Source organism: Lolium perenne, chromosome 5 (assembly GCF_019359855.2).
Source record: "Lolium perenne isolate Kyuss_39 chromosome 5, Kyuss_2.0, whole genome shotgun sequence".
Lineage (NCBI taxonomy): Eukaryota > Viridiplantae > Streptophyta > Magnoliopsida > Poales > Poaceae > Lolium > Lolium perenne.
The window spans coordinates 222,578,219-222,649,754 of NC_067248.2; the positions used below are offsets into that span (position 1 = coordinate 222,578,219).

General features: G+C 42.6%; 5 protein-coding genes across 7 annotated transcripts; 3 read left to right on the plus strand and 2 right to left on the minus strand.

Moving 5' to 3' along the window:
• Positions 1–5,239: 5,239 nt before the first annotated feature.
• LOC127298253 (uncharacterized) lies at positions 5,240–5,839 on the plus strand. Its single transcript, XM_051328161.2, has one exon. It carries the CDS (start codon positions 5,240–5,242, stop codon positions 5,837–5,839), a length of 600 nt encoding a protein of 199 aa, XP_051184121.1.
• A 962-nt stretch (positions 5,840–6,801) lies between these two features.
• On the minus strand, positions 6,802–11,018 carry LOC127302029 (probable WRKY transcription factor 2). Its single transcript, XM_051332372.2, has 6 exons — positions 10,448–11,018; positions 9,286–9,766; positions 8,728–8,898; positions 7,864–8,600; positions 7,591–7,788; positions 6,802–7,492 (listed from the first exon to the last, which is right to left on the minus strand). The coding sequence occupies exons 2-6, from the start codon at positions 9,742–9,744 to the stop codon at positions 6,985–6,987; spliced, it is 2,073 nt and encodes a 690-aa protein (XP_051188332.1). The 5' UTR covers positions 9,745–9,766; positions 10,448–11,018; the 3' UTR covers positions 6,802–6,984.
• A 31,678-nt stretch (positions 11,019–42,696) lies between these two features.
• LOC127302030 (uncharacterized) lies at positions 42,697–45,965 on the minus strand. 3 transcript variants are annotated; one of them, XR_007852591.1, is made up of 6 exons: positions 45,661–45,964; positions 45,505–45,541; positions 45,287–45,408; positions 45,140–45,203; positions 44,079–44,151; positions 42,697–42,932 (listed from the first exon to the last, which is right to left on the minus strand). XR_007852591.1 is itself a non-coding variant. In XM_051332373.1 (6 exons), exons 1-4 carry the CDS (start codon positions 45,910–45,912, stop codon positions 45,141–45,143), a joined length of 474 nt encoding a protein of 157 aa, XP_051188333.1. In that variant the 5' UTR covers positions 45,913–45,965; the 3' UTR covers positions 42,697–42,932; positions 44,135–44,151; position 45,140. The 3 variants fall into 3 exon arrangements, 2 of the variants coding, with proteins under 2 accessions (XP_051188333.1, XP_051188334.1); XM_051332373.1 differs by having other exon boundaries at positions 44,135–44,151; positions 45,661–45,965; XM_051332374.2 differs by lacking the exon at positions 44,079–44,151 and having other exon boundaries at positions 45,661–45,965.
• An 18,661-nt stretch (positions 45,966–64,626) lies between these two features.
• Positions 64,627–67,661, plus strand: LOC127302035 (peroxisome biogenesis protein 5-like). The gene is made up of 3 exons (XM_051332379.2): positions 64,627–64,857; positions 67,151–67,225; positions 67,305–67,661. Exons 1-3 carry the CDS (start codon positions 64,702–64,704, stop codon positions 67,476–67,478), a joined length of 405 nt encoding a protein of 134 aa, XP_051188339.1. The 5' UTR covers positions 64,627–64,701; the 3' UTR covers positions 67,479–67,661.
• Positions 67,662–67,767: 106 nt separating this feature from the next.
• On the plus strand, positions 67,768–70,346 carry LOC127302034 (uncharacterized). The gene is made up of 3 exons (XM_051332378.2): positions 67,768–67,978; positions 68,148–68,351; positions 69,364–70,346. The coding sequence occupies exons 1-3, from the start codon at positions 67,865–67,867 to the stop codon at positions 70,108–70,110; spliced, it is 1,065 nt and encodes a 354-aa protein (XP_051188338.1). The 5' UTR covers positions 67,768–67,864; the 3' UTR covers positions 70,111–70,346.
• Positions 70,347–71,536: the final 1,190 nt, after the last annotated feature.

The following is a 71,536-nucleotide window of genomic DNA, read 5'->3' on the forward strand; positions in this document are numbered from 1 at the left end:
GAGAACTCCGGCGGAGCTTCGCTAAGCTTTAGGGAGAGGTGGAGGAGAGGGGGCGGCTAGGGTTTGGGAGAGGGGGAGGTGGCCGGCCACTAAGGGGGGTGCGGCCACAATGGCTTTGGTGTGGCCGGCCCCCTCCCCTTTCTCCTCATTATATAGGTGGAACCCCCAAGTGTTGGACTACAAGTCTTTGAATAAGACCCCAACCCAAAATTTCCATGTTTAGGGAAACCTACCCAAGGTGGGACTCCCACCTCAAGTGGGATTCCCACCCTTCCATGAGGGGGGTTGGCCGGCCCCCTTGGTGGAGTCCACCTTGGACTCCCCCCCCTAGGGTTGGCCGGCCATGGGAGGTGGAGTCCCTTCGGGACTCCGCCTTCCAAATTGATTTCTTCCGGACTTTTCTAGAACCTTCTAGAACCTTCCATAAAATCTTCCGGATCATTTTATAACTTATAAAATGACTTCCTATATATGAATCTTATTCTCCGGACCATTCCGGAACTCCTCGTTATGTCCGGGATCCTATCCGAGACTTCGAACAATACTTCGAACTCCATTCCATATTCCATATCTACTTAAACGACATCAAACCTTAAGTGTGTCACCCTACGGTTCGCGAACTATGTGGACATGGTTGAGTACTCTCTCCGACCAATAACCAATAGCGGGATCTGGAGATCCATAATGGCTCCCACATATTCAACGATGACTTTAGTGATCGAATAAACCATTCACATACGATACCAATTCCCATTGTCACGCGATATTTTACTTGTCCGAGGTTTGATCATCGGTATCACTCTATACCTTGTTCAACCTCGTCTCCTGACAAGTATTCTTTACTCGTACTGTGGTATGTGGTCTCTTATGAACTTATTCATATGCTTGCAAGACATTAGACGACATTCCACCGAGAGGGCCCAGAGTATATCTATCCGTCATCGGGATGGACAAATCCCACTGTTGATCCATATGCCTCAACTCATACTTTCCGAATACTTAATCCCACCTTTATAACCACCCATTTACGCAGTGGCGTTTGTTGTAATCAAAGTACCTTTCCGGTATAAGTGATTTATATGATCTCATGGTCGAAAGGACTAGGTAACTATGTATCGAAAGCTTATAGCAAATAACTTAATGACGTGATCTTATGCTACGCTTAATTGGGTGTGTCCATTACATCATTCATATAATGACATAACCTTGTTAATAATAACATCCAATGTTCATGATCACGAAACCATGATCATCTATTAATCAACAAGCTAGTTATACAAGAGGCTTACTAGGGACTCCTTGTTGTTCACATACCACACATGTATCAATGTTTCGGTTAATACAATTATAGCATGGTATGTAAACATTATCATAAACACAAAGATATATTATAATAACCATTTATTATTGCCTCTTGGGCATATCTCCAACAAATCAGTGCCTGGGGCCAGCATTTGATGGCGTTGACTACTTGCCGGCGGAAGAGACTCGAGGGGGCATTCTCCTAGCGTGGAATTCGCTGGCCCTTAGCATCCACAATGTCGTGCGAGATTCATATGCAATCTCAGGAGAAGTGCACATGCGAGATGGATTTATCTGGTGGATCACGGTGGTTTATGGTCCCCAAAACACGGTGGACAAAATTCAGTTCCTCAGAGAGCTCTCCGAGCATCGTGCTCGCTGCCCGGGGCCTTGGCTGTTACTTGGTGATTTCAATATGATCCTTCGCGCCTCGGACAAAAGCAACGGGAATCTGCATACGAGAAATATGCACAGATCCAGAGACTTTGTGGAGACAAACGAACTTAGGGAGCTGTACCTGCATGGCCGTATATTTACGTGGAGCAACAAAAGATGTGTGCCAACTATGTCTAAAATCGATAGAGTGTTTGCATCAATTGATTGGGATCTGCAATACCCTGATTCTTTCTTGCAAGCCCTCTCTTCCTCGGTTGCGGATCACTCACCCTTGCATCTCTCGATGACGGCGACTTATAGGCCTGCCAGACGGTTCAGATTTGAAACTTTCTGGTTCAAGTTGGAGGGCTTCGACGAAGCGGTCAAGGAGGGCTGGCATTGCGATGACATCATCATAGACCACTTCCTTCGGCTTGACTCTTGCTTCAGAAATCTTGCGTCGCACCTACAGGCTTGGAGTAGTAAACGGGTTGGCAATATTAAGCTCCAAATCGCCATGGCCAATGTCCTCATACACCGTTTTGACGCGGCTCAGGAGGTTAGGCAGCTGACGCTCGAGGAGGGATGGTTTAGGAGAACCCTTAAACGCATTGTCATTGGGCTGTCCTCACTGGAACGCACGATGGCACGTCGGAGATCAAGATTGAGGTGGCTCAAGGATGGAGACGCTAGGACTAGCCTTTTCCACGCCGTTGCCAACGGGCGACGTACTAGGAATTACATACCGGCCCTTAAACACCATGGAGAACTTGTCACGGAGCAATCTGCTAAGGAGAAGCTCTTCTTCGATGCTTACTCTAGCCTGATCGGGGAGATCCGAAACCGTGACCACACCCTGGACTTGGAGGAACTCGGCATGCAATCACATGAGGAGGAGTCGCGAGAGCTAGGCGATCTCTTCTCTGAAGCGGAGATCTGGGAGGTTATCAAAGAGCTGCCGCCGGAGCGGGCACCTGGGCCCGATGGATTTGTGGGTGCCTTCTACCAGCGGGCTTGGCCCATAATCAAACCACAGATCCTGGCAGCTATCGCCAAGCTCTCGGTTGGGGATGGAAGGACCTTCGGAAAGCTGAATCGCGCGATCATCACACTCATCCCCAAGAAGCCTGACGCAGAGGATGTGGGCGATTTCAGGCCAATTAGCCTGGTTCATAGTTTTGCGAAGATTTTCACGAAGCTTATGGCAAATCGTTTGCGCCCAAAGATGGAGCGGCTGGTGAGCAAGAATCAGTCCGCCTTCATCAAGGGTAGGCTGTTGCACGACAACTTCATTCTTGTCCTCCAGATGGCGCGCAAGATTCATGGCAGAGGGGAACCGGGGGTGCTACTCAAACTCGACATATCCCGGGCTTTCGACTCCCTCTCTTGGGCGTTTCTTTTTGAGATTCTGCGAAAGCTCGGCTTCCCGGAGATGTGGATCCAATGGACGGCTATTTCGCTTCGAACTGCAATCACGAGGATTTCAGTTAATGGCTCACTTGGTGCCAAGATTTGCCATGCCCGTGGACTCCGACAGGGTGATCCCCTGTCGCCTCAACTTTTCGTTCTTGCTATGGAGGCCATAACGCTGTTGGTGTGTAGAGCTGCGGAGGCCGGGCTGCTTTCGACTATGGGAAACTGCACCCAGCTGCATCGCGTTTCTATCTACGTCGATGACGTCGTCCTGTTTGTTAAACCATCCACCCAGGATCTCGTCACGGTTAAGGAGTTACTGGAGGCTTTCGGTGCGGCGTCAGGGCTGACCATAAATTACAACAAAACCTCGGCCACCTTGATTAGAGGTACAATTGAGGACAGTGAAAGGGTCGCCACCTTACTGCACTGCACGATCAGCAGTTTCCAATCAAGTACCTAGGGCTACAACTATCGCTTTGGCCGCTTACCAGGGCCCAGTGGCAGCCGGTGCTTGATTCTGCGACCCGCATCGTGCCAGCTTGGCAGAAGAGCTTGATCACCAGGCCAGGGCGCCTTGTCCTTGTCAGGTCAGTCATGGTGGCAAGGCTAGTTCATCACCGCATTATTGCGGATGCCCCGGCTTGGTTCTTGGAAGAGATCGATAGGAGCTTGCGGGGCTTTCTCTGGGCAGGAAAAGAGAAAGCGAATGGAGGACAATGCTTAGTTGCTTGGTACCAAGTTTGCAAGCCTAGGGAGTTTGGCGGCCTTGGAGTAAAAAACCTCCATCTACAGGGGCTTGCGCTTAGGGTTCGCTGGGAATGGGTGTGACGCACGGATGACTCTAGGTCTTGGCAAGGGCTGCCGATCATCAAGGACGACAAAGCTCGGGAGGTTTTCGACAGTTTGGTTCGCATTTCTGTCGGCGAGGGACAGAAAATCCTCTTCTGGAGGGATCGCTGGATTGGGGGCAGGTCCGCACATGACATCGCTCCCGGGATCACCTTGCATGTCAAAACCAGGATCAAGAACTCCAGGACCGTAGCCCAAGCCATGAACCAGAACGCGTGGATAAATGACATCTCTGGCAACCTGGTGACACTCGGAGCAAGGGAGTGCACTGCCTTATGGGTGGCTGTGCACAGCGTACCAAGGAACGATGCGGATCCGGACATCTTCTCCTGGCCATGGTCCTCGTCTGGCGCATACACAGCCAGATCAACCTACGCTATGCTTTCGAAGGGAGACGTCAGGTTCCAACTGCACGAAGCTATCTGGCACGCCAAAGCCGCTTCCAAAAGCAAATTCTTTATGTGGCTTGCGGTTCAGCACAAGATCTGGACCTCGGATCGTCGACAAAGGCATGGGCTGCAGGCCCAATCCTCGGCTTGCTTTGTATGCTGTCAGGAAGAAGACACCCTGAGCATCTCCTGGTTGAATGTGTCGTGGCCAGGGAGGTTTGGTTCCGGTCTGCGCAAATGCTTCGAATCAATCTCAAGACGCCGGAGAGCTCGGATACGATCGAAGCTTGGTGGTTGGAGGAGAGGGGGAAGTGTCGACCAAAGGACAGGAAGTGGTTTGATGGCCTCGTCTGCACGGTGGGGTATGCGCTTTGGAAAAACAGGAACGCCGAGGTCTTCAGGAGCCCGGCTAGGAGTCGCACCCCAACGATCATAGCCACTGACATTGTGGAGGAGTGCAAGATGTTGTGTCATCTCTGGAGAGTTCAGAGAGGGATACGAGTAGGAGATAATAGTTTAGTTGTGAGAGAGTAGCCTTTTTTCCTTTCTTTGGAGTTTTGGTGCCTGATGTTTGCATTGGGCATCATTTCTTGTATATTATCTCTGCCTTCTATAAAATTAAGGTACGCAATTGCGTACTCTCGAAAAAAAAATTACATTTTAGTCTAATCTTAGAACGCATGCGCATTATGTGAGATGAGAGAATGACTATGGCATTCTGCATGATAACAACCACTCAGGCATCTTGATCATGCATGAAGTCTGAACTCTCTGAAGAAGACCAATCCAAGATGTTCATTTACAATTCATGCAGCCAAATCCAAGATTCGCACGACCTGCATTTTCATCCAGGAATCGGCGGTGCATATATACCATGCCACATCCCTGCTTGCCTGCTTGTGGTGGCGATGGACGTGACCTTCGTGTGCTCGTCAGAGGAGGCGCCCTTCAAGATGGAGGTGGGCTTCTTCGACACCGTCCGAGACATCAAGCAGAAGCTCCAGGGCCGCAAGGGCTGGCTTGCCACCGCCATGTCCCTCTCCCACGACGGCCACGCGCTCGTGGACGACGTCGACGACGAAAGCCACGGCTTTACCGGGCGGTACGGCCTCGTGGAGGGGTCTGTCGTCCACGTCGCCCTCGACGACGATGACACGCTCCGGGCACGGCGTCTGAAGGAGAGCAGGATGCCGAGCGTCAAGACCAGGCGGGACGGCGTCGCGCCGCCGGCACCGCCGCTGCGTCTGACGGTGGTGTCGCGGTGCGGCGCCAGGCGATTGGAGGTGGCGGTGCGCGCGAGCGGGACGGTGTCGGCGCTGCGCGTGTATCTTGAGCGCGCGTCGTCCTCTGGCTCCGGCGGGTTCCCGCTGCCGCGCGACGGCGGCTACTTCTTCATACACGGGCAGAGCGTGATGGACGAGGCCAGGTCGTTCGAGTGGCACGGCGTGGCGGCCGGCGACGAGGTCGTGGTGTTCCCAGGCTCCGTCACCAGGGGGCCGGCGCACTGAGCCTGAACGAAATTTGTTGGCGCGGGAATGCAAATCCAAACTGCTGCTTCCCTTGGTGTTGCCTGTTAGCACTTCAGTACTATCTACCTGAGCTTGTGATGTTCCAGTTTTTTTTCGAACAAGAATGCGCATTCGTATAGACATAAAAATTCCTAATTTTACACCATTTCGGTATTTATATCGAAAAACAAAAAGATGAAAACACAATGTACGCTCTTAAGGACGGCAGTATACAGTGATTGGATTCTATAAACTAGTGTAGGACGCAGCAGCATTTCTGTCCTAGCGTCAGAATGGCAGCAAATCCTTTCCTTCAGAGTTCAGAGACCTATGAAAGCACCAGGTTTAGTAGCATTTCACAATTATGAAGACACTAGATTTCCCGGGGACAAATGAATGGTCTTCATTGTTCCTAAGTGGAAATCACCGTCTAGTGGTTGGATGAAAATTAACACTGATGGTGCGATATGTGTGCTAAATTCAAGAGCTGGGGCATGTTTAATTGCCAGAGACTCGAATGGATCAATGCTGAGTGTAGACAGTATAAACATGTTACCGTTCTTTTCACAACAGAAATGTTGGCATGCAAGGATGCGGTGTTGTTGGCCTGTTCGAAAGGATGATCTCAGGTAGTGATTAAGACGGATTGCCCCAACATTATTTTGGCATGGAGTGGAGAGAAGGAGCAGAGATCATCGTGCTCCCAGTTGGTAAAAGAGATGAAAGTTCTAGTCTCAAACTTCCAGGGTTTTTCGATTTGTTTTGTAAAAGAGAAGCTAACAGAGCGGCACACTTATGTGTTCGAGCTGCGCTATCTCTTGATAGTTTGGTAGTCTGTATCCCTTTATAGTAGCATTTCACAATTATATGGGCTGTTGCTAACACTCATAACCAGAAGATGCTTTGATTGATTAACAAAATCCCATTGTCATGTTATCTATCCTCTCTTTTTTCTGATTACAAAAACTGAAAGACATGAGAATCATCCTATTCATTCTTTGCATAAAAAATGCCCATAAGATAAAAAGAAATGGAGTGACCAAGAAAAACTAAAACGAAGCTATGTTGTAGCAATTCTCTACCATGTTTACAGGCAAGCTGGAGCACATCTCTATCTCTTTCCTTTCTTTCCATCCTAGTATTATTTACATCTGAGGACCAAAAGGGGGCCTGTTCATCATCATCTGCTGGTAAGCTGCATTTGCCATCGGGTAGCTGGACTGCGTCCCTGGCTCTGCCTTCGGCTGTCCTTCTGGCATCATGAGCCCTGGGAAGCCCTGCATCATTGACGGATGACGGGCAACAGGCATCGGCATCGACATGCCTGGTGGGGCCATCCCGAAGCGGAAATTGCCAGGTGCCCCTCCCAACTGGCCCCTGGGCGGGATGCTAAAGGAACCAAAGGGAGATGCACCACCAAACTGAGCAAAGGTGCCTTGCGGTTGCTCTTGCCTGCGGTGTGAGAGGTTGGCCTGAGGCGCAGACGGTGGAGCGCTGCCGGAACCAGAGCTCGCATGCCCGCTATTTCTGGCTGCTGGAACTTCATGGTTGTGCTTTCCCTCATATGTTGTGATGACGGATTTCAGATCATGCGATGCTCTCTCCACGTGCTTGCGCACTGAACAGCCAGCATGTGTACATTTGTAGTAGCTCCTGCAGACAAATGAAATGATGTTATGTTTCCAGATGAACACCAAGACTGCGCTCAAAATGGTCAAACTGTGAGTGGAACATAAAGTCATCGAACTGACCTTGGATTTGGATTTCCTTTAACAACCTTCTGACCATACTTGCGCCAACGATAACCATCGTCAAGGATGTCTACCTCGCTTGTTGTCTGAACAACAACACGAGGCTCCCGGATGGCTCTCGATGCTGCAGCGACCATGTCAATTGTACTGGTGGTAGTGGCAGTAGGAATGGCAGCAACAGCCAAAGCATCCAGCTTCCTGAAAAAGAGCTAGGGTCATCATGAATACAATATCATGACTGTGTTAAGTGGTTAAGCAGGGGATAGCACGAACCTTCTTTTGTATTCAGTTTCATCTTCACCACCATCACAGTCTATAGTAACAGTGCCATGTGTTGCCCTGTCCATCTCATCATTAGACAGCGTTGACGAGACATCAACTGCATCTTGGGACTCCACGGTAGATGTATCACCATATGCTGATGCATGAGGAGAAGCAGATGGTCTTCCCTCAACACCTTCATTTTGCACATCTTGGAGGCATCCACTTTTATCATTTCCCCACAAAGATGCAGAGTTGAGCCCTTCATGTGAACCAGGCCTCTCAAGAACATGGACTTGTGGATCACTGTTGTGTGACAAAGGGACACCTTGGCGACGGTTTGGAGGTGGCAAAGGGTGATTGTGACTACCCTTATAGATTATCTCTGTTATCTGACCATCTTCAGAACGCTCCACCTTTTTCTTCACAGGGCAATCTGGGTGTGTACATTTGTAATAGCTCCTTGGATGCTCACAGCTCTTCACTTGCTTCTGCCCATATTTTCTCCAGTTATATCCATCATCAGCTGGGGTGCTAATTGTGGCAGAAGAGTATTCTCCATTTTGGTCTGCCTCATCATCGTCCTGTTCTTCAGAAGAGTGATTATCACCGAACATAGAGTCGGATGTCTTTGGTTGAGCAATTGTTTCATCAGCAGTGTCCTTGATTGCAGTAAAGCTTGACTGAAGACTAGATTCCTGCTGATGAATATTTGACAATGACTGGTTTTGGTGGCAAGCATTGTAACCCTGTATGACATAGGATAAAATCAGGGATATAAATGAATAGAAAAGTGAGACTGATTATTTTGGTGGCAATAAAAGGTAGCAAACAGTACTGCAAAAATAGATAGAACCTAAAAGTCAAGGTAATTACCTTTTCCACATATGAGAAACTTGGGACTTTTGACTCTAAGTGGGGCTGGAAGGAAAAAACATCATTACTAAATGTGCTATGATCGTTCATCTTGGCAGCTGGTGGCATTGTTGAGTTAGCATCTGTAGCCATCAAAAATGGCAATTTTCCAGTGGTTGGAGATGGCTGTGCCTGCAACAGATCATAATTATTTTACAGCTACATTCACATAGCGAATATTAATTGGTAGGCACATAAACGCATTTGACTATTTGTGAGAGTTAAATTCAGATTATTGTCTATGAACAAAAAAGACCAAACTTGTAAGTTTCTAACTAGAGATCACTTTTTGGAAAACAATATTCTGCATGATAAGCATCAATAAAATCTGTACAAAACCAGTATGTTCTACCAATAGACATCAAGTGCTTACTGAAGAAAATGGTAATCAACAATCAATGTTCTTCTGTACATCAGAGGTACTTAATGCGCTCAATGCTAACTCAATGCGGCATAGCTTATCGTAAGCTAGTTAATAGGTTATTATAGGAGCAAACGAGTTATGAGAAGATGACATACCATATTATTGAAAAGAAACACTGGTGACTCAAGGAGAGTATTTGGACTAAGACCAGGTGGAATTGATATAGGTGATCGAACAACTGTGGATGAACCAACGCGAGATGTATCAATCTTTGGGATGCTGAAACCAGCTCTTGAAGCCATGCGCTCAGCCAGACCGCCATGTGGGTTTGATTTCTGATTAGCATTGAAAAAATTTGGTTGCAGGGTAAAATCCTTTTGGGGAGTTGTTTTAGCTGATTGAGCAGGCACTTGCTCCCTCAAATCCACAAGTTCTCCAGGCTTCTCTGATTGATCTTGGGGCTTGTTGCTGCCATGTTCGCCAAACAAATTAGAGAATGGGCCAGAGCTGAAGTCTTCATTCAAGAAGTTTGACATGAGTGTTCTCGGGCTGGGTGTTGGGGGCATGGCCATCCAGTCCTCCATGATTGATCCACGATCGCTGGCGCCGGTCATGTGATCAAGAAATCTTCCTCAGCTGAAAAAAGTAACGGTATACCAAATTAGTGCCGTCGAAACATTGGGATATTTGATTGTAATATTAAGCCAAAAGTTTCCTTTTGAACACAAAACTGAGAATAAATGCTGTTCAGATTCAGAAAGCAAAGAAATTAGCCAAACCCATCATACATGGGCAGTACATAGACTAGCTCAATTCTACTGGGCTGCATCACTGCGACAGGTATATATGAGGAAACAACATAGATAGAAAGCCTAAGGAGATGAACAATCAAAGTCAAGAAAAATAAACCTTCAGTAATCCACTGATGACTGAACTGATACAGAAAAATCCATTGCTGCAACGAGAACCGAAAGGACGGATATTTGATACCAAATGGATAATAAAAATCGCTACATCCGCGGACATTAATTCCAAAAGATGAAATTTCGATGCAAAATGAAGGGATTACACAGGTGAAGTGGGAATAAACAGGGGCATGCCCCCCTGTTCCATTTTTATCACGACTGAATAGGTAAATTTCCCAGCCAAGATGCAAACTTTGTAGGCCAAACCATCGCGGTAAACATCAAAAGATCCCGAACAGGCGATTTTAATGCAGAACTAGCCGCACAGACGAAAGCGATAAGAACAAACCCAGCGAAATAAAAACAGCAGAAAAAGGAAATGCACAATTGGAACCACGCAAGTGGGCGATACCTCCGATACGGAATGATTGATCCCTCTTCTCTTCCCCAAAAGCGAAGGCGCCTGGATGGATTGGAGCAGAGGGAGACAAGTTAAGTCAGAACCTGATGCAGATCATGTGTCTCCCTGCTCCCGCCGGCGGCGGAGAAGGAACAATTCAGACAAAACCTAACAACCTAAAATTTCCCCTGCAAAGACAACAGAATTTCGGACAAGACTTTGCCTTTCTCGATCACTTTGGTTCTTCCACCAACCAAACCGATAACGGAACAGCCGCAAACGAGGAAACAAAGATCTTGCCGGGACAGGTGAGGAGGAGGTTAGGTCTTCCACTGACTCCACTCACCAAGAACTCGCCCCCAGAAAACGAGAAGCGCACCGAAAGAACCCTCCCTGCCGCAAGAACAGGAGGAGAGAGAGTAAGGTGCCCCCTTTTTCCGGCCTGGATTCCCAACCTCTCGGTTCTCCGGGTGCTACTTTTTTTAAGGGGAGGATAGAGAAGAGAGAAAGGCGGTTTGACCAAGGAGAAGGAAGGAAGGAAGGAAGGGGATGGGAGGGAAGTGTTGGAGGATTTTGTTGCCAGTGACGACGGGGCTGGCCCTTCCCTAAAAATGGCCAAAAGGCTGTGCTCTACTGGCAGTTCACCCTCCTGCTCTGTTTTTTTCTGCTCCATTTCCGGGGAGTAATGCGACGGTTACTTGCATGCTTCTTTTTTTACGCCTGTATATGAGGCATGGATGGTCATTTTTTTCGAAATGCAAAAGGGCCAAAATTAAATTACAAAATTGTCCATGGACAAGCTAACTTCCAACCTCCAATTCATATTAATTATTTCTAATATATGTGTATCTAGACACATTTTAGTATTAGATACATCTTAATGACGAGTAATATAAATCGGAGAGAGTATCTTCCTATTGCTCATGGTGGTGATATGTTCTATGTTATGCTCGGTACGCAATTGGAACTCCACAATATCGTCGGAGTGTCTTCGTGCGCCTGAAACAACTGCTGGCCACTGACATGTTCGCCATTAGGGGATGGCCCAAGACCCTCTATGCCCTTTGTGTCTTCGTCCGCCTGAAAAAGTTGGGCACCTCTACACAGACTGCACCTCTACACAGACTGCTCCTTTACTGCAGCTATCTCCCATCTGGAACTTGGTGAAATCCTAGGATAATGATGACACCCTCGACCTTCGACTCGCCTTTCCTTCTATCTATGCGTGGTGGGACACCATGATCACCGGCAAGCCTAAACGGAGCTAAAGACGTACCAGCGACCGTTTCATATATGTCCTTTGGGGTGCATGGAAGTAACTTAATCGTCGTATTTTCACTGGATGTCGCCTTACTTCTCTCGTGGTGGCGGACATTGCAAGGGAAGACATCCTCTAGCACGATCGTGCCTTTAACAACTTCGGGCCGGCCATCCCGGGTGAGCCTGATTAGACCTTTCTTTTTTAGTTTTCTTACGGTGGTTTCTAGCATATTCCCACCTTAATCTAAATATTATCCATGTACAGTTTGGTTGTGTTTCCTGCTTGCTATATGAAAAGGCAGTGTTCCTGCTGGTTGCTCCAAAAATAATATCGTCAAAGTTTTGCACAACTTTGAATCTGTGGCTAGAAAGTCACCAGGCTATGCATACGAAGAAAGTGGTCACCATCCGAAGATCAGATAGTCGCACCGGAGAAGAGGGTGAAGAGAAGGGTCCGACGTGACGAAGACTCAACAAGGATAGAGTGAGACGTCGCCACCACCAAGACATACTATGTGCCCGCCTACATCTGAAAGAACCTACACAACGCAGAAAAATGACTTTAGATCCAATACCAACTGGGGAAAATGTCTTTAGATCTAATACCAACTGGGGGAGAGCCATAGCCTCAGAGGGAGGCTTGCAAGAACCTTATTCTTCGCCTCCATCACCACCACCAAGACATACTATATGCCCACAAAGATCTACAAGAGTCCACACAAATGCCACTAGATCCAATACCAACACAGAGAGCAACTTCCTTGGAGAGAGACGTGCAAAAACATTGTTCATCACCGATATCGCACCACCAAGACATACTACATGACCGTCTAGATTTGCAAGAATCCACACAACACAGAAAAAAGCTTCTAGATCCAATACCAACAGGAGGGAGCCACTACCTCGGAGGGAGACTTCCAAGAAGCTTATTCATCGCTACTATCGCCACCACCAAAACATACTACATGTCTACCCAGATCAGCAAGAATCTACACGACACTGACAAATACCTCTAGATCCAATACCAAGAGGGAGAGCCACTGCCTCCGAGGGAGATCTGCAAGAACCTTATTCGTCGCCGCCATCGCCCACCACCAAGACATACTACGTGTCAGATCTGCAAGAATCCATCGAACACTGACAAAATACATAGCTCCAGCACCAACAGAGGGAGAGCCACCACATCAGAGGAAACCCTGCAAGAACCTTATTTGTCATTGCCAACGCCACCACCAAGACATAATACAGGTATGTACAAGTGCCTCTAGATCCAAATCAACATGGGAGAGCCATTGCCTTGGAGGGAGACCTGTAAGAGCCTCATTAGTCTCCTCCATCGTCACCACTGAAGTTGAAGCCATCGACAACCAAAACACTTTACAATTGAAATCATGCGGTACATGGCCCCAAGGATCCCCACCTCATCATCACTGGAGCAAACTGAAGAGGACTGACATGGATGACCAGCCATTCACTTATATAGGAACTGAGTTGTGTTCCATAATTAATGCTAATTTTTTACTCCATAATTCATGGAAAATGTCGTGTTTGACATCGAGATGGATCGTGACAATCCAAAAAAAACCATTTTTTTCTTTTTTACTTCGGGTAATATATCGAGAGAATGTGCGGAGCCAGGGCTTGTGGAGTGATCAGCTAAGCACCGCTCGATCCTCCAATTACCAGTGAAGGATGGTCGAGATGGTTAAGGTGTGTGACAACACGTGGATGTGGCATACACCGTGGTCTTTGCGATGTACCATGTCGCTCTCTAGTGGTTTCCTTTTAGTTTCGCATCAAATTAGCACCTTATAATTAAAATCATATTTTAGGAACTATGTGGCGTATATATCCTTGTTATTGATAATTTATTGGCATGGCGATTTTTTGTAATATAAAATATGAAACATAATGATGAAAAATTACTATATCATCATATTTTGCTAGAGAACTTTTTTTATGCGTTTGGAAAAGTTAGTTGGGAACAACTCTATTGTGTAAACACATTAATTTTCTTTTAAATAGTGGTTGAAGGCCTAATAAGGAAATGAAAGGTTATCAACCAAAATTAACAAAGTAAGAATAGGTATGTAATCTATTACTAGTTATGTATAAGGAATTAAAATAGAAATATAATTTAAACACCTTAATTTTATTTAAATAGTGGTAGAAGACCTGATAATGGGAATGAAATGTTATTAACCAAAATTAGAACAAAGTAAGAATAGTAATAATTTATCATGAGTTTTGTATGAGGAATTAAAATATCAATGTAATTTTATCATGATTATTTACGAGTGACAAACCTCGAGTATTTTTTGTTGGAGAAGTTGTTTTCTTAGGAAAATATAGTTGGATTCTAGAAGTCGAATAACATCATGCCTAAGAAATATTCGATTATGAAATTTGTATTAAACTTATCATCGCGCTCACGAGATATAACGCCACAAAAATCCAAACCCTGGTCTCTGCATATGAGATGCACACAACTGTTCGATGGTGAGTTTCTTCTTTTGTGATGGGTTCCTGGAGGTCCAGAGCTGGTTACATTTTTTTAACATGAAGCAAAACTGGTTACATGAACGAGGTTTCTGTCTAACCCTTGCTGGCTGGTGAAAACACATTTCCTTATAAGGGAAAATGTAGTTCATAACAATGGATGTTATCAAGATATTTTTTAACAAACCAAAATCAGCGAAAGTATCATGTATTTGTCCATGATTATAATAGTCAAACACACGGCAAAATATAAAGCACCTTCATAAAAAAGTACCTGATAGAGAACTATAATATAATATAACTAGTGCTAGTAACACTTTGGAGGGATCACTCTTGATAGCTTAGTAACAGAAAATAAATGAACGGCTAACTTCACTTGCCAGTAAAAATGTTGTCAAATAATGCGCGCGCAGTGTGCTGCTTGTTTATGTGTGTGTGTGTGTAAATTATGCTAGCTACTTCAAGATAGAGGTAACAAACCTTGACTGAAAGAATATACCCTGTCGGCATTGGTCCAGTGAAACTGCATGATCTATACCATAAATATGAGTTTGCATTGATGCAGACAATTATATGTACTTGTTTAAGGGAAGAAAAAAGCTGCAGGCATATTAACGCAAGTATTCGTATATTGGCCAGATGAGGTAATAGCACTGTTGGTGAGTGTGGAGGTCGTTTTCAAATATGTTTTTGTCCAATTGCCAAAAGAAAATTTTCTTATTCAGCGACAGGTTTCAACAAGTTAGGTCAGAAAAGGCCATCTTTGGGTCCATGCCTTTTTCTTTGCATGGAAAATATGCCTCTTGGCATGAGTGCAAGGTTGGTGAATGCGCAACTTTTTTCCAGCGGGAGAGTTCCGGTGTCATATTTTGGGGAAGAAAAGAATGCTAAAGTATGGGGCCATGATTTTGTAGCTAGAACATTAGTACAGAATTTCTTCCTAACCTCGAAAGATCAAGTTTGTTTGTATTATAGTCTGACCTTTTTTTCTGGTAGGAAATGCTAATCAGGAAAAAGAAAGTGCTGTCTCAAAATTAAAATTTAAGGATGGCTAAAGTTCTCCTTGGATTTGGAATTGGGTATATTTCACAGAATCCGATACAAGCTGCGCTATTTCCTAGTCCCAGCTTGCTTGGCAAGTGATGTGAATGGAGATGCGAGCATAAGAGAATCAATTAGTACGGATTAGGAATGGGGTGCAAAAACTTCAGACGGAGCCAAGATACATGTAACCTGTTTTTTTCAAAAATTCAATATTTTCAGTCTTGACCTTCAGGAATTCTGAAAAAAACATCATATAGGTATATATGTATGTTAAGTATGTACATATAAATTTTCATCGAGATGTATTTTCCTTTGTGACATACACAAAAAGATAAATGTGAAGATAGAAAATGTATTTTGTAATTGCTACTTTATTCCCGTAAAAAAGGTTATACTTTGTTTCCGAAATTCCGCCGATCTATTAATAATCATCAAGTGTAGTACAAAAAGTTTTAAAGTTAAAAAAAAAACCCAGATAGATCATTGGACCACCTAGCCGAGCCGAAGGCACGCTGCCGTCCAATGATCTACCTCCAGGATGTATAGAGTGACGGGGCTAAATGTAGCCCAGGTACCATGTGTAGTGTGTTGCCTTTGTTCTGAAACCCGTACGTGCTTGGTGTGTTTCAATAGCTCAAGATAGTACTCCCACTAGCAAAACATTTCTCAGGGGTAAATGTCTGACTCCAGTACCACTACCATTACCGGCACCAAACGTGTCAGATGCAATTTGGTGGGGGACAAGCTCTTCGGCTTCCCGATCGTGTCGAGCATGTCTCACCCAACGAAACCACGGACTTGGCCGCGTTTTCGCCGTCGGCTCCAGCTGAGATTCGATGCAGCAGCCGTCCTATAGCTTTTGATCGAAGTGGAATCTGGTTTATCGCCCAGACGTGGGGTATCAAGGAATCGATATCGAGGACTTTGACCCCCGACTGAAGCTAATATGTCAGCGCTAGGCGTCAGTCAGCTAGACCGGGAGGTACATTAGTCGTCAAAACCACTTCAATGACGAATTTAGCACCAGCGACATTTTTCTACACACAAGCTGGTTGCATTGTTTAACCTTCGCGCTTCCTTAAAAAGCAGACAAAATCATTGCAATACTTCAGACATCCTATGCAGCAAAAAAGTTTTGTTTATGCAACTGCTCTCATTCGTCGCAACAAAGCGTTAATTACGTGACACATTACTCATGGCACGAGAAAGAAAAGTGCGCAACATATCCGAACAATGGAGACAATACCAAAGAAACACATTTACATCACGAGGAATCTCCTTGAAACATGCATCCAGAATAATTGAAACATGACAGTGTGCACATAACAAACATCATATGTCCTTGACACTTGTGGAAACACTCTTTGGAGTAAAATTTATTAATTTTATTAAACTCTCAACATCACCCATGGAGGCAATTCCCCGACCTGTGCTCACATCGCCATGTATCTGACTGGTTGGAGCCCCATTGGAGGCGGACCGGGTGACCGACACCAATTCCCCTTAACCAACATCTTCATCAAGTTTGGCATCACGAAGATCTTTTTTTCCCTCCAACTCTACCTGGAGCCCGAGGACCTTCACGTGTGCAGCTTTGTAGCCATATACATGAAAGTATGTGAGGCACAAGAGGAGTTTGCACAACAGATGTGTGGTAAGGGGATGCGTAAACCGTAGTTTAGGCGGGAGGAGATGCCAAGTAAAAGATTTCTAGGCGTGCGGGACAAGATGAGCGAGCAACAAGAATGGGCAGGCATGCAATGAGTTTTTCCTACTGCAAAATAAGAGGATATATTTGCTTTGGTTCGGCACGTGAGTTTGGATCAATATCCAAAGTCATAAATATATGAAGGGCTTTACATGAAGGTGTCATGTGAACATTTTTATAATACTAGGTATCCCAAGTTTTTAGTCGCTTAGCATGTGTGCCGCATGGTTGTTGCACCATGAAAAATTCACAACTATTACTGTGGTGTATGTGATATTTTGGCCTAGGGCTTAAGAGGATTAATAGGCTACTCATAATAATATATATCTTTTTTTGAAAGACCGTAAACTAGTGTTGCTATGCGGGACCACTCTAAATATCCTACTAGTACAAAGCTAGCAAGGGTAAGCACCGCCAGCTCGAGAGTGGTCGAGGTGTTATAGTAGAATTTTGCGACCGGCTAAGCCCCCGATTTCAGAGTAATATCTTCTTTGTATCCCTCTGACGCTCTCTCCTTCCTAATATCTCCTATATCCATTGTTACCGTGTTCAACTCGGCATGTGCAATAATTATTGTCTTGTGTACATCAAGTCTTTCTTCTAAACCTTCCCATCCTAGTGACCCTTCATCCACTAAATCCTAATGAGTCCAAGCCTTATCTTTAACCACACGGACCGATGAGATCTTCTCCCTCAATTATGTCTCATTACTCTAAATGGTCCGGCAAGGTCTCGCTCTTCGACTCCACCCACATCGCCGCTCCACCTCATAAGCACCCTAAACCCTCTAGTGAGGTATTCGCCCTTTGCTACCGCCAGGGCAGGATCTAACATCCCTCCTGCTCAGACAGCCGCCCATGCTTCCCTGTAGCGTACTTGCTTGTGTTATGTGACTTTGTAACGTGATTTTGTTTGAAAAACTTACATCTTAGACATTTTTTTGATAAAGGGTGCTTTATTATTATTTAGGAAGTTCAAAGCATTATACCCGGCTTCTACATAACCACGATCCACATAGCCGCACAAGTCTGAAAGTGTTGAAACAACAAAAAGAACTAAAATACGCATTACGAGCTTTCAACATAGAATCTGCTAAGTCGCCTAAGATGATGATGATGGGTGATACGTCCAAAACGTATCTACTTTTCCGAATACTTTTGCTATTGTTTTGCCTCTAATTTGTGTATTTTGGATGCAACTAACACGGACTAACGCTGTTTTCAGCAGAACTGCTCTGGTGTCTCGTTTTTTGTGCAGAAATCCAACTTTCAGGAAAATCCTCAAAATTTATGCGAAAGGTCCTATTTTCCCAGAATATTGACGGAGCCAGAAGGGCAAGCCAGGTGGGGGCCCGAGGCCCCCACACACTAGGCCGGCGCGGCCCAGGAGGGGGGCGCGCCGCCCTATTGTGTGGCCGCCTCGGCTGGCCCCCGACGCTCTCCTTTGGACTACTTAAGGGTTTCGATCTAAAAACGCACGGGGAGAAGTCGAAGTCGCCAGAAACCATCCAGTACGCCGCCACCATCGCGAAACTCCGTCTCGGGACCAGAAACTCCGTTCTGGCACCTCGCCGGGACGGGGAATTGGAGGAGATCATTGCCATCATCATCACCGACGCCTCTCCATCGACCAGCCATGTCTCCCCCATCCATGTGTGAGTAATTCCCCCGCTGTAGGCTGAAGGGGATGGTAGGGATTGGATGAGATTGGTCATGTAATAGTCATAAGATTGTTAGGGCATGGTGCCTAGTATCCGTAGATGTTACTTTTATGATATTGTTGCAACTTGTTATGCTTAATGCTTGTCACTAGGGCCTGAGTGCCATGATCTCAGATCTGAACATGTTATTGATTCATGAAGATATTCGTTGTTTATGATCTTACCTGCAAGTTGTATACACATGTCGCTGTCCGGAACCCGAGGCCCCAAAGTGACAGAAATTGGGACAACCGGAGGGGAAGGCGGTGATGTGAGGATCACATGTGTTCACGGAGTGTTAATGCTTTGCTCCGGTACTCTATTAAAAGGAGTACCTTAATATCCAGTAGATTCCCTAGAGGCCCGGCTTCCACCGGCTGGTAGGACAAAAGATGTTGTGCAAGTTTCTCATTGCGAGCACGTACGACTAAATATGGAACACATGCCTATTGATTGATTAGTACTTGGATACCGTTTTATTATTATCTGCAAATGCCCTGCTTTGATTGTTACATGAGTTTCTCTCATCCATGCAACGCCCGTTCATCCATCCCTGTGCCTACAGTATTTTAATCCTGCTGTTTACTATAATCACTACTGTTGTCTTTGTTACTCTGCTGCTGTTATTCCACTACTGCTACTACTATAAAACTGTTACTACTGATAAACTCTTGCGAGCAAGTCTGTTTCCAGGTGCAGCTGAATTGACAACTCCGCTGTTAAGGCTTTCAAGTATTCTTTGTCTCCCCTTGTGTCGAATCAATAAATTGAGTTTTACTTCCCGCGAAGACTGTTGCGATCCCCTATACTTGTGGGTCATCAAGACTATTTTCTGGCGCCGTTGCCGGGGAGCATAGCTTTATTTGGAAGTTCACTTGGATTGATATTGTTCGCTGCAAATTCTCCATCATGGGTAAATCTCGCGATACTAAGGTCGCCATATTACCATCCACTACAAGAAAAGGTACAACTCTGAGTACCTCTGCTGCTCTTGATTCACCATCTGTGATAAGTAAACTTGTTTCACCACCACAAGCTTCAAATGCTGGTACTTCTGCTGAATCTGAAAATTCCTCTTATAATTTTGATGATGCTTCTGTTGTGCTTGATAATGATGGTTCGTTAGGATCTTTTCTAGATGCTACAATTGCTAGGTCTAGACAAATTGAAAATACTGAAACTCCTAATGAAAATGCTGCTACACCTGTTAATTCACCTGAGTCTGTTGAATACTCTAGTGATGATCTTGATGAAGATTATGTGGAACTTGATGATGATTTTATTGAAAAATGCAATGCTACTACTGATGCAAGAAAAATTAAAAAGTTGCTTGCAGAACATACTGTTAGATATAAACTGTCTCATGATCCTAAATTTGCCACATCTCCTATAAACATTAAGGATAAAGATTATGATTTTTCTCTTGATCTATCTCATATAGCTATTGTTGAGAAAACACCCTTTTGTGGTACTGAAAAAGAAAGTGCTGTTGAACACATGATTGAGCTGTCTACTCTGAGTAGCTTGTTTTCTGATGATGTTAAGAAGCGTACTTATTTTGTTGCTAAATTTTTTCCATTCTCATTAAAGGATGACGCTAAAATTTGGTATAATAGTTTGCCACCTGATTCTATTAATAGTCCAAAAGAATTGCTTGATGTTTTCTTTCGGAAATACTTTCCTGCTAGTGCTCAACATATTGCTTTGCAGAGAATTTATAATTCTGACCAGGAAGATGGAGAGAAATTGTCTGAGACTTGGGCGAGATTTTGCTCTCTTATTAGAGCTCGGCCTAAACATGATTTGGAAAAGCATGATTTACTTGATATATTTTATAGTGGACTAACCATTGAGTCTAGGGCATACCTGGATAGCTGTGCTGGTTGTGTTTTCAGGAAAAGAACTCCAGACGACGCTGAAGAATTATTGGCTAGAATAGGCCAGAATCACGATGATTGGACTACACCTGAACCAACCCCAACACCGATACTGAAGAAGAGGGGTATGATTAAATTAAATGATGAAGATATGAGGGAAGCTAAGAAGTCTCTTAAGGAGAAGGGTATTAAACCTGAAGATGTGAAGAATTTACCTCCTATAGAAGATTTATGTAAGATAACTCCCCCTTCATCCATGATTGAGGTACACTCTCTTCAACGCTTTACTAGGGAAGATATTCCGTATTCAAAACCTCCTGCACAATGCTTAGATGAGTTTGATAATTATATTGTTAAGCAAAATAATTTTAATATGAGAGTAGAGAATCATTTAATGGAAAATTCTCGAGCTATTAGTGAATTGCATGATATTGTGGAGAGAACCTCCAATGATGTTAAGATACTTGTTAAACATTTTCATATGGTTCAAACTCAAATTGATCAACTCACTAAAGTGCAAAATGACTTGTTGGAAAATAGTTCTAAAGAAAAACATGCTTATGAAGTAACAACTAGAGGTGGTGTTTCTACTCAGGATCCTCTATATCCTGAGGGGCATCCCAAAAGAGTTGAACAAGATTCTCAACGAACTAAAACTAGTGCTCCATCTAAGAAAAAGAAAAAGAAACATAAGAATGTTGTAGAATCCTCTGAACCTGTTAATGATCCTAATAGTATTTCTATTTCTGATGCTGAAACTGAAAGTGGTAATGAACATGATAAAGATCATGATAAGAATGATACTCCTGATAAAGAAGAGATTGAAAAAGAACCTAAAAAGCATGTTAAAAATAAAAAAGTATACTAAAGAAGATTTTATTGCTGAGAAACATGGTAATGAAAGAGAACATTGGGTTCAAAAGCAAATGCCTTTTCCTGCTAAGAAACTAAAATCAAAGGAAGAAGAACATTATAATAAATTTTGTGATTGGATGAAACCTTTATTCCTGCAAATCCCTTTGACTGATGCTATTAAATTGCCTCCTTATTCAAAGTATAGGAAAGATATTGTCACTAACAAAAGAAAAATTCCTAATGAGGAGATTTCCACTATGCTTGCTAATTACTCTTTCAATGGTAAGGTTCCAAAGAAGCTTGGCGACCCAGGTATTCCAACTATTCCTTGTTTCATCAAGAATAATTATGTTAGAACTGCTCTATGTGATTTGGGAGCGGGAATTAGTGTGATGCCTTTTTCTCTTTATAAGAGACTTTATTTAGATAAGTTGATACCGACTGATATATCTTTGCAAATGGCTGATAAATCTACTGCTATTCCTGTTGATGTATGTGAGGATGTTCCTGTTCAAGTTACTCAAAATTGCTTGATATTAACTGATTTTGTTGTGTTGGAAATGCATGAAGATGATAATATGTCCATTATTCTTGGGAGACCCTTTCTTAATACTACAGGGGCTGTTATTGATTGCAATAAAGGAAAAGTCACTTTTAATGTTGATGACAAGGAACATACTGTCTATTTCCCCAAGAAGACTGATAAAATATGTGGAGTTAATACAATTTCCAGTTCAAGAACCATCCAAGTGGGAGTTATTGATTGTCCTATATATGATCCTAGAGAAGGATATCAAACTATTGTGATTGGATCCGTATCAATACAATATAAGGTAACATGATTGATTTGAGGTTTATTTCTTCTTATGACATGTAAAATTATTTGGTGGCAAGACTTGATCAACCTTGTTAACAAGTATGTTTTATATGCATAGAAGAGCTAAACAACATTTCTTTCTTCCTCCACTTGATCTACTTGCTGTAGCACTTTTGTTTTGCAAAGTTCTTTAGTTAATTAGAGATTTCAAAATCTTTTTCTGCCCAGTAATAATAAATTTAACACCCAGAAATGTGCATTTTTCAAAGTTTTCAAAAATTTACAAAAATTATACCATTGATCCTATTTTTCGACGAGGCACCTGGGAACACGTGGGGATGACCAGTGGGGCACCCCAGGGTGGCACCCCATAGGCCGGCGCGGCCAGCAAGGGGGGCGCGCCACCCTGTTGTGTGGGACCCTCCTTGCCCCACTTCTTCATCTCTTCCACTCATTGCACTCTCTCTCCCAAAAAAACTCGTATTCATTTTCTCCCACTCGCGTTTCTGCTCAAGAGCTCAAGATTTCTCGATCTCTTTGCTCAGCCCAGATTTCTGTCTGAGATTTGGCACATTTGCTCTTCGGTATGTGACTCCTCCGATTGTCCAAGTAGAATTTTGTTTGGTTGAGTATATCTTGAATATTTTGCTGCTGTAGGTAACATGTTTAGTGAGCTTGCATGCTTGTTCTAAGTTGTAGAAATTAGTTTTGATGCATGATTAGTACTCTAGCAAGTTCCTATGGTAGTTTCCCTCAATTATATGTCACCAAATGAAATTTTATAATGTTGTTGAAAAATTTCAGAAAAGGAAGATGAACAACCATAACTTTGGAGAAGTGTTTGAAAGAGAGACGACAAGCACAGGGAGGCCCTCAAGGTCATCCACTCGGATTAGGCGGTCTTATAATGAGGATGTCATCGCACCGAGCTTCGAAGCCGAAGAGGACAATGGAGTCCCTAACGCTTCATCTTTTCCATGTTATGACTTTTTGAGCCGTGCAGGGTTGCTGGATGATTTCTTGGTCCTCGTTGGTAAAGTGGGTCTAACCGCCTACATGGAGGATGAGAGGGATCAATACTTTATGCTTACTAAAATCTTTGTTGAGAGCTTTCAGTTCAACAACAAACACTTCCAACCATCGGTTTCATTCAGGATTTATGATGATCCTATTACTATGAAGTTGAAGGATTTTTGTACTGCATTGGATATTGCCCCTGTAGGTACAGCGAAGAGGATTGAGAGCAATCCCAAGGAATTGCTGGAGCTCTATCGAGGAATCACCAATGATGATTGTCGCACCATTCAGCGTGGCAAGATAAGAAACATTCAACTCCCTGCTATTAAGTATTTTGCTTATTACCTTGCTACTAGCATTCTGGGTAGGGAGAACACTAGCAATATTTCTAGTTACCATCTTGCTTTTTTAATTGCTGCACTCACTGGAGTGACACCTTATCATCTTGGTGCTCTTGTTGCGCACCGCTTGTCTAACAAAGGGCCTATTTATGGAGGAATTATTGCATCGCGCATTTTAGCACATCTAGAGCTTCCTCTTGACCCTACTGATGTTAAAATAACTCCTATAAGGCTCGATATTGCTGCTATGAAGAGTCATCAATTTGTTACAGCTGACTCTAGTTTAGATAATATTGTCTATAAAATGTTGTTTGCTGATGGAGAAGAGAGGGAAGTTCCATTGCCGCAGCTAGATTTGTTCAGTATTCACAGGGAACCATGGTCGCGCTCCAAGGAGGAGGTGGATGAGCAACTGAAGATACAAGGTTTCCACCAGCAGCATGACTCCGAGGACGATGAGCCCTCCTACGACTACACTGTCACGTATCCGGGTGCTTCTTCCAGCACATACCCGGATCCATCTTCGTCATACTACGGAGGTGCCACTTCATGGTCACCATGGAATTGATCTCCACTTAGGCAAAAGCCAAAGCTTGGGGGGAGGTATACCGGCATCACTCATTTTTTGCATATTATGGTTGCTGGATACTTGTATATACTTGTTTAGCTTCTTGAAGTGGTTTTCTAATAAGAGGGAGATGATATTTGGGGAAGTGCTGCCTGAAAACAGATTCTGGGCTGTTACTAAAAAAAATCGTGCGCACAGCCAGAACGTTATTTTAAGTTGCAATTTTTTTTGCATGTTCCCCAGGTTGTTATCTAACTTTCATTAGTTGAACACTTTTCGAACTGAGCAACGGAAGATTTTTGTAAAAATCGATTTCTGTACTGCTGTCAGGTTTTGGCAGATTTCTGCCATCCTGCTTTTCTGTGTTTCTTCTAGTTTTCATTCTCTTGTTTTTGTTTTGTTTCTTTCCTAAAACACAAAAAGACCAAAAATATTTCTGTTGTTTCTCTTTACCATTTGTTATTTTGGTTTCTTGCTTTTATCTTGCTTTATTTGCTATCGTTGGTTTGTTATAAGAAAATCCAAAAAGATTTTGCTTTGTTTGCTTGTTTCCTTTTGTTCTTGTTCCCAATTCGAAAACACCAAAAATATTTGCTGTTCTTCTTTGGTTTTGTAAAGTTCATTATGGAGTTCAGCGGTCTTCGGTGGTTGGAGCTGGGTTTTCATTCCATATTATTCAAGCTACACAAGTGAAAGGCAATAATGACGATCAACAACAATCCGACTGTGGTGAGAGGCTGGTATGAACTCTATTTGTTTTCATTTTTGTACATATACTCATCCATGTGAGCATGCTTAGTTGGTTCATGTGAGGTATATGTCATTTAAGAAAGTCTAGTAGTTTATGATCTCTCATGTTTAGCTCCAATTTATTAATATGAGTAGCATGTCATAAATATTTGCTTGTATTGCTTTATTCATAGATAGATATGACATTGTGGTATCCTCCTCTGAATAATTCACTTGAATCGACTTGGCACATGCTCACGCATGCATACGACTGAACAAAAGTCAATTAAGCCTCGATGATTTATTTTGCCTCAGAGTTCTTGTATCACTTTTATGCCTCTGTTAATTTATTTTGCCGCAAGCATGATTATGATAGTTACTGCTCTCTTGATTGTCGCTTTCCAGTCTATTGCTAGCCTTCACTTGTACTGAGCGGGAACGCTGCTCGTGCTTCCAAACCCCTGAAAACCAAGTTATTCCAGAGTGTCCACCATAAATACCTATGCATGGCATTTCAAACCATTCCAAATAAATTCTCATGTGCTACCTTTAAAACCTTCAAAATGCTTCTCAATTTGTGTTAATGTTTTATAGCTCATGAGGAAGTATGTGGTGTTTATCTTTCGATCTTGTCATTTACTCCGGACGGACTTTCACCAATGGACTAGTGGCACGTCCGCTTATCCAATAACTTTGCAAAAAGAGCTGGCAACGGGGTTCCCAGCCCCAATTAACTAACTTTCATAAATTTACAAATAGACACTCCTCCATGGTATGTGATTGTTGGTCGGCACCCGAGGATTCGGTTAGCCATGGCTAGAGAAAGCAAAGGTGGGGAGGAGTGTCATCTAAATAAAACTAAAATAAAAAGGCACTCCTTCATGGTATGAGATTGTTGGCAGGCACCCGAGGATTCAGTTAGCCATGGTTTGTGAAAGCAATGTTGGAAGGAGTGCCACCCAAAAATAAAATTTCATGGGAGCCGCTCTTGGAAGTCCGGTTGATGAGGTAGTTAGAGTACCCATTACCATTCGTTGACAACAACAAACACCTCTCAAAACCATTTTACTTCTGTCTTTAGAAAAATGAAAAGCTCTAGCACATGTTAATCCCTGCTTCCCTCTGCGAAGGGTCAATCTTTTACTCTTACATTGAGTCTCCATCCTTTCTTTGAGTACTTTCTTGAGAGCACAACTGTCATTCTTAGTATAATATGCTTGTCCCAAAATATGATTAATTTGTGGTATAACTTTGATGCTTTTATCTTTGATAATCTCTACTTCTAGTCTTTCCATGAACTTCGAAGGTGCCCGGGCATTTATGTTTTGCTGTACAAATACGGGCAAGGGAGATACCACTTTATCATATCCTTTTATGAACATTGCAATCCTGCTGATAGACATGATTCATGATGCTTATTATTAATTTGTTGGTACCTTTTCCATGATTGATATAGCTATTAGATGATTTTATTTGCATGTATCTTATTATGAATTGCTTAAGTACTTGCCATATCATGAGAATATTTACATCATATGAGCAAATGTGTTCGTGAAAGTTCTTTTATCGCACTCAGTTGTTAACTGAATTGCTTGAGGACAAGCAATAAGCTAAGCTTCGGGGGAGTTGATACGTCCAAAACGTATCTACTTTCCCGAACACTTTTGCTATTGTTTTGCCTCTAATTTGTGTATTTTGGATGCAACTAACACGGACTAACACTGTTTTCAGCAGAACTGCTCTGGTGTCTCGTTTTTGTCCAGAAATCCAACTTTCAGGAAAATCTTCGGAATTTATGCGAAAGGTCCTATTTTCCCAGAATATTGACGGAGCCAGAAGGGCAAGCCAGGTGGGGGCCCGAGGCCCCCACACACTAGGCCGGCGCGGCCCAGGAGGGGGGCGCGCCGCCCTATTGTGTGGCCGCCTCGGCTGGCCCCCGACGCCCTCCTTTGTACTACTTAAGGGTTTCGATCTAAAAACGCACGGGGAGAAGTCGAAGTCACCAGAAACCATCCAGTACGCCGCCACCATCGCGAAACTCCGTCTCGGGACCAGAAACTCCGTTCTGGCACCTCGCTGGGACGGGGAATTGGAGGAGATCATCGCCATCATCATCACCGACGCCTCTCCATCGACCAGCCATGTTTCCCCCATCCATGTGTGAGTAATTTCCCCGCTGTAGGCTGAAGGGGATGGTAGGGATTGGATGAGATTGGTCATGTAATAGTCATAAGATTGTTAGGGCATGGTGCCTAGTATCCGTAGATGTTACTTTTATGATATTGTTGCAACTTGTTATGCTTAATGCTTGTCGCTAGGGCCCGAGTGCCATGATCTCAGATCTGAACATGTTATTGATTCATGAAGATATTCGTTGTTTATGATCTTACCTGCAAGTTGTATACACATGTCGCTGTCCGGAACCCGAGGCCCCAAAGTGACAGAAATTGGGACAACCGGAGGGGAAGGCGGTGATGTGAGGATCACATGTGTTCACGGAGTGTTAATGCTTTGCTCCGGTACTCTATTAAAAGGAGTACCTTAATATCCAGTAGATTCCCTAGAGGCCCGGCTGCCACCGGCTGGTAGGACAAAAGATGTTATGCAAGTTTCTCATTGCGAGCACGTATGACTAAATATGGAACACATGCCTATTGATTGATTAGTACTTGGATACCATTTTATTATTATCTGCAAATGCCCTGCTTTGATTGTTACATGAGTTTCTCTCATCCATGCAACGCCCGTTCATCCATCCCTATGCCTACAGTATTTTAATCCTGCTGTTTACTATAATCACTACTGCTGTCTTTGTTACTCTGCTGCTGTTATTTCACTACTGCTACTACTATAAAACTGTTACTACTGATAAACTCCTGCGAGCAAGTCTGTTTCCAGGTGCAGCTGAATTGACAACTCCGCTGTTAAGGCTTTCAAGTATTCTTTGTCTCCCCTTGTGTCGAATCAATAAATTGGGTTTTACTTCCCACGAAGACTGTTGCGATCCCCTATACTTGTGGGTCATTAATGGGCCAATCCGTAGATTACGCTGTTATCCATGTTGGGTAAAACAGTTCCTCATTGTATCCTCCTATCGTGTATACACCTCCGTAAACAACTCGCGATGCTCCACACCCTGAAGAGACGACCATGAATGGAGCGTAGTTGTTTACATTAAAAACCTAATAAGTAGATAACCTGCAAGAGAGAAGAATCATTATCATTAAAAACCTTATCATTTATACATAGCCAAAGCAACCAAATGACGGCAATCGCTCTCACCTAATAAGTAGCTTAAACCTATTGTCCGCACCCTTAAGCCAATTTCCAAAAATATTTGTAATTCTACGTGGTGGATATAAGGTAGAACCTATCTGGATGATTAATTGACAATGTATATAGCAAAATTGCATTGTAAGAAAAGATATTTAATGGTCTCGTCGTGATTACAGAAGACGCATTTCTTGCTTCCATGCCAATTGCATTTTGCAAGGTTATCATTCGTTAAGATTACACCTCGATGAAGATACCACACGAAAACCTTAGTTTTAGAGGATCTTCATCCACCAAATTTTCTTATTATTATTATCAAGTGGCACCACTGAATCAAGTAAAGCTTTGTACATAGAATCTACAAGGAATTTTCCACTATGATGAAGATTCTACTAAAACTCATCAGATCCCTGTGTGAGATGGACATAATCCAGACGCTAAAGCAAAGCACTCCAAGATGTTAGCATTGGATCTCGTTTGAACATCATATGTGGTGGTAAGATTTCCATCACACGAGCCTCGTTTCAGCTTAGTGACAAATGATATTATACAATGCATGATATTGTTCGTGTAGCGTGGCGTTACCAATCCATTTATCTTCTCAGAACCTTATCTCTGAGCGACATTTAATTAAGAGCGAACCATATGAGAAGATGAATTTCTTCGTTGCCATAAGCCCAGAAGTACAAGTCACCCAATTTTCACAGAACCTGTGAGATAATGCAAGTGAGCCTACATACTTTCTCTTTAGGAGAGGTTTCCACATCCCTTCTTCCCTACGTAGCTTGAAAAGCTAGTTACCTAGGAGGGTGCTGGTCTTGACTTAAACGGAATGAATCCCAAGCCCCCTTGGTCATTAGGGCGGCAAACCACATTCTACTTATTCAGTTAATTTTTTTCCACTATCCTCTTGCCTAAAGAATCCTGATTAAAAATAATCCAACCGTTTCAGGACTCCTTTTAGAAGTTGGAAAAAGGATATCAAATACAATACTATGTTACTTAGTACTGAGTTAATAAGAACCAGTCTTCCTCCCAATGACAACAGTTTATCTATCCAGCTAGTTAATCTTAATTGTAGGCATTCCTCTGCCAATTTCCATTCGAAATTCGGAAGTCATAGATAATGAATCGGAATACCTAAATATCTAATAGAAAAATATCCTTGAGCACACCCAAATGACTCAACATACTGATCGACCTGATGTGTGCCTCGCCGAAACAATACAACTCGCTATTATGAAAATTAATTTTAAAACTCAATAATTGCTTGAAATATAACAAAGTTAACTTCAGGATTATGAGCCTTTTCGATGTCATCTTAGGAATGTTTTCCACTTTCCCAAGGCTAGGCTTCGAGAAAATTCTAGGTCCGCCTGCCAGTTCCTGACACCCAGTGTGTATTTAAGCACACTATCTATGTTTTTTCTTAAAGTTTGTAGTTGACAAGTAGCAAGTGCCTAATATTATTTTGTTGAGGGCCTAACTGGATGGCTGGGGCCTTGATGGCGTGTAACTCACACGTTCGTTGGGAACCCCAAGAGGAAGGTATGATGCGCACAGCAGCAAGTTTTCCCTCAGAAAGAAACCAAGGTTTATCGAACCAGGAGGAGCCAAGAAGCACGTTGAAGGTTGATGGCGGCGGGATGTAGTGCGGCGCAACACCAGAGATTCCGGCGCCAACGTGGAACCTGCACAACACAACCAAAGTACTTTGCCCCAACGAAACAGTGAGGTTGTCAATCTCACCGGCTTGCTGTAACAAAGGATTAACCGTATTGTGTGGAAGATGATTGTTTGCAGAAAACAGTAAAACAGGTATTGCAGTAGATTGTATTTCAGTATAGAGAATTGGACCGGGGTCCACAGTTCACTAGAGGTGTCTCTCCCATAAGATAAACAGCATGTTGGGTGAACAAATTACAGTTGGGCAATTGACAAATAAAGAGGGCATGACCATGCACATACATATTATGATGAGTATAGTGAGATTTAATTGGGCATTACGACAAAGTACATAGACCGCCATCCAACTGCATCTATGCCTAAAAAGTCCACCTTCAGGTTATCATCCGAACCCCTTCCGGTATTAAGTTGCAAACAACAGACAATTGCATTAAGTATGGTGCGTAATGTAATCAACAACTACATCCTTAGACATAGCATCAATGTTTTATCCCTAGTGGCAACAGCACATCCGTAACCTTAGTGGTTCTTGTCACTCCTCCAGATTCACGGAGACATGAACCCACTATCGAGCATAAATACTCCCTCTTGGAGTTACTAGCATCAACTTGGCCAGAGCATCTACTAATAACGGAGAGCATGCAAGATCATAAACAACACATAGACAATAGATTGATAATCAACATAACATAGTATTCTCTATTCATCGGATCCCAACAAACGCAACATATAGAATTACAGATAGATGATCTTGATCATGTTAGGCAGCTCACAAGATCCGACAATGAAGCACAATGGGGAGAAGACAACCATCTAGCTACAGCTATGGACCCATAGTCCAGGGGTAGACTACTCACACATCACTCCGGAGGCGACCATGGCGGCGTAGAGTCCTCCGGAGATGAATCCCCTCTCCGGCAGGGTGCCGGAGGCGATCTCTGGATCCCCGAGATGGGATCGGCGGCGTCTCAATAAGGTTTTCCGTATCGTGGCTCTCGGCATCGGGGGTTTCGCGACGGAGGCTTTAAGTAGGCGGAAGGGCAAGTCAGAGGCGGCACGAGGGCCCCACACCACGGGGCCGCGCGGCCAAGGGGGCGCGCCGCCCTAGGGTGTGGCCCCTCGTGGCCCCTCTTCGTCTCCTCTTCGGACTTACGGAAGCTTCGTGGCAAAATAGGACCCCGGGCGTTGATTTCGTCCAATTCCGAGAATATTTCGTTACTAGGATTTCTGAAACCAAAAATAGCGTAAAACAAAGAATCGGCACTTCGGCATCTTGTTAATAGGTTAGTTCCAGAAAATGCACGAATATGACATAAAGTGTGCATAAAACATGTAGATAACATCAATAATGTGGCATGGAACATAAGAAATTATCGATACGTCGGAGACGTATCAGCATCCCCAAGCTTAGTTCTGCTCGTCCCGAGCAGGTAAAACGATAACACAGATAATTTCTGGAGTGACATGCCATCATAACCTTGATCATACTATTTGTAAAGCATATGTAGTGAATGCAGCGATCAAAACAATGTATATGACATGAGTAAACAAGTGAATCATAAAGCAAAGACTTTTCATGAATAACACTTCAAGACAAGCATCAATAAGTCTTGCATAAGAGTTAACTCATAAAGCAATAATTCATAGCAAAAGCATTGAAGCAACACAAAAGAAGATTAAGTTTCAGCGGTTGCTTTCAACTTGTAACATGTATATCTCATGGATATTGTCAATATAGAGTAATATAATAAGCGCAATATGCAAATATGTAGGAATCAATGCACAGTTCACACAAGTGTTTGCTTCTTGAGGTGGAGAGAGATAGGTGAACTGACTCAACATAAAAGTAAAAAGAATGGTCCTTCAAAGAGGAAAGCATCGATTGCTATATTTGTGCTAGAGCTTTTATTTTGAAAACATGAAACAATTTTGTCAACGGTAGTAATAAAGCATATGAGTTATGTAAATTATATCTTACAAGTTGCAAGCCTCATGCATAGTATACTAATAGTGCCCGCACCTTGTCCTAATTAGCTTGGACTACCGGATCATCACAATGCACATGTTTTAACCAAGTGTCACAAAGGGGTACCTCTATGCCGCCTGTACAAAGGTCTAAGGAGAAAACTCGCATTGGATTTCTCGCTATTGATTATTCTCAACTTAGACATCCATACCGGGACAACATAGACAACAGATAATGGACTCCTCTTTTATGCATGAGCATGTAACAACAATTAATAATTTTCTCATATGAGATTGAGGATATATGTCCAAAACTGAAACTTCCACCATGGATCATGGCTTTAGTTAGCGGCCCAATGTTCTTCTCTAACAATATGCATGCTTAACCATAAGGTGGTAGATCTCTCTTACTTCAGACAAGACGAACATGCATAGCAACTCACATGATATTCAACAAAGAATAGTTGATGGCGTCCCCAGAAACATGGTTATCGCACAACAAGCAACTTAATAAGAGATAAAGTGCATAAGTACATATTCAATACTACAATAGTTTTTAAGCTATTTGTCCCATGAGCTATATATTGCAAAGGTGAATGATGGAATTTTAAAGGTAGCACTCAAGCAATTTACTTTGGAATGGCGGAGAAATACCATGTAGTAGGAAGGTATGGTGGACACAAATGGCATAGTGGTTGGCTCAAGTATTTTGGATGCATGAGAAGTATTCCCTCTCGATACAAGGTTTAGGCTAGCAAGGTTTATTTGAAACAAACACAAGGATGAACGGCGCAGCAAAACTCACATAAAAGACATATTGTAAACATTATAAGAATCTACACCGTCTTCCTTGTTGTTCAAAACTCAATACTAGAAATTATCTAGACCTTAGAGAGACCAAATATGCAAACCAAATTTTAGCATGCTCTATGTATTTGTTCATTAATAGGTGCAAAGTATATGATGCAAGAGCTTAAACATGAGCACAACAATTGCCAAGTATCACATTACCCAAGACATTTATAGCAATTACTACATGTATCATTTTCCAATTCCAACCATATAACAATTTAACGAAGAAGAAACTTCGCCATGAATACTATGAGTAGAAACTAAGGACATACTTGTCCATATGCTACAGCGGAGCGTGTCTCTCTCCCACAAAGTGAATGCTAGGATCCATTTTATTCAAACAAAACAAAAAACAAAAACAAACCGACGCTCCAAGCAAAGCACATAAGATGTGATGGAATAAAAATATAGTTTCAGGGGAGGAACCTGATAATGTTGTCGATGAAGAAGGGGATGCCTTGGGCATCCCCAAGCTTAGACGCTTGAGTCTTCTTGATATATGCTGGGGTGAACCACCGGGGCATCCCCAAGCTTAGAGCTTTCACTCTCCTTGATCATGTTGCATCATACTCCTCTCTTGATCCTTGAAAACTTCCTCCACACCAAACTTAGAACAACTCATTAGAGGGTTAGTGCACAATAAAAATTAACATATTCAGAGGTGACACAATCATTCTTAACACTTCTGGATATTGCATAAAGCTACTGGACATTAATGGATCAAAGAAATTCATCCAACATAGCAAAAGAGGCAATGCGAAATAAAAGGCAGAATCTGTCACAACAGAATAGTTCGTATTGACAAATTTTAAAATGGCACCAGACTTGCTCAAATGAAAATACCCAAATTGAATGAAAGTTGCGTACATATATGAGGATCACTCACGTAAATTGACTTAAATTTCTGAGTTACCTACAGAGAATTTAGCCCAGATTAGTGACAGCAAAGAAATCTGAAACTGCGCAGTAATCCAAATCTAGTATGAACTTTTCTATCAACGACTTTACTTGGCACAACAAAACACTAAACTAAGATAAGGAGAGGTTGCTACAGTAGTAAACAACTTCCAAGACACAAAATAAAAACAAAGTACTGTAGGTAAAAACATGGGTTGTCTCCCATAAGCGCTTTTCTTTAACGCCTTTCAGCTAGGCGCAGAAAGTGTGTCTCAAGTATTATCAAAGGGTGGTGCATTCTCAGCGGGGTGTGGAGTTTTCTCAACCAGGCATAGTATATTAGATACATAAGTTTTAGCATCTCCCTTTTCATTAGTCTTAGGCGTGCTACTCTCATCAAACAAATTTTCAGGAACAAGCCAAGCATAGTTATTTTCTAGTGCATCATTCATAGCTAAGAGTTTACATGGTATTGGTGCTTTGATCTCCCCTCCATCATTAATATTATTAGTGTACTTTATTCTATCCATATCCATCTTTTCAAGGAGACTAACAAAATTGGTGTAAGAACCAAGCATATTAAATTTAGCAAAGACCTTTCTAGCCTCTCTTGCTATACCACCAAATTCTCTAAGAAGGGTTTCTAAAACAAAATCTTTCTTTTCCCCTTCTTCCATATCACCAAGTGTGAGAAACATGTGTTGGATTATAGGATTAAGATTAACAAATTTAATTTCCAACATGTGAACTAAAGAAGCAGCAGCAATTTTATAAGTAGGCGCAAGGTCTACCAAGTGTCTATCTTCAAAGTCTTCAATGGTACTAACATGATTGAAAAATTCTTCTATATTATTTCTCCCAACTATAGACCCACGTCCTACCGGTATGTCTTTTGTGGTAAAATTAAAAGGAAACATGATGAATCAAGTAAAGAAAATGCAAGTAACTAATTTTTTTGTGTTTTTGATATAGCAAACAAGATAGCAAATAAAGTAAAACTAGCAACTAATTTTTTTGTATTTTGATTTAGTGCAGCAAACAAAGTAGTAAATAAAACTAAGCAAGACAAAAACAAAGTAAAGAGATTGAGAAGTGGAGACTCCCCTTGCAGCGTGTCTTGATCTCCCCGGCAACGGCACCAGAAAATATGCTTGATGGCGTGTAACTCACACGTTCGTTGGGAACCCCAAGAGGAAGGTATGATGCGCACAGCAGCAAGTTTTCCCTCAGAAAGAAACCAAGGTTTATCGAACCAGGAGGAGCCAAGAAGCACGTTGAAGGTTGATGGCGGCGGGATGTAGTGCGGCGCAACACCAGAGATTCCGGCGCCAACGTGGAACCTGCACAACACAACCAAAGTACTTTGCCCCAACGAAACAGTGAGGTTGTCAATCTCACCGGCTTGCTGTAACAAAGGATTAACCGTATTGTGTGGAAGATGATTGTTTGCAGAAAACAGTAAAACAGGTATTGCAGTAGATTGTATTTCAGTATAGAGAATTGGACCGGGGTCCACAGTTCACTAGAGGTGTCTCTCCCATAAGATAAACAGCATGTTGGGTGAACAAATTACAGTTGGGCAATTGACAAATAAAGAGGGCATGACCATGCACATACATATTATGATGAGTATAGTGAGATTTAATTGGGCATTACGACAAAGTACATAGACCGCCATCCAACTGCATCTATGCCTAAAAAGTCCACCTTCAGGTTATCATCCGAACCCCTTCCGGTATTAAGTTGCAAACAACAGACAATTGCATTAAGTATGGTGCGTAATGTAATCAACAACTACATCCTTAGACATAGCATCAATGTTTTATCCCTAGTGGCAACAGCACATCCGTAACCTTAGTGGTTCTTGTCACTCCTCCAGATTCACGGAGACATGAACCCACTATCGAGCATAAATACTCCCTCTTGGAGTTACTAGCATCAACTTGGCCAGAGCATCTACTAATAACGGAGAGCATGCAAGATCATAAACAACACATAGACAATAGATTGATAATCAACATAACATAGTATTCTCTATTCATCGGATCCCAACAAACGCAACATATAGAATTACAGATAGATGATCTTGATCATGTTAGGTAGCTCACAAGATCCGACAATGAAGCACAATGGGGAGAAGACAACCATCTAGCTACAGCTATGGACCCATAGTCCAGGGGTAGACTACTCACACATCACTCCGGAGGCGACCATGGCGGCGTAGAGTCCTCCGGGAGATGAATCCCCTCTCCGGCAGGGTGCCGGAGGCGATCTCCTGGATCCCCCGAGATGGGATCGGCGGCGGGGTCTCAATAAGGTTTTCCGTATCGTGGCTCTCGGTACTGGGGGTTTCGCGACGGAGGCTTTAAGTAGGCGGAAGGGCAAGTCAGGAGGCGGCACGAGGGCCCCACACCACAGGGCCGCGCGGCCAAGGGGGGGGCCGCGCCGCCCTAGGGTGTGGCCCCCTCGTGGCCCCTCTTCGTCTCCTCTTCGGACTTCTGGAAGCTTCGTGGCAAAATAGGACCCTGGGCGTTGATTTCGTCCAATTCCGAGAATATTTCGTTACTAGGATTTCTGAAACCAAAAACAGCAGAACAAAGAATCGGCACTTCGGCATCTTGTTAATAGGTTAGTTCCAGAAAATGCATGAATATGACATAAAGTGTGCATAAAACATGTAGATAACATCAATAATGTGGCATGGAACATAAGAAATTATCGATACGTCGGAGACGTATCAGGCCTGATGCTCTCCGTCGGTAGCCATGGAGGATTCATGGACCGGTGGCGGCCTCCGCCCCTAGTGACGGTTTGGTGGTGGTACACATGATCCGCGCTGCCGTCCTCTTCCCTGGTGATCCGACAAGAGGGACTAGCGGCGTGGGGGCTGCTAGTCTTGTTTTCTTTTTTGTGGCGGTCCTCGGGTTTCTCGCAAGCGAAGATGAAGATCTACCGGATCTCAATTTGCCTTGATCTGACTGGAGAGATGAGTTCCGGAAAGCTCCGTTGGCGAATAGAACCGTGCATCTTTTGCCTGAAGTTTGCTGGATCGGGTGGTATTCGGTCGCGCGCACCCATGTTTTTATTCCGACCGTTTGGTTCCAGAGGGAGCGGCGCGAAGCTCTATTCTGTGTGGACATCAAGTGACTTTTTGGTCCATGGTGAAGTCAGAAGAAGGAATATCACGAAGGCTAGATTGGTGGACTGGCTAAAGGAGGTTCGAGTCTCCGTGATGTTGAGGAATTTTCTTGGTGTTCCGGGCTCCGCAGCAGTGGTATGCATATGGGGGCGACAACACAGGTGAAGTTCAGAGTTTTACCTCTAAGGGTGAAAACTCAAGGTCTAGCTTTAACTGGTTGTGCCTGGCAATGACCTTGTTGAAGGCATTGTTTTGAGAGTGGGGACTATCTTCAGGGTGAAAACCTAAGACCTTTGGTCGGGCGACGACGGCGCTGGTGCACTGTTCCCTTCTTGGAGGTGTCGCTTTTGGAGAGTTTGTATTTCAGGTGTTGTCACGGTGGTGGTTGTATTGTTGTTGCTAGATCTGGAATGCTGTAGCGGGACTTTTATTTCTTAGTTTTCTTTACTCTTTTTTGACTGTGTTTATCCGTTCTGCCACTAAGGTGGAACGTTATTACAGAGATTAAGTGTAATTAGTATCTTTTGATATTAATATAGGAGTATTTCCTTTATCTAAAAAAATAGATGCTGCCCTTCACGATGAACTTCTTTCGAGACAACGTTACATATAGATGCTAGAGCAACCCAGCGCGTCATGGCAGTGCGGCGGGCGTCATATGAGTGTTTTTAAACTCGACGCGTCATCCCTTACCTCTGCACGACGCAACAGAGATTGCCCCAAATCATGATCGACCAGGGAGGTATTAACCCATGGACAGGCGCGAGCACGACCATATAGCTAATCAAATTATAAACTTTTTGCTCTTGTAATCTACGTCTAATCCTCCTCGGAGCTGCCGATTGATGGATCCTAGGATGACGAAGACACGGTTCCTACGAAAAGGAGAATCCACGTACGTTATACATCGTGCTGGAAAAAGGAGAGGAAACTTCTATCCGATACACTGCCTCGATATATAATCAGTTTACATGAACACGGTCGCCACTTGGTCAGCGATGACCTGTATTATAGTATCACGGCTTAGTGAGACGGTTGGATGTTAGGAATTGTATTGCGCAACTCCACGGGCCACGCTTCACGTGATCATAGTGTGTACGTACCTGACGCGATGGCACGACGTCGATGATTTTAGTGTTGGCCGGTCCAATTAGAGGGAGTACACATGGCGCAGAGGAACATGTGTGAGCTTAATCAGGCTAGATAAGAAGAGGGTCAGCATGTAACATTTTTTAGAATGTGAAAGAAAGAGTAGTCTGAACGGAACCGGGACGTGAGAGCAGCCAGGAGAGGCCATCAGAATGCGGCGGCCACAAGGTCATCTAGGGTTTCTTTCTCTTCATCGGCGATGCTGCTAGTATTAGGGTTTTGAAGGTGTAACGAACGACGACCCCTCGTCGATAGGAAATTTGCGTTCTTTATTTAGCCTGTTTTCACAATTTTTTCAGAAGACGATGGCTAAAACTTAAAATCAGAATAAGGTCCTTCCCATTCGATCCTCGTTTCGGTGGTCCGTCTAGCACTAGTGAAGGACGCGTAGAATCGTGTGCCCAACAATCACTTAGGATTTGATTGTTCTCTTATTCGTTGGTATGGTTTCACGTCACTCTCTTCCAATCTTCATTGGCGCGGTTGTCGCTCTGGCGACGGTTGTCGCATATCTACTAAAATAAGCAGCTCACTTCGTGTTAGTGTGTAGTTATCGTTAGGTGGTCCGAATATTATCTGTAATTTCTGTTATTTTTAGGTTATTTACACAACCGTTAATATATATTAATAGATCCGTGGATTTTTTATAAAAAAACATTTTTAACAACGTGAAGATGCCATGGAATTTCAGATCGAACAAAGAAGATGATTAACAAGGTCAACGATACCAAACAGGCGACCCGGATTTGGTGCACGTAGGTAGGGTTGCTCACGTGGTGTCACATGCGGAGAACAAGACTTTGCATCACAAAAGAGTGAAAAAAATGTACTAATACAGAAACCGCCCCTTCTTTGCATAGTCTAATGATCTGGGATTACTTGCGTAGCTCGACTTGTTCCATCTTCCATCCATGGAAAGCCGCGTCTTTCTCGGCCCCGACTGATTATTCCCTTTCTTTTGGCCTGACATGGAACCGGATCCTCGCTAATCTGGCCGACAAACAGGGGATTAAGCTAATGCGAAATAGACCCGATTATTATATATATCGTTCATAAGAGCTGGAGAAGCAACCTGCCTGAGGACGAGGACAACCAGAGCAATCTGCTTCTGCAAAATGCAGTGCAGTGCACTCCTCCTTTCGATGCAAATAAACAGGGGAAGTTTAGTTCAGCTCAATCATCCGGTTTGGCCTGGAAATTTGAGAGGAATGAAGAAGAGTGCTGATGAGCATTATAAAAGTGCCTGATCACGGCCAGATGATTGATTAGCCCAACGCATCGTGGGTTTGGATTGAGGTGGAGCCGGTATCTGCAGTGGACTGGTTCTGGCTGACAGGACCGCACAAGGCAGGCAGCAGCAACCTGGGCAAAAGCGATGTGCATGCACCTGCACCACGGTACTGCTTACTGACAGGAACGGTGCAGCGCAATGCACAACGAATGATACTCTGCTCCAATCTCATCCCGAGAACGAGCGATCATGGCAGTTTGGACCTTGCGACGGTGCAGCGGAATCTGCAAGGACCCTGAGCTGTTGAGCACTCCCGGTTCAGCATCTGTCTGTCAGAGCTGCAAGAGAGATTGGAGCTGAAGTGAAGCTGGAGCACTGACCCATCGTTCACAGGTTTGGCACATGCTGTCCTCGGCTCCTCGCGCTGATCAGTCTGGAGGTTCTGGGTTTGGCGTTTGTTGGGTCACGGTTCCAAACCTGGCTGTGTTTCTGCATCCATTTTTTTTCCTCGTGCAGATCTTGAGGTGTCTCTCTCAGTCTCAGGTGTTCAGTTTGCTGAGTTCTTTGTCCTAAATGCCCCTTTTCAAAACTTTGCATCATTTTTGGCCCCTTTAAAAAAATTAATACTTCTATGGCTCTTTTTAGTCATGCTATGCAAGATGGCTAAGAGCATCTCCACTCGTCTCCCCGACGAGGCCCCCGGCGAGCGTTTTTTTCCATCCGGACGGCGTAATTCGGCCCCAGTCGCGCCCCCGGTTCCTCGTTTTCGTCCGGATTTGGGCCTAAATTCATCCGGCGATCCCACGCCATCCCCGGCCCCCCGGGGAGCGCTCGGGGACTCCGGACGAAAGGAAAGCGCGGGAAAAACTTCCCGCGTGTCTGGTGGCCCCAACTTGTCGGCGAGAGAAACCGATCGTCGTCCTCATCGCATCGTCTTCCGCGCTGTAAAGCCTGCACCGCCGATGCACGTCGCCGGCCACGCGGCGAGTTAATGTCGTCGTCTTCCGCGCACGCATCGTCTTCCGCGCGCACTAAAGTCTGCCGCCGGTCAGCTCGCCGCGGACGCGTCGCATTCCACGCGTCATTAATCACCCGCGCCAGCCGCGCCTATATACGCCGGTCCGCTCGCCGCGAGGCGTACCCCGTGCTCCACTCTCCCTCCACTCTTCCTCTACTCTCCCGATGGCGTTCTACGACGACGACGGCGCAGCCAACAACGGCTTCCCCCGCCGGTCGCTCCACGCGTGGGAGGCACCTCCTCCACGGGCGGGGGTACCCCACGCCCGCCGGACACGAGGCCTCCCGGCGGCGGGTGGCGGCTTAGTGCTGGCGGCGTACCAATCCCGCCGCCGCCTCGGGGCCACGCCCTCGACGTCGCCATCGAGGAGGCGCGGATGACCTTGACGGACGAGGAACGCGACGAACCACGCCACCACCCCGACAACTACACGGCGTGGAACTCGTACTTCCTGCGGCAGTGGGAGCGGGAGCTCGCCTCCTACGACGGCCTGCCGCCTCCGCCTCCGCGCAACAACGCCGCGGGCCGCCGACGTTGGTGGAGCGCGCCGGAAAGGACGCTGGCGAACGTCCTCGCGCACATCGAGGGCGGAAACTACCCGGTGCTCACGATGCCCCCTCCATCGAGGGCATCGGCGAGCCGCCGCCGGGGAAACATCTGGCAGCCACGGCGAATGGCTACCAGTTCGTCGTCTTCCGGATCGGCGCCGAGGTCATCCTTCGCGCCGGTGAAGAGGGAGGAGGCGACGTCGCCTTCGACGCCGGTGCGCGTCAAGAAGGAGCCAGCGTCTCCGCCGCCGACCAGAGGGCGCAGCAGCGGCGCCCTCGTCATCCGCGACCAACCCTCCCAGCCAGGGCGGAAGAGGAAGGCGCCGAAAAAGGAGGACGCCGCGGCCGCCGCCGCAAACAGGCTCGCCGAGGAGGAGGCGAAGCGCACGGAGGACGCCGCCGTGGCGGAGGCGATCGCCAGGTCGCTCAACGACCTGGTGCCCGCCGACAACGCCCTCCCCGATGACGCCGCCCTTGCGTGGTCCAGGCAAGACTAGGAGCGCGAGGAGGAGGCCGTCCGCGCCTCCCGCGCCGCTCCAACCGCCGCCGACGACGCCGCGCGCTACCGCCGTCCTGCGACGCCTCCATCCGGCGTCGTTGTCCCCGTCGTCGACCTCGAGTCCTCGGACGACGAATGGTACAAGCCATCCCCGGGGTGGGGAGACGCCGGCCAGGGCAGCAGCCGCCAGGCCGCGCCGCCGAGGGCGCCGAAGGTCGAGGACGACGGCTCCGACGACGGCGGCGACGACTACACGGTGTTCTACCGCCGTTTGGGCATGTAGAGCGCCGTGTTTTAGAATTAGCATTTGAATTCCCCTAGCCGAATTCGAAATATAGTCGAATTCGGCCTCTATGTATGAACTCCGCCCGTTTTAGTCTAAATATCATTAAATTTAGTCTATATTCGCCCGAATTTAGCCGAAGTTTATCAACTTTCCGTTTTTCAAACTCGCACCGTCGTCTTCGCCTGGGCACGCGGCTGGGAAACTAGTCCTCCCCACGCCAAATCTTCCTCCAATCCGGACGAAAATTTCGCCGGATTTGGGCGTGGGGAGGGCCAACGAGTGGGGATGCTCTAAACTGAATTGGAGGTCAGGCCACTTTGGTTTGCAAGGTTGTTCAGAATCTATGCTAAAAATGACTTAAGTCATTTGAATCTAGCCATATCAAATGACGTGACCTACCTGTATTCTTACCCAAAGGGTGTAAACATTCTCAGATGGCCCAAAATTTTTGTAAACATGCCAACCTAAATGGTGTGATCTAGCTGTTTTATTTGGCCGAAAAACGGCTAAGTCATTTCAGTCTAGCCAACCAACGTGGCGTGACCTCCACTGCAGTTTAGCCATTCCACATGGCATGACAAAAAAGGGCCACATAAGTTTAAAAGTTCTTGGAAGGGTTAAAAGTGATCTAAAATTTTAAGAAAGGCCATTTAGGAGAAACAACTCTCAGTTTGCTTGGTCGGTCTGAATACGGTTTCGTTTGGCACAGTTGCTCTGTCGGTTTCTATGCGCATGGATCTGTGTATCTGCCGCCCCGCTTCGTCAGTGTCTGTGCATTCTTGGTGAACCAAGAACACTTGCCATTTCATCTCCATGCAAAACTGGCATAGACCAGGAAATGGGTATGGAACTGCTAGTTGATTGTCCGATAACTTCAGTCCACCGGTCCAAAGACCTGTTTTTATTTTTTATTACTTTCGGGACTGTTTGTGCTCCTACGATTATTGATGGACCGTGGATTTTCCAACAACTTCCTCTGAATTTGATAGCAACAACTTCCAGCTTCTCTGTTGGAGGTGCATTGCAGGATATCAAGGTTCAGACCTATCTCAGTTCCGCATTATATCACAAGGATGCACATGACTGTACAGATCAGCTTGCAACACCAATTCCTTTTCAAGCACAAGAATATGGCACGGGCGCGTGGGAAGTGTGAAAACTAGATATTAGAATAGCATAATGCCGCATCCACCTCTGTGTAGAAATTTAAATTTAAATTACTATAACGTTTATTGGCTCATGGGATGGAGGAGTGTTGCCGAATTTCAGTTCTACCCAGGGGCTGTCCACACCAGAGCTAGCTGTAAAGAATGAACACATGACTACAGGTACATTACTGATGCTGTGGTATTTCAAGTGCAGTATGATGACCACACCAACTTAAACATCATTCACAGGAGTTGTTACTACACACATAAGTATACAATCAGCACAGGAGCACATCATTGCTATATCCTTCCCACATACAAAAAATATGGTCCTATTAAACCCGGTGCTGAAAAAGTTGGCACCCTCGGCAACACCTTGCATGTTCTGGACCCTGAAAAAATACATTCAGATGTCAGGTCTCGAAACCAGAATATAATTGGTACTAACTAATCCATCTATGCTACTTTAAATCCCTCATGGCCCAAACAATGGCTAGAACTAATATACTTGGGCCTTCAACAACTTCACTTCAGCAACTCAGTTAATTGTTCACCGTAAAAAAAGTTAATTGTTCAAACAAAAGGTCATTAGGTTAACGCACTGCAGCGTGATTTATGGCATCCGCATATTTTGATATAGACTGAAATAAGATGCGTTCTAAAAGTGGAGTTCATGTCATCATGAATGACACATCACAGCCTTGATAGCACCGGGGGAATTATATATTGCATAAACTGAGATGGTTTATAACTTGCAACAATTATGCCCTAGTTTGGAACACTTAAATTCTTCCTGGTTCCTGCAGGAAATGAACTGTTCATGTAAATGGAAAATCCAACAAAATTCAACTGAAACTCCCGCAGCCTTACTAACTGTTATCGCTATAGATTCATACTTGTACTCAGTCCTGCATTTCATCAGAAGGATGCACATGACTGCAGAGACAAACTTCCAATTAAACACCAAGTTCTTTCAAAAACATAAGAACATGGCGTGGGTGCCTAAGAAGTTGGAAACCAATATATCAAGATAGAACAATGTCGCATCCACCCGCGTGTAAAAATTCAAATTTGAATTACCATGAGGTTCATCGGGCACGTGGGATGGATGATCCTGCTACATTTAAAAGGGTCTGAGGTTGAATCATATTATTTTGATTTCAATTTGTTTTGTTATTTCAATGCAAAAGGATGAAAGAAATATTGTCTTCTTAGAATGAAAAACGGGGCTTTTTATTTTATTTTCAATACCTGTTTAGTTTTAGGGGGTTCTATATCTCTAATCGAATAAATTGACTCCACATTGGCATTTTACTGGCAGCTAGAGCGGTTGCGGGATTTTAGTTCTACCCGAGGGCTTTCCACATCAGAACAGGACATGATGAATGAACACATGACTACAGGGGCATATTGATGCAGTGGCGTTTCAAATGTAGTATGATGTCCGCACCAACTTAAGCATCATTTGCAGGAGTTAGTAAACACATAAGTATACAATCAGCACAGGAGCACATCATTGCTATATCCTTTCCACTTACAATAAATATGATCCTATTAAACCCGATGCTGAAAAAGTTGGCACCCTTGGCCGTACCTTGCATGTTCTTGAATCTGAAAAAATACATTCAGATATCAGGTCTATCAACCAGAATATAGTTGGTACAGCCTAACCCATCTATGCAACTGCTAATCCCTGATGGCCCAAACAATTGCTATAACTGATGTACTTCGGCCTTCAACAACTTCACTTCAGCAATTCAGTTAATTTTCTAAACAAAAGGTCAATACGACGTAATGGAGGTGGTTAAGCGCGTCGGCATGTGGTGATATACACTGAAATGACAAGCGGTTAAAAAAGGAGTTCATGTCATCATGAATCACACATCACAGCCTTCATAGCAACGGGTGGTATTTTAGATTGCAAGAACTGAGGATGGTTAAAGACTTGTAACTATTATGCCCTAGTTTGGAACACCTTAATTCTTCCCAGTTCCTGCAGGAAATGAAATGTTTCATGCAAAGGGAAAATCCAACAAAATTCAACTGAAACTCCTGCAGCCGTACTAACTGCTGTCACTAAATTTTCTAACTAGCGCTAGGAAAGAATCTACATGTTTACATGTAGGATTAAATTTCAGAAGATGGCTAGAGTTTTGTACAACCTAAATCGAAAGATTGAAAATTTGCATGAGTGAAATGGTTTTGCTAGGGAGACGCTCTTTATTCAGTCAGAGAGGTCTGGTGTGGCAATGCCTCTTGAAGCAGTTGCTGAACATACTAGAGCTTAAATTTGAAATACTGAAGTAGTGGGCCAATACAGCAGAATACTGAACATATACCATCTAGGATTAAGGTTCAGAAGATGGCTAGAGAGTTTTCTGCAACCTAAATGGAAGAAGAAATAGTGAAATACATTAGATGTCTGAAATAGTTTTGTCAGGGAAACAGCTTTTGATTAAGGGATCAGGTGGCAATGCCTCTTGAAGTAGTTGGTGAACATATACAACTAGAACATAAATTGGAAAGACTAGTAGTTGGTCAATACAGCAGCAGACTCAACATACTATGTAGCGTTCATGTATGTCAGCGTGTGGAATACCTCAGTAAGCAGCAGGACTGTCGTCGAGCTGGCTCTCATCTTCTATCTCCACCTCCAGGATTTCCTGCCCAAATAATGCCAAATCAAGAACCTCGTCACGAATTCAACTCTGTCATGTATTGCCGGCCTGGAGGAAGAATAGCTCACCGGTATACGGTTCTTGAGGTAATTGCCGATCCGCGCGACGACGGTGGCGCGGGTGTGCCAGAACTTGCCCTTGAGGCGGAGCTTCACGAACGGCCCGTCCAGCTCCGCCAGATCAACTTGCCCTGGCACCATTGACGAAGAGGACAAGCAAATCAGCAACTGCTATCAGCAGTGTATGGATTGAATCGGGTTGGATTTCGAATCGGTTTGGATTTCACCTGTCATGCCCACCGAGGTATCGAACAGCTGGGCCAGCTGAAGTATAGTGCAGAAAACCAACAATGGCGTCAGCTAGAGGATCGCCTCGCGAGTCACGAATCAAGATAGCTGTGTGCTCAGAAAGGAAAGGGGTGAAGGTATGGAGTTCGTCTTGCCTCGGCTTTGGCGTCTTCGATGGCCTGCCGGACGTTGTCCTCGGTGAGGTCGAGCTCGAGCGACGAGGTGATGCCTGCCGCGCGACACCGCCGGCGCCCGTACCGTAGGCTACGGCGGCTGTTTCCAGTTAAATTCCTGAGAGAAGGAAAACGATAGCCGGAAGAATCTGAGCGGAGAGACGACGCGGCGGCGGAGGCGGAGAGGCGAGGGGGGAACACGGCGAGGCGGGCGTGGATGGCGACGAACGCCATTGCCGTTGCGGATGTGGAGAGCAGACGCTGCCGGGTGGGGCCTCCTTATCTTTTCAAGTGAGAGGCAAGAATTTTACAAGAAAATCCTTTTGGATATATATACCACTTAAAAAGTTCCAATTTCAAAAAGTATGCTGCTTACAATTTTAATCAAAGTCAAACTTTATAAAATTTAACCAACTATATGGAAAATTATTTTTTTAACATAAGGGTTATAGAAATGTAGCCCGGCAGGGAACCAAACCAAGTTCAAGTACAACTCAACACCGCACTCGGAAACGAAGTCTCGAACACCGATCCCCTTTTTTTTTTACACAAATACAGTGGGAAAGGTCCTCACTGTGTCATTTTATATATTGCTATAAAATTTCATATGTACATGTTGGTGATCAAGTCCTTCATAAAATATCTAACCAATCTTGCATGCCCTCTTTCAGGCTTGGTTTAACTCTATGTCTAATGTTGGCAATAGATTATCTAAAAAAAGAGTAACACCTCTCTGGATCTCTAGTTTCCTCATCAAAGATGATGGAATTTCTTTAGTTCCAAATACTCCAACAACCTGCTATCATGGTCTCCTTGAAAAACTTATTGAGGGATCTATACTTGACTTCGACTATCATGTCAATAATATCCAGTTCAGTATTCCATTCCTCACCAATTCTCCACCAGAAATTTTGGCTGAAGTCACATTGAAAAAAGAGATGTATCATGCTTTCAGGTGCTTCATCATCACATAAAACACATCTCCGATTTTCCACAAAGAAATTCTTTCTCAGCATTTGTACTTTGGTATTCAGTCGGTCTTGAATCAGGAGCCAGAAGATTTTTTTGTTTGTTTAGGTAAGCATGCTGATTTCCAAATCCATTTAAAAGGCGGGGGTGCATCAGGTGCATTTATCAATGCCATATATGCCTTTTTGGTTGAATATTTGTCACCTCCCCATGGGAAAATCCATTTATCATGTTCATTTGAAATCTACACTCAAACTGTTTAGGTATTGTGCTAGTTCATCAAATTGTTGTGTAGCAATCATAGACAGAGGTAGGTTTAACATATTGAATATATTTATTGATGTTATCTTTTTGGCGAATGAAAATAGATGTGGAAATTCTTCCTTCAAAGCTGTATTCTTTCACTTGTCATGCCACATCAGGACACTACTGCCCATTACCAGGAGTACATGTTATGATCTGTTTGAAATCAACAATCAATGAGGTACAGTCACGCCACAAGAATGATCCTCTAGTAGAATTTACCAATGGTAAAGTTCCATTTTGGTAGTAAGCTTGCCATATCAAATTGACCCATAGAATGTTATGGTGATTATAGAACTTATATAAATTCTTCATGTTTAGTGCTTTATTCTGCTCTCTTCAATCCAGTACTCCAAGCCCACCAGAACATTTTGGTAGACGATCTTTTCTCGAGCTCGCCAAACACTTACCATTTTTGTTTATGTCTTTCCCATGCCAAATAATTGTCTACTTGCTTTCTGTATATGATCCAAATTTATATTATGTACTTTAATGGCACACATTGCATGATTGGGCATGGCAGAGATAACAACTTTAATAGTAACAAGTCTGGCACTGTATGACATCATATTTTAAAGCCCAGATAATCTTTTATCCACTTTGCAAATCATAGGCATTAAATCATCTACTCTTGATCTAGTAGTACCCATGGGAAGTCCCAAATATGTGAATGAGAGTGATTCTCTTTTGCAACCAAAATGATTGGCCAACTCCTGACATCTCTCTGTACTCATATATTGTAAGCATAGAAGATTTGTGATAGTTAATCTCAGCCCATTGGATATAGAGAAATTCAGTAGGATTTCTTTTAGACTAGTAACATTGATCCCCTAATCAGTGAACTCAAATCACACGACAGACATCAGCATAAGCCCAATACAAAATAAGCCCGGAAGCGGGTGATACGTCCAATTTGCATCACTATTTTATATCATAATTTGCTGTTATTCATTGATATATTTCATATTGGGACACAATACTTATGTTATTTCATCTATTTTGCATGTTTCATCATTATTGGAGGATCGAACACCGGAGCCAGGATTCTGCTGGAAAAAGCACCGTCAGAACGCAATATTTCGGAAGATCAACTCTGGAAGGAAATTATACCAAAAATCCTATTTTTCAAGATGACGAAGGAAGCCAGAAGGAGGAGCCAGGAGGAGCCAGGGTGGGCCCACACCCTAGGGCGGCGCGGCCCAGGCCCTGGCCGCGCCGGCCTATGGTCTGGGGGCCCACGACCCTTTCGCCTCCTTTTCTTCGCCAAACCCTTCGTCCCGAAGACCTAAGCCACAGAGGGTACCTCGCGAAGAGTTCTGACCGCCTCTGCGAGGCGGAGAACACCAGAGAGAAAAGAGCTCTCCGGCGGGCGAGAATCCGCAGGAAATTCCCTCCAGGAGGGGGAAATCGACGCCATCGACACCGTCATCGAGCTGGACATCATCGCCATCACCATCATCATCATCTCCACCATCATCACCGCCGTCATCACCGCTGGACACCGCCACCGCCGTAGCAATTTGGGTTTGATCTTGATTGTTTGATAGGGGAAACTCTCCCGGTATCGATTTCTACTTGTTGTTGATGCTATTGAGTGAAACCATTGAACCAAGTTTATGTTCAGATTGTTATTCATCATCATATCACCTCTGATCATGTTCCGTATGATGTCTTGTGAGTAGTTCGTTTAGTTCTTGAGGACATGGGTGAAGTCTAAATGTTAGTAGTGAACTATGGTTGAGTAATATTCAATGGTGTGATATTTAAGTTGTGGTGTTATTCTTCTAGTGGTGTCATGTGAACATCGACTACATGACACTTCACCATTTATGGGCCTAGGGGAATGCATCTTGTACTCGTTTGCCAATTGCGGGGTTGCCAGAGTGACAGAAACCTAAACCCCCGTTGGTATATCGATGCGGGGAGGGATCGCAGGATCTCGAGTTTAAGGCTGTGGTTAGATTTAATTCTTAATTACTTTCTTGTAGTTGCGGATGCTTGCAAGGGGTATAATCACAAGTATGTATTAGTCCTAGGAAGGGCGGTACATTAGCATAGGTTCACCCACACAACACTTATCACAACAATGAAGATTATTTAGCCGTATGTAGCGAAAGCACTAGACTAAAATCCCGTGTGTCCTCGAGAACGTTTGGTCATTATAAGTAAACAAACCGGCTTGTCCTTTGTGCTAAAAAGGATTGGGCCACTCGCTGCAATTATTACTCTCGCACTTTACATACTCGTACTTTATTCAACTGTTACATCAAACCCCACGAATACTTGTCTGTGAGCATTTACGGTGAATCCTTCATCGAAAGCGCTTGTCAACACCTTCGCTCCTCGTTGGGATCGACATTCTTACTTATCGAAGATACTCCGATACCCCCCCTTTTCTTGTGGGTCATCAAGACTATTTTAAGCGCCGTTGCCGGGAGTGAAGCGCTATTGGTAAGTGGAATTGGTAAGGAAAACCTTTCTTGTTGTGCTGATTTTATTTCTGCTGCTGCTATAAGTCATTATGGAGAGATCTTCTCTTCAATTTCTATTTGGGAAATCTACTACTACTGCAACGGTAGTGGATGAGGCGCCAGGTGAGGAAGTGATACCATATAAAATACCTATGAAAATTATTGAACGTGTTATGGATAACCGCTATGAAGGGGATGGAACTGTCCATCCTGGTGATCATTCTTGTTTTTGCATGAATTATGCGGGTTATTCAAATGTGCAGGTATTGCTATGGATGAAGTGAGGAAGAAACTATTCTCTTTGTCGCTGTCCCAGTAAGGCGGCGCATTGGTATAAATTCTTGGATAATGGGGATTCTCTTGAATGGAATGATATTGTGCCCGGTTTTATTCTAAGTTCTATCCTCCAAGTGAAATTCATAAGGATCGGAATCGCATATATAATTTTTGGCCTCATGATGGAGAGAGTATTGCCCAAGCTTGGGGGAGATTGAAGTCTTTAATGCTCAAATGCCCCATTCATGAGCTTCCTGGTAATGTTATTATTGATAATTTCTATGCAAGACTTTCTTTTCAAGACAAGACCTTGCTGGATACTTCTTGTTGGATCATTTACACGCAACAAAGAAGAGTTTAAAAGGGACCTTCTTGATCGGATCCAAGAAAATCTTTGAAGGTTGGGAGAACGACAAGGATAGAGAATCAGGTATAATTTATGATTATAAATGCATTGAAGCTTTTATGGATACTGATAAATTTCGTAATATGAGTGCTATATATGGTCTTGATTCTCAAGTTGCTGTAAATCTTTATAAAGCTTTTGCCTCTCATTATGAATTGCCAAAGAAGAATTTTGATAAGTATCATGGACCGTATAAAGATAAAATTGATTCATCTATTAATAAATGCGTTGTAGTTGAAACTGCTGATCGTGTTATTCCTGAAGCTTATATTGAAAAAACTCCTTTCCCTGCTAAAATGAAAGAGTACTCTGTTATAAATAGTGCGGTTCATAAAAGTGAAAAGAAACCTGTAGAACCTGAAGAACAAATAAAAGTTGAACCTGCTGTTGCAATAGTTAAAGATCTTGTGACTGAAAATGTGGAGGATGGTCATATTATTTTCTGTGAAGATGCTTCTAATATTGTTTCACATCCTAATAAACCCAAACAAGCTAGTGTTCCTATGATATCTGTTAAAATTGGTGATCATTGTTATTATGGATTATGTGATATTGGTGCAAGTGTTAGTGCTATTCCGTATGAGCTTTACACGGAGATTATGCACGAAATTGATTCTTGTGAACTTGAAGATATTGATGTGGTTATTCAGCTGGCTAATAGAGAAACTATTTCTCCAATTGGTATTGTTCGAGATGTGGAAGTTTTATGCGGTAAGATTACTAAAACTCCTTATACTAAAACTTCTTATGAGTTTAACTTCTCTAAATTTACTAAAACTCCTTATAAAGCTGATTTGCCTAGTAATGATTTTAAAATGGAGCAATGTGCATCTATTGTTCTTGTTCCTAATAATCCTTTGCAGCAACATTTGGAGGATAGCGAGAGCGAAATTTTTAGGAAAGAAATAGATGAGCTTGAGGAAATTTTTCTTCGCCAACCTATTCTCAAGCATGATTTACCGGTGGAAGATTTGGGTACAACACCGCCACCAAAGGAAGATCCTGTTTTTGATTTAAAGCCTTTACCTGATAATCTTAAATATGCTCATATTGATGATAAGAAAATATATCCTGTTATTATTAGTTCTAAGCTTTCAGAGATTGAGGAAGAAAGGTTATTGGAAATATTGAAGAAGCATCGAGGCGCTATTGGCTACACTCTTGATGATTTGAAGGGGATTTCTCCGTCTATATGCCAACATGCTATTAATATGGAAGATGATGCAAAGCCTGTTGTTGAACCTCAGCGTCGTCTAATTCCGAAGATGAAGGAAGTGGTAAGGAATGAGGTATTACGACTTCTTGAAGCTGGTATTATATATCCTATTGCTGATAGTAGATGGGTTAGTCCTGTGCATTGCGTTCCCAAGAAAGGAGGTATGACTGTTGTGCCTAATGATAATGATGAGCTCATTCCTCAAAGAGTAGTTGTAGGGTATAGAATGTGCATTGATTTTCGAAAAGTTAATAAAGTTACTAAGAAAGATCATTACCCTTTACCATTTATTGATCAAATGCTAGAAAGATTGTCTAAAAATACTCATTTTTGCTTTCTTGATGGTTATTACGGTTTTCACAAATTGTTAAAGCTAAAGATCAAGAGAAAACCACTTTTACTTGTCCCTATGGAACTTATGCTTATAGACGTATGCCTTTTGGTTTATGTAATGCTCTGCTACTTTTCAAAGATGCATGTCTGCTATTTTTCATGGTTTTTGTGAAAGTATTGTAGAGGTATTCATGGATGATTTTTCCATCTATGGGAATTCTTTTGATAGTTGCTTGCGAAACCTTGATAAAGTTTTGCGAGAGATGTGAAGAAACTAACCTTGTTCTTAATTGGGAGAAATGCCACTTTATGGTTAATGAAGGAATTGTATTGGGACATAAAATTTCTGAGAGAGGTATTGAAGTTGATAGAGCTAAAGTTGAAGCAATTGAGAAGATGACATATCCGATGGATGTTAAAGGTATTCGTAGTGTTCTTGGTCATCTTGGGTTTTATAGGAGATTTATTAAAGATTTCTCCAAGATTTCAAAGCCTCTTACTAATCTTCTTCAAAAAGATGTACCATTTGTTTTTGATGACGATTGTAAGGAAGCTTTGAAACTCTTAAGAAAGCCTTAACAATCGCTCCTATAGTTGAACCCCTGATTGGAACTTACCCTTTGAAATTATGTGTGATGCTAGTGATTTTCTTGTAGGCGCTGTTCTTGGACAGACGAGTAGATAAAAAAGCTGAATGTTATTCATTATGCTAGTAAAACTCTTGATCTTGCTCAAAGAAATTATGCTACAACTGAAAAGGAATTATTAGCTGTAGTCTTTGCTTGTGATAAATTTAGATCTTATATTGTTGATTCAAAAGTTACTATTCATACTGATCATGCTTTGCAATTAGATACCTAATGACAAAGAAAGATGCTAAGCCGAGGCTTATTAGATGGGTACTTCTTTTGCAAGAATTTGATTTACATATTGTAGATAGGAAAGGTGCTTGATAATCCTGTTCTTGATAATTTGTCTAGATTGGAAAATATTGCTTATGATCCTGTTCTGTTAATGATAGTTTTCCAAATGAACACTTTGCTGTAATAAAGGTGAGCTCGCGAGACAGTCCTTGGTATGCTGATTATGCTAACTTTATTGTTTCCAAGTACTTGCCTCCAACCTTTTCAGCTCAGCAAAGGAGGAAATTATTTTATGACTTGAGGCATTATTTCTGGGATGACCCACACTTATATAAAGAAGGAGTGGATGGTATTATGCGAAGATGTGTTCCTGAGTATGAACAACAAGAAATATTGAGTAAATGTCATGGTAGTGCTTATGGAGGACATCCATGTTGGAGAAAGAACCGCGCAAAAGGTTTTACAATCAGGTTTTTATTGGCCAACTCTCTTCAAAGATGCGAGAAAGTTTATTTTATCTTGTGATGAATGCCAAAGGGTTGGTAATATCTCCAGACGCAATGAAATGCCTATGAATTATACTCTTGTTATTGAACCGTTTGATTGTTGGGGATTTGACTTCATGGGACCTTTTCCGTCTTCGGAAGGTAACACTCATATACTTGTTGCTGTTGATTATGTTACTAAATGGGTGGAAGCTATACCTACAAAAAGTGCTGATGGTGAGACCTCTTTAAGAATGCTCTTAGATATTATTTTTCCTAGATTTGGAGTACCTAGATATATTATGACTGATGGAGGTTCTCATTTTATTCATGGAGGTTTTAGAAAAACTCTTGCTAAGTATGGTATTAATCATAGAATTGCTTCTGCTTATCATCCTCAAACTAGTGGTCAAGTAGAATTATCAAATAGAGAGATTAAATCTATTTTGGGAAAGACAGTTAATAAAACTAGAAAGAATTGGGCTAGTAAATTGAAGGATGCACTTTGGGCTTATAGAACTGCTTATAAAAATCCCATGGGAATGTCACCTTATAAAATGGTTTATGGGAAAGCTTGTCATTTACCTCTAGAACTAGAGCATAAAGCTTATTGGGCTGTTAGAGAATTAAATAAAGATCCTAAACTTGCCGGTGATAAGAGGTTGTTGTAATTGAGTTCTCTAGATGAGTGGAGAAGTGAAGCTTATGAGAATGCTAAACTCTTTAAAGAGAAAGTTAAAAAATGGCATGATAGGAGGATTATCAAAAGAGAATTTAATATTGGGGATAAAGTCCTATTGTATCGGTCTCGTCTCAGATTCTTTGCAGGGAAATTACTCTCGAAATGGGAAGGACCATATGTTGTCGAGGAGGTGTATCGTTCAGGAGCAATCAAAATTAGCTCTCTCCAAGGCAATGCTACGCAAGTGGTGAATGGACAAAGACTCAAGCATTATATCTCGGGTGATTCTTATAATGTTGATGTTGATATTATTCAAGTGGAAACACCGGAGGCCTACATCAAAGGGCAAATTGACAGTCCTGAGAACTCGACTTCGAATAGGTAACAGTACTGGTAATGAAAAGTACGCAATTTACTTTCCGAACTATATTTTTGCTGTTTTTGGAAAATATGAGAAATTATGAGTTCGAAACGGAGTGGAAAGGACGCACGAGGGGGTGCCACCATAGGGCGGCGCGGCCTGACCTGGGCCCGCGCCGGCCTATGGTTTGGCCGCCCCGCCGCCCCTTTCCGACTCTGGTTCGATCTGGTGCTTTCCTTTTGACGAGAAAAATTTTGCTATATAATCCCCCGGACCCCTGGAGGTCCGTATATCGTTTTCTCGACGTGTTTTGTTTCGAGCTGTTTCTGCCAGGATCTGTTTTCGGTTTAGAAGCACCATGGCCTCCAACAACAAGGGCAAGGGGCTTTTAGAGGAAGAGAAGGAGGTGCCATCAAGACAAGAACAGCAAGCCGGAGGAAGCAAGCAAATCTTGGTGGGATCTGTTGACACTCGACGTTCTTTTTCTCATAACCTGCAGGGACCTTTACCACCCGCTCTTAGCCTCGACTCTTTCCCCATGATGGAAGAAGTCATACGGATTACCGATGAGTTTTGTGATCAATATCATGAGTAGGGAAGTTATCATATAAGATGGGTTGCGTTTGGAAGTATCTCTCCTTTAGTTGGTTATCTATGTATCCCTTGGTGTGAGTTATCGTTATGGAATATTAATGAGAAGTCTTATCATTTACATATTGCACATCTTATTTTAGTTTGCAATCTCTACTATATGATTCACCTTGTTGTTAGTATTGGTATCACTTTGGGAGCATTGAATAAATCTATTTGGTTTTGGCAAACTTAGCATTGGTCAATAGCAACAACACTTTGAGGTTTAAATAGAAAAGAGAAATACATGTAGATGTTTCATTGTCTTTCTTGTTAGCTCATAGCTTATTATTCTGAAGTTAAAATTGTTTGTACTTACAAGGAAGATGCATGATTGTTTCTATCACATGTATATTTGTTTGTTTCCCTCGACTCTTATGCTTGCTAATTAACCTTGCTAGCCAAAGACCTGTACTGAGAGGGAATACTTCTCGTGCATCCAAACCTTAACCCAAACCTATGCCATTTGTGTCCACCATACCTACCTACTACATGGTATTTTCTGCCATTCCAAGTAAATACTTCATGTGCTACCTTTAAACAATTCAAAACTTAGTATCTCTTATTTGTGTCAATGTTTCATAGCTCATGAGGAAGTATGTGGCGTTTTATCTTTCAATCTTGTTGGGCAACTTCCACCAATGGACTAGTGGCTTCACCCGCTTATCCAATAATTTTGCAAAAAGAGCTGGCAATGGGATTCCCAGTCCCAAATTGATTAAACTAAATAGACACTCCTCCATGGTATGTGATTGATGGACGGCACCCGAAGGATTCGGTTAGCCATGGCTTGTGTAAGCAAAGGTTGGGGGAGTGTCATCATCATAATAAAGCTAAAATAAAAAGGCACTCCTTCATGGTATGAGATTGTTGGCAGGCACCCGAGGATTCGGTTAGCCATGGTTTGTGAAAGAAAGGTTGGAAGGAGTGCCACACAAAATGAAAATAATATGGGAGCCGCTCTTAGGAGGTTGTCTGGCAAGGGGGGTTAGAGTACCCGCTACCAGTCGTTGACAACAACAAACACCTCTCAAAATGTTACTTTTATTCTCTTTATATGATTGCAAAAATTGAAAAAGCTCTAGCACATGATTTAATCCCTGCTTCCCTCTGCGAAGGGCCTGTCTTTTACTTTATGCTGAGTCAGTAAACCTATTTCCCTCCATCTCAAGCAAGCATTTGAGTAGTTGTGATCAAACCATTATATTGTGATTTGCTACATCATGTCTTTTATTCTTCTTTGTTTAGTACAAGTTTTATCTGAATGAATATAGCTTTGCAAGTTATCAATGATCATGAGAAAACCATTATGATTGAGTATGCAAGTTGTGCCTTATAAACTTTAACATGGGAGCGCTGCTCAATAAGATATAATCTGTTAATTGTTCTCTGACCAAGAACGAAGTTTGCCATCACCAATTATGATTTCTTATGCACCTTTACTTGTGATTACCTTATACTTGTTTCAATATGAGTTATAAGAGATTGTTTACTATAATGTCCTGTGTGAATGAATATGATGCTTCTTGTCCGTATTTTATTCATCGACTCTTCACTCCATAAACATGTGGTCATGTCTATCGAGCTCAGTTTCGCTTGGGGACAAACGAAGTCTAAGCTTGGGGGGAGTTGATACGTCCAATTTGCATCACTATTTTATATCATAATTTGCTGTTATTCATTGATATATTTCATATTGGGACACAATACTTATGTTATTTCATCTATTTTACATGTTTCATCATTATTGGAGGATCGAACACCGGAGCCAGGATTCTGCTGGAAAAAGCACCGTCAGAACGCAATATTTCGGAAGATCAACTACGGAAGGAAATTATACCAAAAATCCTATTTTTCAAGATGACGAAGGAAGCCGAAGGAGGAGCCGGGAGGAGCCAGGGTGGGCCCACACCCTAGGGCGGCGCGGCCCAGGCCCTGGCCGCGCCGGCCTATGGTCCTGGGGCCCACGACCCTTTTCGCCTCCTTTTCTTCGCCAAACCCTTCGTCCCGAAGACCTAAGCCACGAGAGGGTACCTCGCGAAGAGTTACTGACCGCCTCTGCGGGGCGGAGAACACCAGAGAGAAAAGAGCTCTCCGGCGGGCAGGAATCCGCCGGGGAAATTCCCTCCGGGAGGGGGAAATCGACGCCATCGACACCGTCATCGAGCTGGACATCATCGCCATCACCATCATCATCATCTCCACCATCATCACCGCCGTCATCACCGCTGGACACCGCCACCGCCGTAGCAATTTGGGTTTGATCTTGATTGTTTGATAGGGGAAACTCTCCCGGTATCGATTTCTACTTGTTGTTGATGCTATTGAGTGAAACCATTGAACCAAGTTTATGTTCAGATTGTTATTCATCATCATATCACCTCTGATCATGTTCCGTATGATGTCTTGTGAGTAGTTCGTTTAGTTCTTGAGGACATGGGTGAAGTCTAAATGTTAGTAGTGAACTATGGTTGAGTAATATTCAATGGTGTGATATTTAAGTTGTGGTGTTATTCTTCTAGTGGTGTCATGTGAACGTCGACTACATGACACTTCACCATTTATGGGCCTAGGGGAATGCATCTTGTACTCGTTTGCCAATTGCGGGGTTGCCGGAGTGACAGAAACCTAAACCCCCGTTGGTATATCGATGCAGGAGGGATCGCAGGATCTCAGAGTATAAGGCTGTGGTTAGATTTAATTCTTAATTACTTTCTTGTAGTTGCGGATGCTTGCAAGGGGTATAATCACAAGTATGTATTAGTCCTAGGAAGGGCGGTACATTAGCATAGGTTCACCCACACAACACTTATCACAACAATGAAGATTATTTAGCCGTATGTAGCGAAAGCACTAGACTAAAATCCCGTGTGTCCTCGAGAACGTTTGGTCATTATAAGTAAACAAACCGGCTTGTCCTTTGTGCTAAAAAGGATTGGGCCACTCGCTGCAATTATTACTCTCGCACTTTACATACTCGTACTTTATTCAACTGTTACATCAAACCCCCCTGAATACTTGTCTGTGAGCATTTACAGTGAATCCTTCATCGAAACTGCTTGTCAACACCTTCTGCTCCTCGTTGGGATCGACATTCTTACTTATCGAAGATACTACGATACACCCCCTATACTTGTGGGTCATCAGCGGGTCGAATATGTAGTGAAAGCACACTAAGCTCCAGCCATCACGTGTAGCCGCCTGACCGCGTCCAGCGCCTCGTCTAGCATTGCCATGTCCCTCCGTCTGACCAGAACCCTCCAGGACTGCATGTAAAGCATCATATGGTAGAAAGTGTTAGTCAGGTTACCAATTGCTTTTCCTTCGATAGTCAGTTTAGTTTTAAAGTTCCAAAGGGACCAACTCATGACCACAATGGTAAACCAAACTAAACTATGAAGGGAACCTGAAATGCCCAAGGAGAGTGTCATATGAGTATCTAAAAAAAAGTAAAGATGAAGAATGAAATATGGCAAAATTATCAATATCTATAATATGAAATGTATAGTATGAAAACAATATATATTCACCATTATTAATAACATCGATTTCATATTATAAAAGTAGATATATTTTGTTATATAATTGGTCATACTTTACAAATTTGAATTTGACCATATATTATATGCAACATATTTTGGGATGAAGGGAGTATGGGATAAAAATTTGCCACTCGTTTTCGGTCCGAGTTTAGAACAGAGAGAGAACCACAATTGAGATAAAAAAATGCTCCATCAAAAAAATCTTCCTTTGCCAATCATTGCGCCCTTCCGGCTTCCCAGGGGTCTATCCCATGAACATCGCACCGGACTAATGCTCGATGACAGAGTCTTTCACGAGGCGGTGTCGTCGTTAGAACATCCCATATAACTAAGAGGATAAGAAAGCTGTAGAGTACGTTTGTGTCCAGCTCCAAGTGATCCTTCAACCTGGATATATGAAAAGAACTCTGAGCTAATGCTCTACACCAAGAGGTGCATTTAGCGTTTCACCCATGTCAAACGTTTTGCACAATAATGGTATGCTACCAAATGCTATGATGGTGTATATATAACAATTATTGAATCAAAAGACTTATATCTCAACACTGATTCAAAGACACCAAGACACGAGACATGTACAAGTGCAGGAGCCTCAACCTCAATACAATTGTCCAAGCCTCACACAAACTACCTAATGTACAATGAAGGTAGATGACTATAAGCGCTGATATTGAATGCTGATGCTGGTTCATATTTGTAACAACAGTACTGTCCCTATAATGGTAGAAGCAGATTTCAACTTAATTAGAGGTCCGCATGAGAAAAATAATGATAACTATAATGCTCATTGGCCTTTTATTTTCAATGCTATTGTTGAGAGTCTAAATTTGAGGGAAATTATTCTTTCTGGTAGATATACTTGTGCAAGCCGCCGTGAGAACCCAACATATGAAAAACTAGACCGTATTCTAGCAAGTGTAGATTGGGAGCAAAAGTTCCCATTGGTAACTGTGAGAGCGTTACCTAGAACTGGATCAGATCATACACCAATGCTTATTAACTCAGGTGAACATGATCACCTAGAAAATAAAGCTGTGTTTTCCTTTGAGCTATCGTGGCTTCGAGAGGATGGTTTTGTTAAAATGATTAAAATAGAATGGAATTTATTTGTTAAAGGAAATAGTCCGATAGAGGTCTGGCAAAATAAGATAAAACACTTGAGATGCTTCATCAAAGGATGGGCACGTCATAGAAGTGGTTTATATAGAAAAGAGAAAGAAATACTCCTGGCTATTATAGATGAGTTAGACTTCAAAGTTGAAACATGCCCTCTTAACATATTCGAATGTGGAATTCGAGAGATGCAAATGATAAGTTGACAAAATTAGAAGGGAAGAAGAATCGAAATGTGCTCAAAGGACAAAAGTTAAACATTTGTAAGAAGGGGGAAATAACACAAAATATGTTCACCTTATTGCAAATGGAAGGTTTATAAAAAAGAAAATTTTACAATTAGAACAAGATGAGGGGACAATAATAGGGGACGAAAATCTGAAAGTATATATGTCCGAATTTTATAAGAAAATATTTGGTGCGCCGGTGCTAGATAGTTTCTCTATGTGTAAAAAAATTATTTCAAACATTCTGCAGATTTCTACCGCAGAAAATGAGATTCTCACCGCGTCCTTCAAGGAGGAGGAGGTTTTTGAGGCGATATCTCAAATGGAACATAATAAGGCCCCGAGACCAAACAGGTTCCCAGCCGAGTTCTATAATTTTTTTTGGAGTGTGATTAAAGATGACCTTATGGCGATGTTTTGTACAATTGCAACAAGGAGAGTTGCCATTGTATAAACTAAACTTGTGGGTGATCACAGTTTTGCCAAAAAAGGAGGAATACAACAATACAGACCCATATGTCTTCTTAATGTGAGTTTTAAAATATTCACTAAGGTAGCCCCATCATAGAGATAGCTCACAAAGTAATTAAACCTACTCAAACTGCTTTCACGCCGGGTCGACACATCCTACAGGGGGTAGTCGTGCTACATGAAACCATCCACGAGCTTCATATGAAGAAGATGGATGTGATGATGTTTAAAAAAGATTTTGAAAAGGCTTACAACAAAGTGAAGTGGTCTTTTTCTACAACAATCTCTACGAATGAAAGGTTTTGATCAGAAGTGATGTGATCTAATTACAAACTTCATTCAAGGAGGGTTAGTCGGAGTTAAATTCAATGACGACATTGGCCATTATTTCCAAAAAGCAGGGGTTGCGCCAAGGCGATCCCCTCTCTCCACTTCTCTTTAATATTATTGCAGACATGCTAGCTATCTTAATCTCAAGAGCGAAAGAGGTGGGAATATTGGAGGCCTTATTCCTCATCTCGTTGAGGGCGGGGTTTCTATCTTGAAGTACACCGATGATACTATTCTTTTCATGGAGCATGACCTAGAGAAGGCCATCAACATGAAGTTGATTTTAAGTATCTTTGTGTCTGGTTTGAAAATAAATTTCCACAAAAGCCAAATTTTCTACTTTGGCAAGGTCAAAAGAATTAGAGTCTCAGTACAAAAACATTTTCGGATGTCAAGTTGGTTCTTTACCGTTTAAATATTTAGGTATTCAGATCCACTATAGGAGGTGGCTCAATAAGGAATAGAACCATTTGAGAACCAGTTTGAAAAGAAACTGGGGTGCTAGCAAGGAACACTACTATCATATGGGGACAAGTTTGTCCTTATTAATTCCGGTCTCACAAGTCTACCTATGTATATGCTATCGTTCTTGAAAATTCCCGAAGAGGTTTTGAAAAGATTGGATTTCTAGCGGTCTCATTTTTTTGGCAAAGTGACCAACACAAACGAAAATACCAATTAACCAAGTAGAATATTATTTCTCGGCTCAAAGATCAAGGGGACTGGGAATTGAGGTGCTAGATATAAAAAAATGTTTGTTAAGAAAATGGCTTTTCAAATTTCTTAATGAAGAGGGAGTTTGGCAGGAATTATTGCAAAATAAGTATCTAACTAACAAAACGCTATCAGAAGTGACGGAAAGACCCTCGGATTCTTAGTTCTGTCTGGGGCTTATGAGAGTTAAGAAAGATTTCTTTGAGAGGGGATCTTTCTTTGTAGGAAATGGTCAATCCACTAGGTTTTGGGAAGACACATGGTTGGGTGAAATGCCTTTAGCAGATCAATATTCCTTGTTGTACACTATCGTGCGTCAAAGGAATGCTTTGGTAGCCGAGGTGTTAGCAAATAGCCCTCTGAATATAGAGTTTAGACGGATACTTTTTGAACCTAGATGGATAGCTTGGTTGCATTTGGTTCAGCGACTCATGGTCGTCAATTTAAATACCGAGGAAGACAATTGGAAACTTACTACCTAAGGAGTCTTCTCTGTTAAATCAATATATGTTGAGTTTATGAAATGGACAGATGGTCTATCTTAAAAAGTATATTTGAAAGTTAAAGGTGCCACTAAAAATGGCTACAAAAAATCAATGTATTTATGAATGGATACACGATCTTCATGGTTCCTACATAGAAAAATTATTCTTATAAAAGATAATATGTCAAAATGTAATTGGGATGGCTTTTTGTGACCATGAGGAGTTGATCAACCATTTGTTCTTTGAATGTCCCGTTGCTCGTCTTGTTTGGAGAGTGATACATTTTACTTTCAATATTACACCACCAGCAAATTGTATGAATATGTTCGGAAATTGGTTGAATGGGGTAGATAAAGATACTAAAGCGCGAATTTGAGCAGGAACTTGTGCTATAGTGTGGTCTTTGTGGAATTGTAGAAATGATATGATTTTTAACAAAAAAAAGGTACCGCCCATTTTCTACAAATTATCCATATGAATACTCATTGGATCCATGAGTGGTCGTTCCTGCTTCCGGAGGCGCAACATGCGCAAATGGATACTGGGTGTACCGGTGTGGAGATGGGTGCACGAAATATCTTCAATCAAGATGGTTGGTAGCTTTCTAGACGACTACAAAATGCATAGGCGACTTGTATTGATTTTATTCCGTTGGTTGATTTTTATGTACACTTTATGTGATCCACAGGACGTAAAACTACGAACCACTAAAATGTGCAATAGAAAGTTGTGTGCATCTATTGATGCAAAGGCTGCGGTCATCCCCGTTTCGAAAAAAAAGATGACTATAACCGGATCTCGAATGTCTAGATGATGTGTCGCACCAAAACGTCCAACTTACTTCCTATACACAGCCTAGGCTAGGCCAATGGGTTTGTATAGAGTCGGCCCAACTGAACTAAGAGTTAATGTGATGGACTATAAATACTACTTCATCACCTCTCTTTAGGGTTATACAGAGTTTAGACATGATAGATTTACACCTCTTCGAGACCCATGACCTCTAATAAAAACCCCAATTAACTAAATACCTTCTCCTAGGAGATGACTAACCCCTCCTAGTTCTTTATTTCCTCTTTGTATTATGTCAAATCAATTAGAAATTTTGTATACTTCAGATCTTTCTCCAAAGGATATCACATTTACTTGTGTTTTTGGAAGTTGGTTATTGAGATGACTTCATTAGTATCCTTCCAATTCGTGAAGATCACAGGCTGTCCCTTCTCACATGGTTATTCATATGTGGAAGATTAAGTAGGGACATAAACACACAATGGTAAAGTAATGAAGAAGACCAAAAAAAATGAGAAATTAATTTAATGGGGTCCACCACATGTTTTTATTAGAACGATAAATATAGATGACATGGCTAGGGTTAAGATATTACGCTTTGCTAAAACTTATTTCGTAATGTTTGTCACGTGGCTCCCATTGAACAAAGAACCCTCCAGTTTCGTGTCATAAACAGCTTGAGTTGGAAGCAATTGTTGACAAAATAAATTTGAGTAACCTCAAACCAATCATTAACAACAGTGAGTGAAGCGATATCGATAGTTGTTACCCAATGTGGAGGAACACATATTTCATTTTATCATATGACTCTAATTGATAATGTTAAGAATACACATTTAATGTGCAATCAGATATCTCTAGTAACCATGTGATTTCCGATGAAACATAGAGTTGGACACATAAGATTGTAACCTCAAAAGCAAACATGTAGTGGAACAAGACTATGGTGAAGCCGAAGCCGAAGTTGAGCGTTGGTATCGAGGGAGGACAATGAAGTATTGTCATGCTGTATTGTGGAGGAGACATGTAGAGAATGGAAGGAGTGGAGTATCGAGGGTGGTTGCTGTAGACAAAGGAGATAAGAAAGATGATGATATTTGTCACGGTGCGCGTAAAGCATGCACGCCAATCACGATTTTCATGAAGCATACTCGCCACCTTAACACATTTGTGATACAGAACTGTCATCGATCAATGCAACTAAAACATTTTCTTTTACTTCTTAGGAACTCACATACTTATTAACAATAATACCCATATACTTCACCCTCACATTAAATCTCCGGGAGGATTTATTTTTGGCATAGACACCCACATGTCACATGAAGTAGAGTGGTTTGCTATTGTGACACATGGCTTGTGTGATAAGAGAAATTATGAGAGGAAAAGTATGAATAGTCAATGTCTTAAGCCTTAATAAATGGTTTTTTTTTTTGCGAAACACAGTATAATCAAAGACTCTCACACATACACGCACACACTCACGCCTATGAACGCACGCATGCACACCCTACCCCTAAACTTATATAAGTTGTTTATGTTGCGATGATCTCGTCAAATTACGTACGTACGTCGTGGTTTTTGCCTGGCCTTGTTAGGCGGTGTCTACGTCCGAACAAAACACGGTGTACATGTAGCCATACACGTAAACAGTAACAAGTCGCCTGGTTAGGCCATATACAATAGAAAGTGTTTATATAGGTGCTTACAAAAAAATCAGCCTTTTGTTACAAATTCTTCTTTCTACAGTATAGGTGCCTAGTTAAGTGTATTTCTTGTATAAATAAGTACTAGTGCTTAAGCCGGCTAATCTTTTTGAGCATCCTTGTACATGCCCTTAGTTTCATTTGTGAAAAGTTAAATCAAAATTGGTGGGTTTAAAGAAAGCAATTTAAATAGTGAACCTGAGTAACACTCGATAGGAAGAGTGGATAGTTTTGTACTTGAAAACATGAATTTGAGTTTCGAGCAACGTGCTATACCAAACTATTACATGGTACTTGAAGTTATGGTTTTCCCGCAGTTTAAATGTCACTCTAGTACTTTCACGGTAGAGACTGTTCCTCCGTTGAAACCTGTGAATATTGTTCCATTTCCTGCTCCTATGATCCCATTCATGTCAAAATCTTCAAAATATTTTTTTGTACGAGATTCGTGCATCTCAAACGCGCCATCCCGGCCATTCCTTGCCACTTCGATTGCATCGAACAAGGATCCCTAATTTCCGCGTATAAATAGCCGTAGCCAGGACCAGAGAACGACCGCTGACTCAAAAAAGAACCCCGAGCCGTCCTCGAAGCCGTCGTCACTAACACAGAGCGAAGCAGCAGTAACTGACGTCGCCGCCGATTACCATGGGCGAAGACGGACGACGGTCATCGGCGCAGATGGGTCTGCGCGATCTGGTGATGGGACGCCCCGCCTGCGCGGCGCCGGGATCGTCGTCCTCCTCCTCCAACCCCCTCAGGTCCTTGGCCGACGCCCTCATCGGTTACTCCCCCAAATCTGAGGTGCGCGAAATCCTAAAACCATGCATATCTCCATTTTGAGCCGATCTCCAGAGGAGACGACTGCTGAGTAACTCCACTGGCTTTGGATCGCTAAGGTTGCGTAGACCATTTTTGGGGGTCAGATGCTGATCGGTTTGGCAGGATGTGCCGATGGGGTTTAGGGACCAGGGTGTTTTTCTAATTTCCCTGTATCTAGTCGGGTGCTCCTATGCTGATCTATGTAACTCCACATCATATGGTGAAGTTTTGACCATGTGTGGTGTGGCTTTTGTTAGATCTAAGGAAGGTAGCACCCGGGCACATTTGGGTATCATTCTCAAACACTCGTGTGCCACCCTTGCAACCCCATAATTGCGTTGAGGGTTCATTTGGCATGCATTCACGATTTGTTTGGGAGATAAATAGCATAGTTTGAAGGTAACCATGAAATACAATTTTAATGTGAATCGTCCATCTGTTTTAGTCAAAGGGACTAAGTTGGACAGGTGCTCGGTTAATGACTATCATATTCACAAGGAGATGCTAATTTCGACATTTAGACTGAAAGGAAATAATATTTTGATGATCTCAGATATAAAACAACTTCAAAGTGCACTTCTGTAATAAGAATTTATTGTTCTCTGGAATACTGAAATGGTTTTCTTCCTTTCCATCCACAATAAATTAGTTTGTTATAAGAAAAATCAGTTTATGGTTCTTTCTCAAAATTTTGTAGATTAATAGGACATGCGTATTACACCCACTTCATTTATTCAAACAATTATGTACACATTCTTTATTTGAAAATCCGTTTAGTTTGCAGTTCAAAGTACTGGTATATGAAATATGGTATACCACTAGCTTGAACACCTGGAAAGGACCACCTATTGAAATTTGTACCATTTGCAAATAGCTTCAAAGTGAATATAGTCAAGGTGGGAAGAATATACACGACACAAATGATGTGAACGCCAGGGAGCCATTTACAAAAAATAAAAAATCACATATTAAAGTCTTAAAAAATAGTGAAAGTTGGGGGTTTCACCTACAATTCCTACTGAACTTATGCAGGGCAAGATGTCCAGCATATAGAACATTTTAAGCTGCAAGTCCAGGAATTATTTCACATTTTCAGCAGATTTTTTGTGAATGATGTTTGATCCAAAGTTATACATTTTAAAAGCAAGCTTTTAATTTTGATTCAGGTATAAGAGAATTTCCAACCTTTCTCCATTAGTTTGGACTTTTGGCTAAATTGGTTGGTGCATATGATATTCTCCATGGTATTACCCAGTATCACGATCAGTTTTTTAGATAACAGGCATAAAGCCCAGCTTTAAATTAATAAAGCAGCAAGTCTTAACAACAGATAACAATACAACACGCACCCAAGATAACAGAGTTCAAAGTCCACACCCACCAGCAACAGCAGCCCAAGGCCGCAGGAAACATACACTAGGAACAGAGCTAAGGAAGACTAGACATTCAGCGTTGGCAGGTTACGGGTGTGCATGTAGATTTGTTGAAGCACCGTCACCAGCCCACATTCATAGCACGATCAGTTCAAGACCCAACTACTGCATTTTAAAGTAAAAAAGAGATGCCCACTTTCGTTCTAGGTTTAGGCATGAGGTAGCCACATGCGAGGCAGGATGTTGAAGGATAAGCGCGTAGCTTACCTTTCTCCATTTATTCGGACCTTTGGTTAAATTAGTTGGTGCATGCAATTCTACAAAAATTATGGGTAGAGGCTAATTCTGTTAGTTCTCTTGGTTAGAGAAGTTCAATAGCTTCTCTATCTTGAAAATTTAAAGCTTGCTAGTTGTTGAATGGTCTGAAAATACTAGTAACGTAAAGCTTGCTAGCTGTTGATTTTCCATAGTTCGAGGATTTAATTTCATTTAAGCCTTTCTACTTTGGACTTTTTTTTTTCTGGGAAAGAAAAAAACTTGTACTTAAATCTTAACAGTCAAAGGTCAAAATTTATACTTCTAGTTAAGCAGTTAGGTCAAATGGTGGACCCTATAACTCTGGCTGGTATCTCATTGGGAAACCTAGGTTCCTTCGATATCATTTTACTGGAAAGCTTTGCCAGCTTTCATTTTAGTTTGTATTTTCTTACTTCAGTGTGTCAGTATTGTCTAATCTAGCAGGAAATTATGATTAATTTACTCGTGTTTTCAGTTGATGTCTTTTTTGAAGCAATTTAGGCTGATAATGATCATGTGAACACATCTATGTAATTTTCTTGAAAATTAAAAAGGAACTTTCAACATCCGCAGTTCTCCTAAAAGCTTCTTTTGATCTATTCAAGGTTGTTCCTTTATCAACAGTTCCAGGAGATGAGAATGAGATCGACCTAGATCAGGGATCTACCAGAAGCATCAAGGTTTTTCTCCCTAATCCCCACAGTCCTATGTGTATCTGACTATCTGTGATGTTTCCTAATTCCAGTTGAAAATCAGCAGGGCGCCGACTTTGTTAATGGTCATCATGGAGATGCTTGTGGTGATAATTTTCAAACCTCAATTCTTTCAGTTCCTGAACTCAGAGGGATGGGGCCTGACCTTCAAGAGTTGGAGCAAATTGATAGGGCTACTAGCATGAATTTGAATCCCAAACTCGGCAAGTTTCAACACTGACGTGATTCTAAATATTGTTAGTTATGTCAATGCATGGAATAAAACTGACACATCCAATAACTCAATTAAGCTGATTACTCTGCATCAGGTTTTGCTCGATTATGCACCTTTCTATAACTCATAATTTATGGCCTATTAGCTTATATGGTTGAACTGGATGCCTTTTTCTATCTTCCTTCTTTCCACTAAATGTTACTAAATTTCTTAGTAACTTCGAATACAGAATGCCAACAGCACGGTTAAGTTTATACTTTTGTTTCTTGAGAAATGGAAACGATGCCATTTACTCAAAACTTTGTTTGGTACAGAAATTGCTTTCATAGGGCACAGATGGTTTGTACCCTGTGGTTTCCAATGGGACTCAAAACACAATGTAGTTAACCCTAATGCATTTTGTTTCAGGTCCACAAGAGATGGGTCTTCCTGAACTTTTGTGTCAAAGTCCATTTCAACCAAACAATGTTTTGGCGCATCAACCTGGAGAACATTTACAAGGACTGGTTAGCTTAGTTTCATACCTCTGTCTAAAGATCATCTAGAAACATGAGGACACAGGGCACAGAAAAAACTTACTTGCTAACCAACTTCCCTTTCTAATTGATTAGCCTTCAAGTGTTGATCCTCATACCTTCTGTCTGAAACACTTAACACTTGGTTTATTTTTGTTAGGTTAACAGATTTATAGACATTATAGATGCTTCTTATGATATTGAGATGAGGTTGGCTCGAATGATATCGCATCCACAAGTGGATGAGTTCTGGAACCAAGCCCCTACAACGGTTTATGAGTTGCAAAAACGTTGCACCAAAGTCTTGCCACCCTTATTTGAACAGCAACATGGTGTTGATAGTTGGTTATCTGAGTTTGAACAGGTCAGTGCCTTCTAAACTGCAGTTTACACTTTATCCAAGTTAATCAGTTCTAAGTTAGATATGTAACTGTCATTTGGTAATGTATTCAATCCAAGTTGACATTTGACAAGGGCTACGAAGTTATAAAAAAGAAAAGTATAATCACTTTAATTTGATAATGCTGATGGCATTACCTTGGACCGTACCAGTTATAAATTAGCTTATAAAATGTTATACAACCAAGTGAGTCAGTAGATTGAGCTTTGGAACATAAAATATTTACTTGTGGTATTGTGAAATTACAAGGCCGTAATGAAGTGCAGTTATGCGTAGTACTCAGTTACTGCAACTTGTGGCTCAAACCATGTGGGTTTAATTGACTCCAGTATAATTGATGTTAAGGTCACAATAACTACATTTGATTGTACTACATGCAGATTACTGCATTGATTCTGATTCAATACAACGTACATGTTTACTTGTGAGATAAAAAGGTTTTACTCCTTCAACTATGCCATCATGTTGTAACACTAGGCTCAGTAGGCCAAATGTCAGATAGGTGGAACATGCATTACAAACAAGGTAGTTGTCACGCAATCTCATATGCTTGAATATAAGTCAATGTGTGATGATTATCATATATAAATTTCAGGTATACCATATATGATGACCTACTCTTTTGTCTTTCATTGTATAATAACTAGATACAACTTGTACCCGCAAAAAAAACTAGATACAACTTTCCTTTATTACCAGTTTCCTTAAGTTGACATTGTCCATTCGTTCCTGAACTTTTAGTAAAATCAACATTATCACGTACAGAGTTCCAACTGTCGCATGATCATGTTCTTGTCCTATACACCTCTTGTATACATTTGGTGATCTCTATATGACGGGGGGCAATGGGCAGTATCCCGTACATTACCTTATATGCATGCGTGGTTCCTGCAAACTGTTGGATGTGATCTCATAATTGTTGTGGAAGGCGTTTACTGCTCTGAAAATAATGCATTCTATTTCTCTCCTATTGCAGCAGGGAATAGACCAACTAGTCATAAGCACTGATGAGTTACCAGGTAGCTGGCTGTCATTCCTCGGGATTGCGTTGAGCCACCTGGGTGGCCTTTTTCAACCAAAGTTTTTTGATGAGTCCATCAAGTGGCATGAGCAGGTGATCGAACATCGAGTAGGGATCGAAATGGAGGGGCTGCAGCAGCGCTCCGGCTGGTCGGTTAAAATAGAAGCGACGCGTGGATCCCTCTTCAACGCCTTACAGGACGCAGCGATGCTAGCAGTCATCACGATGAGGCAGCATTTCCCTTTCGAGTTCCGCGACACTCCGTTCACGGTTCTGCCCATGGTTCCTGGTCAGAGGACCAGGCTGGACTATCCTGTGGTCGGTGGCAGCGCCGTGGCCTCCGCTTTTATGGGGATCACCAATGTTGATGTGGCGACTCTTCAGAGGGAGCGTTTCACGTCTTTCCAATGTGAGCGCTGGGAGTACTTCAAGGCTCTGAAGGAGCACACGTTGAGAAGAGGGAAGTTGCTCGCGGTGGCTAGGAAGATGATGGAAGAGATCCCTTCGACGCCAGAGAAGAACCAAAGGATTGTAGAGATACTAGAGAATTCAGGAAAGATGGAAGCTGATTTTATTCCGAGAAATTGCAGTTGGTCCGTGTTAGTTTCAGAAAAGGCGCAGACGCAGGTGGAGCCATCTCATGTGGAGGAGATAGCGCCCGCAACCAGCTCCTCGGCTGTACCGGCCGTGGCCAGGCTCTGAGATGCACCAGCTTCTGTTGACAATATTACGATTTACAATCCAAACCAGTATTTGTGAATGGTAATTGATGTATCTTTTAGGGTAAGATGGTTTGATATATGAATTCAATGGTGTAAACCAGACCTCTTCTGTTGTAAACCCATGTATGTGCAAGACCTATCTGGGCTCTGAGACTATGACACCCGAAGGTGCTGGCTGTTAAGACTTATTAAGACTTGTGGTATATGGTGCTAAAATCCTGAAACTAGCCGTATGCTTGAACCTAGAGATATTGAATTACATCATTTCCATCAAATTTGTATCCAGTTTTGTGATCATAGCATGTGTACTGAAGCTGCTCGATGTACAATCACATATGGATAGAAATCTACATCTTGAAGAGTCATCTCTCTAGCTAGTAGCTACTGATGTCCATAAGTTTTCCTTGGGTAGCTTCGTACAAGTTGATATTTTTTCCGAATGATGGTCATAGCCCCCAGCTTCAACAAATTTTATTACAACCCGTGACAGCAACATTAGGCATCATCAGGTAACAAAGACTGAAGATAAATCACAGTTCCAGCTACTACGCCTACTACCAGGAACGCCACACTATCTCCGAGATGACTTTTTCCAGCAAGAATCATAAAACGCCTCAAAGACGCTAATAGTATGTCTTCTTAAAAGGCACCAGATCTTCTATCAACTCCCAATTCTTTTTGTACCCAAATCCCAGCCAGGACTTATGTCCGCAAAATTACTCAATATGATACAAAAGATTTATGTTTTTTTTTTCGTACCTTGGTATTTGCTTCAGTTTGGTATGAAGGCGTAGTTATCTTACGCAGGGGCTCTCATCTGTGTTGTCTTAGCAGTTTCTCTTTTTTTTGTTAAAGAAAATATATTAATATCACGAAGATATATTAAAAATACTCATAAGATGTCCTAAGACATCGATGATGCGCCCAGCTAAAAATGAAAAATAAAAAAGAGAAAAAGGCTGCATGTAAACTGGGCAGTGTCCTAGGACGCTGGCACACCGAGGAGTACGACAACATCTTGATGGCGCCATTCCAGGGAAACTGAGGGGTTGGCCAGCGGGCACCCGAGGTGGGCGGATCCTCCTTCTTCTTCTTCTTCTTCTTCTTCTTCTTGCCAGGTTTTGTCTGGGCCGCGGTGTCACGGGTCTCAGCGTTGGAGTTGTGCTTGCGCTTCATGGCCTTAAGAGTGAGTAGCGAGCGGCACTGGTCAAAGGAGGAGGATGGCACCATGAGGGAGATGGTATGTTCAGCAATTACTTCTCGACGAGGCCATTGAGGCAGTGGAGGATGAGAGTCGCATCATTGACGGGGGCATTGAGATCGGCGAGGCCACCAGCTAGGGTTTTGATCTTGAGGAGGTAGTTGGTCATGGTCAGCTCCCCTTGACTGATCTGGTTGAGCTCTGT

Excerpts from the sequence above, each read along its gene's own strand:
- LOC127302030 (XM_051332374.2), bottom strand. The coding sequence starts at position 45,912 with ATGGCGTTCGTCGCCATCCACGCCCGCCTCGCCGTGTTCCCCCCTCGC. Across the intron at positions 45,409-45,504 it reads TACCTCGGTGGGCATGACAG|GGCAAGTTGATCTGGCGGAG; the intron begins GTGAAATCCAAA and ends CAATGGTGCCAG. Across the intron at positions 45,204-45,286 it reads ACCTCAAGAACCGTATACCG|GAAATCCTGGAGGTGGAGAT; the intron begins GTGAGCTATTCT and ends TTATTTGGGCAG.
- LOC127302029 (XM_051332372.2), bottom strand. The coding sequence starts at position 9,744 with ATGACCGGCGCCAGCGATCGTGGATCAATCATGGAGGACTGGATGGCC. Across the intron at positions 7,789-7,863 it reads GAAACTGAATACAAAAGAAG|GAAGCTGGATGCTTTGGCTG; the intron begins GTTCGTGCTATC and ends GCTCTTTTTCAG. Across the intron at positions 7,493-7,590 it reads AAAGGAAATCCAAATCCAAG|GAGCTACTACAAATGTACAC; the intron begins GTCAGTTCGATG and ends ATTTGTCTGCAG.
- LOC127298253 (XM_051328161.2), top strand. The coding sequence starts at position 5,240 with ATGGACGTGACCTTCGTGTGCTCGTCAGAGGAGGCGCCCTTCAAGATG.
- LOC127302034 (XM_051332378.2), top strand. The coding sequence starts at position 67,865 with ATGCATTTTGTTTCAGGTCCACAAGAGATGGGTCTTCCTGAACTTTTG. Across the intron at positions 67,979-68,147 it reads GAGAACATTTACAAGGACTG|GTTAACAGATTTATAGACAT; the intron begins GTTAGCTTAGTT and ends TATTTTTGTTAG. Across the intron at positions 68,352-69,363 it reads GGTTATCTGAGTTTGAACAG|CAGGGAATAGACCAACTAGT; the intron begins GTCAGTGCCTTC and ends CTCCTATTGCAG.
- LOC127302035 (XM_051332379.2), top strand. The coding sequence starts at position 64,702 with ATGGGCGAAGACGGACGACGGTCATCGGCGCAGATGGGTCTGCGCGAT. Across the intron at positions 64,858-67,150 it reads GTTACTCCCCCAAATCTGAG|GTTGTTCCTTTATCAACAGT; the intron begins GTGCGCGAAATC and ends GATCTATTCAAG. Across the intron at positions 67,226-67,304 it reads GATCTACCAGAAGCATCAAG|GGCGCCGACTTTGTTAATGG; the intron begins GTTTTTCTCCCT and ends GAAAATCAGCAG.